General features: G+C 41.6%; 1 protein-coding gene and 1 pseudogene across 3 annotated transcripts; both read right to left on the reverse strand.

Annotated features, from left to right (window-relative positions):
- Positions 1–2,051: 2,051 nt before the first annotated feature.
- On the reverse strand, positions 2,052–43,203 carry LOC148033348 (protein DYAD-like). Of its 3 annotated transcripts, none has more exons than XR_015691299.1 (14): positions 42,633–43,203; positions 42,397–42,511; positions 41,683–42,320; positions 41,527–41,592; positions 41,223–41,354; positions 40,947–41,136; positions 40,770–40,861; positions 4,461–5,362; positions 3,989–4,384; positions 3,693–3,819; positions 3,454–3,540; positions 3,137–3,207; positions 2,598–3,051; positions 2,052–2,495 (listed from the first exon to the last, which is right to left on the reverse strand). XR_015691299.1 is itself a non-coding variant. In XM_087681259.1 (14 exons), the coding sequence occupies exons 4-14, from the start codon at positions 41,749–41,751 to the stop codon at positions 2,880–2,882; spliced, it is 2,304 nt and encodes a 767-aa protein (XP_087537385.1). In that variant the 5' UTR covers positions 41,752–42,320; positions 42,397–42,511; positions 42,633–42,818; positions 42,924–43,203; the 3' UTR covers positions 2,052–2,879. The 3 variants fall into 3 exon arrangements, 2 of the variants coding, with proteins under 2 accessions (XP_087537385.1, XP_087537387.1); XM_087681259.1 differs by having other exon boundaries at positions 2,052–3,051; positions 42,633–42,818; positions 42,924–43,203; XM_087681261.1 differs by having other exon boundaries at positions 2,052–3,051; positions 41,683–42,151; positions 42,256–42,320.
- Positions 23,188–24,079, reverse strand: LOC148033349 (uncharacterized; annotated as a pseudogene).
- Positions 43,204–72,089: the final 28,886 nt, after the last annotated feature.

Raw genomic sequence — 72,089 nt, forward strand, 5'->3', positions numbered from 1 at the left:
AGGTACCTAAATCCACATATCATACATCATCAATCATTATTATTGATACATCTGCATTTATTACATTTATCATATAATACGTAACAAACTTTTCATTATCAATCTGATTACCAATGGATACATAATCGTTATATTGTCTTCTCTTGTTTCTATTATTTCCAAGATAGTCATATACAATATGACATTTCTTACCACAATTATAATATTCTCTATTAGCATAACCTGCATTATATTTGTCATATCCTCTATGGATCCTACCTCGACACCACCAACCTCTACCACCTATATGTGACAACTCCTATGAGTCATATTGCTCTTGATTTTGTCCAAGACGACCACCATCGTGGCCTCTACCACCATGACCTTCCAAGCATAGCCTTTACCCATTAAAAAATTTGATCAATCTACCACCATGGCCTTTACCCATTTAAAAAATTGATCAATCTAAACTTCCAAGCATGGAAGTTATGCTTATTAAGCTTGTCACTAACAATCTAATTAAATCCCTCAAACATTGTGTAGCAAAACCCAAAAATATGATTTTATCAACATGCTAATTCAACAAACTATCATCTATACTCAACATAATACATATGCGTACCCTAAGCAACACATGTAATATCTGATTGTATCCAAATATCATCTGCTACACCTAACACCTGCAACTTATTTGCAAAATGATGAGACCTTCAAAGTTCATGTACCTTACCAAATGCACATAGAGTAACCTCAACTCTTAAACAGAGGATCAAATGCATTCCAAACACAAATTTGGCTAGACAAGTGTAGACCGATGACCTATTATACTCAAGTACTCCAAGCTCACAAAGATCTCTTGTCAATCGGAGATGGCATGAGAGATCACGTGTACTCCAAGGTAGGGCTTCCTGAAAGATTCTTATACTTCTAACTCACAACTCCTTACTTAAATGCCACTCTCATACCATCAAAAGATAGGGGAGAGGTAGCTTGCACTCTGACAAGATACATCACACACAAAGAATGCATACAAGATAGGAAGCTAAAAACCGGTCTTTCTTCTTCTTCTCCACTATAACAATCAACCAAGAATAAAGAGAGTACAACATATATAATATACAAGCAGTCCATAGTGTAAACACATTAACTAGAAGGATGACTAGATAGATATCCCATCATTCCAATAGATGGATTAACTGATGACAAGTTGCAAAGTATCATTGGAATGATATGCTAATACAAGTACCAACCATATCATTGATACGAATGCAAAAAAGATCATCCCGGTATGTGAGTGTCTACTCATATTGAAATTGATATCTCAAGTATGCAAGTGTTTGCTCATATTGAGCTTGACGTCTCAACAATATACCTATTACAAGTGTATACAATACTTGTAAGGGATTGATTCATTATATAGGGCTTTAGTTATATAACCATGATATATCTACCATGACTACATTAGAACAATAGTAAGTGCCTAAATCATGAGTTATAAGGTTTTATTATGATCATTAGACCCTTACTACATAGCAAAATTGATAAAAGCTATTCACATCTCGAAAGTTTATAACCTTCGTAAATAGTCCTATTTACTTGAGGTTTCCTCATCCTTGATTGACATGGAAAATTGAAGCAACAATTGTTGTACCAATATGCTAACACAATATCACAAAGTTGTCGATTAGATCAACCTTTGTCTCCAAATTTGAAGCAACAATTGTTGTACCAATATGCTAACACAATTTCACAAAGTCGTCAATTAGATCAACCTTTGTCTCCAAAGTTGATTTTGGATAAGTATAATCAATCCACATCAATGTTCAGCTGTTAAGCTATAAAGACAACTTATTATGAGGTATTCCTTCAAGTTTTGATATACCTAATATGCATTTGGTGAGGGAATGAGAAGAATGAATGAAAAGGCTTCAAAGATGCACTAGTGAGATCAGTATGAATGTACATAAAATACGCCTTTGAAACTCTAGTACCATCAAGATGCACAAGAATGGATACATTTAAGATATATGAAAATAAGCAAATTTATGTCTAGAGTGACCCTAAAGCTTCCAATCCACAAGCATATTACCGAAAGAATCCATACTCGAATGCAAAACAAAATTATTTCTCAAGAGGCACGGAACAATTTCTACAATATTCAAAAGTAACAAGAGATTCAAAGTTCCAGACTTTTGAGTACATCCAATTGAAGATTGTCAAACCTTTAAAGAATCTAGAATTATTCCAACTGCTGCTTTGAAGAAAAACATATCTTGCAATGTGCTCCAAGTCTTAGAAGTTGGGCTTTACTTCAAGCAGCACTTGGGAGCCTAAAAAACAAAAAACCACAAAGCCCAGATTAGCCAAAACAAGAGTAGCAAGCACAATGACATCAAACCTCGAGAAATGGAACATCAGATGATGATTCAGCTCTCTTGGGATGTGCCCTGACCCTCCTCCTTCATGTCCGCCATCGCTGTTGCAGCAACCGTCTGCAAAGCACAAGACAGATCCTCCTGGAAGCACACATGGAAAAAGGACACGCGAAACAAATAAAGAATTCATCGACTCTCTAATCCAGTAAAACTAGCCGTGTAAATTATTAAAAACAATCCGACCTGCATGGCTACGACCATCTCTCGACTTTCGTGTAATTGAGCCTTAAGCTGCATGTTCTCAGTGGACAGCAGGTTGTACTTGGATATTGCCTCCTGGGTGACATTCATTCAGCAATCTCGAGTTGTGGTGTGTTAATAAGAGCCATGCAAGTGCAAAAGTGCAGCCTCTTTTTTCTAGGTGCCACCCATCACCTCTGTCAAGTGCTGGTCTCAGCCAGCGGCACTTAACAGTACATGAGGATATATACAGCACTTGATTGCTGTATATATCCAGACAGTACATCAGGATTCAGAGTAGACATTTGTTTGAATTCTGACACTCTGAATGTGGTTATCGGACTCCAAACATCGCATGAGGATATATACAGCAATAAGTTCTATTCCGTCCACCTCGGCTAGTTTTCTGATGTCGTCATCAATTTTCTCCAAGTGCTCTTGTATACCGCAGTGACCTCTGCCATTCAAAGACTGTGAGAACAAAATCCTCGTCACTTTGACCTCTAAAAACATGGGCCATACAGGGCTTTAACACAACTTACAATCCTGATGACTTCCTGCTCCCCATGTTTGCCTGTTTCTCTAATACTCTGCTCTGAACTGCTTGCTCGATCTGCTTGTCACAAAACAATTGTCCTGTCATTTTTATGAGCAACTTGACCAGAGTATGTTTCTGCAAACTTCTTACCCAAGTCTACAAAGTGATGGTACCACTATTGCAAACTTAACCATTCAGACAGTATTAACCTGATCATTTTCATGTTATAGCCTCTGCTTGATGGGGGTCAAGTTCTAAAGTCTTGGACGTTGAACTACTGACATGGAATCCGTGTTAAATTTTTCATAGAAAGGCACTTACAGCCATTGGTTCTGAAGACTGTTTTGTATACATCTCCTGGTAGTTGTTAACTGCTTCTCTGACCTTCAATATATCTTTACGCATATCCTGAAAAATGATGGCATTGTCTGACAAAATATAAAAAATTCTTCTGTTTGCATTGCAGGTATTCAGGGGTTTACTACACAGTAAAAGCATTCTTAAATGATTCCTCTCAAATTTCAGGTAAGACAGCCTCTCTATCAACTTTCCATAGGTACCAGTATTTGGTCTTTGATATTTTGTTGGAATTTCTCCCAGGATCCAGAATACCGCTTGGTCTTGAGAGAGGCATTATCTGATATCACCAAACTTGCCTGCATCCTTTGTGAAAAGTACTGCATTTGGCTATTAAAGTGAGGCTATGTTAGCACAAGATTTACATGGGTTAGAAAACGCTTGCAGTTGAAGTCCAAACTGTTGATTGCTCCATAAAGTTTTTTTTGCTTTTCAGCGGCAACGAAATGTACTCCTGCAAAACTTACACACACTGCTGACATCATATGATTATGGCTACCTCTTGAGGTTCTCCACATCATCTTTTATTCGCCTCATTTCCTCTGATTGATTTGTAGGCAGGGCTCCACAGAATTTTCCAGGTATAAGATCGCCAGGTTTCCATCCTGAAGGAGGAACCCAAAATCTATCAACCCCTGCTTTTCTTCTAAGTTCCGTGAGGCTAGAATCCTCAAGCCAATATTCCATCGTTCCTTCAGAGTTATGGCGCCGACAAAAGCGTTCATTTGCACAGACCACTGAATCTGTCATATGTTTCAGAAGATGATCTAGTAATCCGGTGTCGCCAATATACTTCCTAGCTTCTTTCCGCAAAGCAGGCCTGAGAAGAGGCTTCCCAGGAACTGCACCCTTTTCATGCAAGATATCTATGAGCTTAAGCTGAGCAGCCTTGTATCTGCAAGAAAGTTTCAACTTAAAACCCATAAGTTTGATTGCCTTACAGATTCATATAAAAAAGGTTGATACCCAACCTTTCAGAAGACCATCTTCCTTCCATGTCTTTCGGCACTTTGAGAAATCCCTTTTGACCATCTGTTACTTTGCATTGTACTGCGTTGGACTTATCAGCATCAGCTTTTGGTTCTGCATTGTCTTTGCAAAACTTAGAAGATGCAGGAAACTGCACCTGGTGCTTCTGTACATGGCTTGCACCAAGATTCGCACTTGGCAAGCTCTTTCTCAGGCATGTATATCTTGAACTGATTTTTTTCCGGATTCCCCAGTGTGGTATGCTCTTATCTTCTGATAGAGGAGATCCCACTGGAAGAGCAGTGTTGGGTTTCATTTGAGATAAGCCCCTTGAGGGGCTGTCTACAACAACACACTCAGCATTTTGCATATCATCAGTGTGCTTGATGGCACAGAGATTTTCTGATGTTTTGAAATCACTGGCCTCTGCCCTGTCTTGCAGTTCACTCATTCTGAGTATCTTATCATGTGATATCAAAGGTGATTTCATTTCAGAATGATGCCTTTCAGGTAATATGGATAGAGGCACGGATAATGAACCCATCTTTTTGTCAACCCTTTCCCTTCTCAAATTCTCTTGCTGGCTTGTGGCAATGCACGCATCATCATCACCAGTTATGTTCATGCATAACCAAAAATCTTTTAAATGGCCTCTGCAATCAAAATCTGCAGAAGGAACAATCTGTTTTAGCACCCTCTCCGCAACTTTGTAAGTCATAACAAACTGTTGGTCCAAAACTGGGGATGTAGCAACTGGGTCAGGCTGCAGAAAAAGCTGGCGTGTAATCACACGTTCATGAGGGATTATGTCCTTGCATCTATATGAAGGACTTTCAAAATGTGCTCCTAATGATGATATGCTTGGAAATTTGATGGTGACCTTGTGCTCTGTTGTTTCACTAACCTGCACATAACAAGGCACCAAGAACCCAGTTATTCACTGAAGTAATAAGAAATGTGAACTTCAGCAAAAAGTCAAGTGTTCATTAGCTCAAGTGCAAATTTGCTTCAACTCTCTAGCCACCACTGCATGTTGAGAAAGCATATATAAGTGAAGGCTGAGTTGTTCAACTCAAAACTTTTTTGAAACTCAAATCATTGAACCTTGCTATTTAAAAAGTAAACAAAGGTATTAAGTCAGCTCACAATGCAGAACACTGGTTTTGTCCAGCCTGCTGCATCAACTCAAACTGCCCCAACATAGTGATCAAGGATTGGCGGTACTACTCTTGGATTTTGAGAAAGCCTATGACAGGGTAGACTCGGACTTCTTGGAGGGCACCATGGAGAGGTTGGGCTTCCCCCAAGAATGGATCTATGGGATCTCCGCACTCTATAGATCGGCCACCAGCAAGGTTCTCATAGGTGGCAAGAGAGGGGAGGAGTTTCAGCTGGAGAGATCAGTACGGCAAGGCTGCCCACTAGCCCCGTATCTATTCCTACTCTTTGCAGAGGTGATGTCTCACTTCCTCGGATCACGTGTGAGTGGGTTACACGGCCTCTAACTTCCAGTGAGAGAGGAAACAAAGTTGTTAGACTCAAAGTATGCAGATGATACAACACTTTACATAGAAGACGATGAGTTGATGCTAGAAAGGGTGAGACTAGCTCTCAAGGTGTTTTGTACTGTAGCAGAAGCGAAAATCAACTGGCGGAAGTCGGTTGGTTTCCTTGCAGATCCGGACTCTAGTACGAAGTGGGGCATCCACTTGGGATTTAGATGGGTGTGCAAAGGGCAAACAGTCCGCTACCTAGGGTTCTAGGTGGGACTCGACATCACCCCCACCTAGCAATTTCTCCTAATCCTCCATTCTATTCGGAGGAAGCTGACCTATTGGAGTATTGCTCGCCTCTCCCTTGCGGGCCGAGCCCTGGAGGTTAACCAGGTCCTCCTAGTGACGGCTTGGTACATTGCCTCATGTTGGTGCTTCTCCTTGTCCTGTGCTGCTCAACTTCGCCGCCTAGTGTGGAATTTCCCCTGGGCCAGGTCGGACGGTTCCAAGGACTCTCGGGCCAAGGTGACATAGGCGACCGTCATCGGGCATCGGTCAGAGGGAGGGCTTGGAATCACTGACCCAGAGTATCAGAGTATGGTCCTTTTGGACAAGCTTGTAGTCCACAGTCTCACACCAGGAGGACAGACCTGGAAGGTCCTATTGCAGGAGGGCCTCTAGGAGTGCAAACCGAGGCTTGGCAAGGATTGCAGACCATCCTTGAGATGGATCTTCACAACGGCCCAGATCCCCCTTCCTACGTAGCTTACTTCGTGTGTGGCAGGGCCTCTGTAAGGCCCTAATTCAGAGCCCCCCGAGTTGCCAAGAGAAGATAGACCGTCAACCGGTGATCTGGAATCCCCAGGTCAAAGATCAGGAGGGGGTACAGATCGACAAGCGCCCCCATATCAGTGGGCTGAAAGGGAGGCCAGCCCGGCTCACACCATCAAGACTTGGCAAGAAGTGTATAGGTTGGTGGACGAAAAGGTGTTGCAACGGGCATCAAGTTACCAAAGAGGAGTCGAGTTGAGGAGAAGGGAGATTGACGCAGCAATACCTCAGGAGTGGCTTCTCCCCCCCCCCGGTAGAGCTCGGTGAGGTATGGGCCACTAAGTTTTCACCGACAGGTACCCCCCTACAGGTGGCAGGCAGAGTGGGTGGCGACCCGCAGGGGACTTTCTTCACTGTTCAAAAGAGGGGGGGGGGGGGGTTTTGGCCCTTGACAGAGGGTAGCAAGATGAGGGAATAGCTACCCTTTCCTAGAGGAGGATTCAAATGGTGGGCCTTCAAGGGAAGACAGCGACTGGAACCCTATGTTTTCTGGAAGGAGCTTAGGGAGTGGCGCCTTTGGATATGGGAGGGCAGACCACTTGATGAGCTGGAGTGGGATCCAAGAGAGTGGCTATGGCCAGCCACTATGGTCGCCAAGAAGCCACCGAGGTTCCTAGAGTAACACAGCCAGGATTGGCAAACACGTGCTGATGCAGAAGGACATGGATTGGGTGCCGTCACATAACAGGTATTGGGCAGAGCGTAGCATCACAGATGCTTTCCGACAGACTTTTTGGCGCCACCTATGAGACAGCTAGAGACTGAGGAGGGTATCGTATTTCGTATGACTGGTGGCACATGGAGGCTTGGCGGTAGGGAGTTGGTTAGCCCAGATGCAGAAGGATGGAGGATGTAAACGTTGCACACAGCAGCTTGTGGAAACTCCAAAGCATTGCCTCTGGTCATGTGAGGCGGCGCAGCTAGTGTGGAGAGGAGCATGCCACATCCTCCACCGCCTAGCACCCAACCTTGAATGTATCTCATGGGAAACTTTTTGCTAGCAAGCACTCGGCAAGGATCATCACCTTCTGTATGAGGCTAGGATGCAGGACACTATCTTCCTTATTGAGACTTGGTCGTACACAATAGCCAACTTGAAGGCTCTACCCATCCGCCAAGTACTGGAACCCACAGCAGACCGCTCTGAGGTATGGGAGATCGTAGGAAGTCTCATTTGATGGCATATCTAGAAGGCGCGGTGTCGGGAGGTTTTTGAAGGAGAGAGACTTTCTATATAGGCAACTTTGACAGAGCTCTGGACCTCCATCATCCACTCCCTTCACGGCCGATGGAACCAGGTGCAAGGCAAGTCTCGAGCTCCTCAGGAGCTCTATCTTCACTTCATGTGCACTTGGGACTGTCTGGACTTGTTTTTCATGATGCAAGCAGGCAACCCCAAATGGTGACACACCCCCCCTCCATGGCTTCTTGCCCCCATTCCCCTTAGACCACCCTAAGAGGCTTGTATATTTGATATTTCTGTGACTTTGTATCAGCTCCAGCTAGTCTGTTGAGCAGGAGTACTTCTTTGTATTCAAGGTTTTTCTTAAGTAATATAATTAGCCACACTTTATTTGCAAAAAAAAAAAAAAAAAAAAAAACTCAAACTATTGATATCATAATGTTGTCAACCAGGTCTGCATTGTACTCTAGACTGCATACGCTGCTGCTGTCTTCATCTTAGTTCCTCAAAGCTTTGTAGACAGCAGTTGCTGCATTTTGGGATCCATCTAGAGCATGACATGCTCCAATATCATCTTCAAACACCTCTACCCCAGTCCTACAGATACATAGGTTCAAGTCCCCCTTGATTGTATCATATTCATTATCATTCATTCGTTATCATTCAACATTCTACAAATTGTGTTCTCTATGTTCTTGTACACTCTGCATTTTCTATGTTTGCCATACCGCATGGTATCAGATCATAGGTGCTCTGAGAGCTGAAGATCCTCACTCTCCATGAAGAACAAAATTTGGCATTCCAAAGTGCACAATAGCACCTTCTAGATGTCTTCCACATCTTCACCAAAGCAATCTCCCACTGAGCCTATGACATCGGCTCCAACAGATTGGTATTCTCAATTCACTCCTAGGATCGAAAGGATAGAACTTCCTCCAAAAGAAGACCTACTATCAAGCAAAATGTATCTTCTCACGAAAGAGGAATACAAGCTTGTCTTGAGGTAGAGATTAGAGAGAACTTAACATGGACTGAGCCCCTACACTCACGATCCGTCTCACATATCATCTTCAATATATCATTCCATTGATGAGTCTACAACCCAGAGGATAATGCATGTGAAGGAATCTATGTTGGTGTGGAACGCAAACCCCCCAACTGAAAGAGGACACACAAATTTGGAAGTATGAGCTATCCAATGTCAACCATTCCATCAAATCAAATGCAAGGTGTATATGGCATAACTTTTTCAAGTTCTTCTTTCATTCCTCCTTTTGAAGCACAAGTAGTGGGTGTAAGTCATCATGAAGATCATGAAAATCAATCTTCACATTTCAATCCACACCCATTCCATAAATGTCACCACACTAAGATGTACCACACCATTAGGCCCCTATCCCATAGGTCAAATTCCTATCCTATGGTCAAGTGGTTTTGGTGCAATGGTGGTGGAAGTTCCACTCCTAAACCAAGCACCAATGAGACCTACACACAAGGGTATCCCATCCATGTGTATGAAGCCCCTCCAATCCCTCCCATCTCTCAAGTAGCCTCACACTTTCCTAACATGTCAATGCCAACTAGGCCACGCTACACACTTTGAGCACATGCAACACACACTAATCAAGCATCTTCTTTGGGGCAAATACCTCGAGTCACTATGTCATGCACTTCGGTCGCACATGTAGCACCTAGTCACCCACTAGTTTATTTCCATGACACCCACTAATTCAACTCCTCACACAACCTTCCATATATCTACATCAGCCAAGAATGCTTTCAATCATCAATGATAAGATTCATTTCAATGGGTCTAATTTTACTAGTTGGTCCAATTTTATGTGGCATGTCTTGGACTCTCAAGGCTTCTAGGACATCGTTCACGTGTTGGAACCCTAGTCTAACCCCTGATGGTCCCATATTTGAGACAATCCACTCTTGGGAGAGCAAAAACACCCTACCTATTGTTGAGCTCTCGAGCCTGCATTTTACTCACAGCTTCAGGATTTCAACCTCGCAACTGAGCATTGGGCACATTAGTCGACGGCTATGCAGTTGGCAATCATACCTGATGTATCAATCTTCACCATGAACTCCAAGAGTTCAAAAACACCAAGAGGGATGTCTTGGATGTCAAGTTGGCAATGTATAGGCATTTACTCACCAAATTCGCCATCATAAATTCGAATGATGATCAAGCTACTCACTTTGTTTAGGAACAAGCTACCACCAAATGCTTCAATTTCATGCAGCAAATCATCTAACCACCCCCCAATTGCCCATCCTCTATGAATCTGAACATCATCTTTTGTGTTTTGCAACGTTGTTCAATCAAGTTCTCAAGAATCCCCTTTTCCACATTCAAAGGGGGCCCTGACTTCCAACGTCAAAAGGGAAACAAGGGGGCAGACAGAAGCACAACAAGATTTAGTCAAGTAGTGAGGAGGAAAGTAATTCCCCTCCAGATTGAAACCAGGTTGCAAAATGTTCCAATGAGTACCACTTGAAGGCCAAGGGAAATCCACCAAAATTTGACACCCCACTACACCTAGGAACTCTAGCACATCAAGGGAGTGAAATTCTACCCCTCCACATCTGAAAGGGGGTCATACTTCAACATCTATGGCTTAATTCATCCTGTCAGGAAGGTGCTCACATTGATTCACATGGCCATAGGACCACTCCCTCAGCCAACCCCCACTACACTTGAGGGGTTGTCTAATTGGTGGAGTCCTTAGGTACTTTTTGTCTCCCTTGAGGATAGACAAGATGTGACCTTCACTTCTCCCTTTTTCCATCTACATCTTGTGCATAGCCAAGAGTGACCAAGCCCACTTTTCCAAGCAATCCTTCCGTCTAGAGGATCGTGGAGCATCATATAAACATATGCAATAACCATAAGTCTAACATGATACCATAGAATATGCATACCTCTACTTGAACAAGATGCTTTAGGTGCTATTTAGTTTTAGATTAGGATTTTCCACCTACTAAAGGGCAGGCACGCTAAAGATGTAGGATAGCAAGTGTAGAAATGTGCTGTAGAAAAGTGAGTACAAGCTAGAGCATGCCTTGCTAGAATCCAAATATATGCAAGTGGAAAGAGTGGTAGTGTCTTGATTAGTTTCATGGACATCTGAATTGAGTGAGGTGACCTGATGAGGATCTCTCCTACCACAACAGGCAATGCTTCAGACTCTTCTACTGCTGCATTCATTGATCAGACAGGCCACCCAGCTGCGCTGCATCATCCGCAAGCAGTCAATCTCACTCCAAATATTGGATTTTGCTATTTGAGGTCTACATCTACTGAAAGCTGTGTTTTATCACCAGGCAGGCCACCCTACTGTTTGCCCAACTTGCTGCATCATCTGAGACTGCTGACATCATCATCTTGTCAGCCAGGTCTGCATTTTACTGCCACTGGACTGCATATGCTGCTGCCGCCTTCATCAGCCTTCCTCAGAGCTTTGTGGACTGCTGCTATTGCATTGCGGGATCCATCTCAAATATGACACACATTGACATCATCTTTGGACACCTCTATGTCAGTCACAGACACAGAGGTTCAAGGCCACCTGATTATATCATCTTCATTAGCATTCTGCAGATTGCATTCTCTGTGTTGTTGTGCACTTTGCATTTTCTATGTTTGCCATACCATTTTTCACAACTTTCCCCCTTTAGGATCATTGATGTCCTCATCAATGAAATGAGAAATGTGAGATTTTAGATTTCTAACTGATTCCCAACTTGTGAACCTGTCTAGTCTACCCTTCCATTTGATCAAATACACAACAACATCAAGAATGACAAGTTCATTGATCAAAAAGAATCTCAAGCTCTCATGGAAGAAACTTTACTAGGAATTCTCTCAGATATCTTAACTCCATCGCTTTAGTCTAATTTCTCTTCAAGGTGATTGACATAAAAATCTGAATGTCTGCTAACATTCAATGATGCAGTATGGAATATTTACATATCTTCAAATTTTGACTTGCGTGAGTAATGGCCAGTCCTCATACTATCCTTTGCCAATTCAAGCATCTCAATCTTGGTGAGTTTGGACTTGCTGCGAGCCCACAAAATCAAAGATTTTGGCTCAAAACAATATATCTACATAATGGGATGAATTTAGTAGTGCATTGCTTATTGCTATTGTTGGAATACTCTAATTGTGGAATGTACCTTTCCCAATAAGATTGCCTAAACAGACATATGCACTAAGCATATCCTCCTAAGTCTAATTAGTTCTCTCACTCTGTCCATTTGACTCCAGCTAATCAAATGAGGACGTCGTCAATCTTCTTCCAAAATGAACAAAAACATCTCACAAGAAATGTGGAGTGAACTTTGAATCTTGATTACTAACAATATATTTTGGCAATTCATGTAGTATTTCTGTATGTGCCACTAAATCACCAGATTGCACAAGGATTTCACTTGGCTTTCCCACTAAACCGTGGTGAAATATCTTGGATATTATCTTGGGATTTACATTACCTCAAAGTAGCAGTTGGGACCTCTTCTCTAGGGCATCAGATAGAAGCTATCAAGAGGACGTGTAGTTTTAGTGCTTAGCTTTGGCATTATTAAGTTGTGCACATGTGGAGTGCAAAGTCAATTAAGTGATGGTGAATACCTTAGTGAACATGGCAATGGAAAAAGTTGTGCAAGGCTATGCTGAATAGGTACTTGCAGGTGCCTAGTGTCAGTTTGGATCTAGGCCATTAAATGTCCAATAGTGCATTAGGACTAAACATTAATTATTTAATTAATACTAATCCTAGGCCAATTAATGTGTGGAACAATTGGATATCCAATGGAGGTTAGCACAATTAATGTGAATGGGTACTAGCCAATTCTTGGGCAGGGTCAAAGGAATGTATTATTGATTTTCAAAACTTAAATTCTGAAAATTGATTAATTAAAACTAGAAATTACTTTTGAAAAACTGCGAAGTGGTAAAACAAGCTACCTCTTGTCAAAACTTTACATGCAAATTGAAGGAGCACTATTTGGGGTCTTGTAAAGACCCGAAGGGTCATTTTAGCATTCAAAGGTTGAGGGAGGAAGGAGGAGCTGTCGGATGAGCTCTACGAGAGGCGATACCTGATTGTGTAGCATGACAAGACAAGTTTCCTTCTAAAAATTACTCCTTTCAATTGATTTTCTCTCGTCTACCAATCATCCCTCAGCAGTTTCAGACAGTTTCAGCTTGGGGTGAAGAGCAATTGCAGAAATTGCTGCTGAAACCCTAATTCACAACAGAAAATAGGGTTTCCATGGCCACCTCAGGATCCATGCCCCATGACTCAAGACCACACACTTGGGAGTAGTAGCTCAAGGCAAGATTGTGCAGTTGAACCAAGGGGTAGCCCATTCTCAAATTATTGCAGCCTACATGCAAGAGATTGCGACCCAAATTGTGCCCGGATTGTTGTACTATCAAGGACAAATTGTGGCCAAGCAGTGCTAGTCATTTATCATAGCCCATTGTATTGAATTTCAAGAGGGATCGGCCTACATCTCTTTGTGCTTCAAATTAGAGCAATAAAGTTAAAGAAACACTGCAAGGGGCACCACTTGTTGGGGGCCAATCTGTTAGCAGTCATGTTTGTCATGCCCTGTCATCTCCTGCCTGTGAATCTCAGTCTGAGTCAGACGAGGACTTTAGGAGCTCTGCCTTGTCTATCACTTGTTTTGATGGAGGAGGTAGCTCATTTTAGAGCACTCAGTTTATTGCATTTCAATGCATTTTCTCCTCCAGTCGGGATTTTATGTGCATTTCCCGGGGCAGTTTTTGCATTCTTCAGCTTGCCTCACCTGCCGGACATTGTCCACCCTTTCCGGGATTTTTCTGAGCATTCCTGGCATTTTTACCAGCATTAAATGCTGGTCGAACATATTTATGGCCTCAAATTTCAGGTCAGCCAATTTTTGGGTTTTTTGGCTATTTATAGCCATTTCCCACTTGGCAATCAGTTGTATTATCATCTTCCCTCCTTCTTTGGCAGGTGCACACTCCGACTCCGTCATCTTCCTCTGTCTTCGGTGCTGCCGTCATCATCAGCCTGATCTGGTGCCCTCACTGATGCTTCGGGCTGCATGCAGGGACTGATCAGTCCATTTCAGTGTATTCAGCATTCATTACAGTCAGTGCAGATTTTCTTCCTTCATTTTCTGCTTTCTCTCTCTCTCTCCCTCTGTGTTCATGTTTCTTCTTCCGTTGCGCACTCTCACATGGTATCATCGCCTAACTGAGAACACAGAGGAGAGCTTCCATTGCAAAGGAGGACACCATCAAGTGCAGCCTTTCTTCCCTCCTTTCCAACCCTTGGCGGTGCTATCCAGGCTGAAACGTAGCCTTCCATACCTGCGTTTTGTTGTTTTGTAGCATCAGGAGGAGTAGGCGACAGTTTTCTAGGTGTTTGCAGCTTTGCATCAAACGCAGCCAACAGGAGGTGGTCAACATCAGCAAAGGAGAAGGCGTCATCATCTGGAGGATAGGCGATAGTTTTTTTCTCCAGGTGGCAGCATTTTCTCTCTCCTCTTGCAAGCGACAGCATCTTCTGGGTCTTTTCTGACATAGGCAGCTCCATCTTGATTGTCTGTTGGTTGCAGATTGTTTGGTGATTGCAAATATATACGAAGATGTCTTATCACCAGTTCTTCGCTAATTCAGAGGATGAGGTCTCTATTCCTTCCTCTGAGAGACGGAGAGACTTTCGTGCTAGTTCATGCGACGACCGGAGGTCACCTAGCCCGTTTGACCGAGATCCCTCTATTCCCCGTTCTCTCCATGTTTCACAGAAGGCTCGTTCTGTTGGCCTTCATATGCCTTCCATGGCACCCTCTATACAAGTGCCTGTACTACCTTCTTTGCCCAAAGAAGACCGGCTTGATGATTCCAACTACTCGCTTTGGTCGTGTAAGGTGGAGTGTATCCTTGATACCTTTGATCTTTGGGAGTTTGTTACCCACCCTATTTCCCGTCCAATGGAGGATCCCACTGTTGGATCATCGATGGATCGTGCGGCCTTATGGGATCGGCTCAACTCACGAGCTCGATCTTTCCTCTTTATGAGCTTACAGGATTCTGTCCTAGTGCATGTGCGCAGGTTGCAGAAAGCAACGGAAGTGTAGACAAAGCTTGCTTCTTTGTACCATTAGAAGACGTTTGCCCATCGGATTACTCTTGAGAAGAAATTACGAATGCTCGTTGTTGATGATTCTTCTTCCATGAAGGATCATATCAACAGGTTGGAGGACATGAGGGATGAGCTTGCATCCCTTGACAGGATGATCTCTTCTGAGGATATGGCCATGATTCTTTTGACTCGGGTGCCATCTCCCCGTTTTGATGTCTTCTACACCAGCCTTCTTACATCGAGGACCCGTGAGAAGCTTCTATGGGAGGAGCTTGCCCCGCTTGTTTTAGAGCATGACGAGCGCGCCAAAGAGGTAGCCAGTAGATCCACCTCCATCAAAGCTTTTGTTGCAGGTTCGAGAGGGGGGACACCAAAGAAAGGGAAGTCACAGGCTAAAAGACAGGAGAGTTCTTCAGGTTCTGACTCTGACTCGGAGAAGCCTAAATGCCCATACTATGGAAAGGGGACACATCTAGAGGAGAAATGTTGGAAGAAGTACCCTCACCTTCATCCAGGAGCGAAGGATGGAGCTAAAACATCTGAGCCTTCTACCTCTACTCCAGCGGTTACCCATGAGTCAGTGTTCCTTCATATTGTTGACTTGGAGGAGCCTTCTTCAATGGTTGCCTCATCTTCTGAGAGGCCTTGGCTGGTTGATAGTGGAGCTTCTAGTCATATGACTCCCCGAGGTGATTTGTTGCAGGATCTATGCCCTTCTGAGGGTTCAGTCACTGTTGGTGACATTGTTTCGGTGCCTATTTGTGGTGTTGGCACTTTGCCTTTATTTTCCGACCGCGCGTCGAGCTCCCTTTCCCAGGCTCTTTATGTTCTTGACTTGGGCTTTCCACTCCTCTCAGTCTATGGCCTTACTAGGCTTGGTACCCGGGTTGTCTTCACCAAGCAGGCCGTTTGTATTGAGGATTCTTCTACAAGGGCTGTTATTGCAACAGGTTGGCAGGAGAGCGGCCTTTATAGGCTCCATTCCCCTTCTCTTATGCAGGGACCTCCGAGGCAATTATCTATTGCTACACTCGTTTCCACTTGTGCACCCTCTTTTCCACAGGTTCCTTCCCATCCCCCACCCTCTCCTCCGGTGGTTTCCTCGTACCCCCCATCCCTTTTAGAGGGGAACGATCTTGGTGATGCGGTTGTGGATTTCCTGGCCCCTATTGTTTTAGAGGGGCTTCCCAGGATCGCGAGGAGTTTCTTCATCGACGGACTTCATCGACCTTGGCATTCCTCTTGCCACCCTAGGATCCGTTTCTCCCTTGGCCTTCCATCATATCCAAGATCTGAGAGGGGATGTTAGCAGTGATGTTTGTCATGCCCTGTCATCTCCTGCCTGTGAGCCTCAGTCTGAGTCAGACGAGGACTTTAGGAGCTCTAACTTGTCTATCACTTGTTTTGACGGAGGAGGTAGCCCATTTTAGAGCACTCAATTTATTGCATTTCAGTGCATTTTCTCCTCCAGTCGGCGGGATTTTATGTGCATTTCCTGGGGCAGTTTTTGCATTCTTCAGCCTGCCTCACCTGTCAGACATTGTCCACCCTTTCCGGGATTTTTTTGAGCATTCCTAGCATTTTGTCAGCATTAAATGCTAGTCGGACATATTTATGGCCTCAAATTTCAGGTTGGCCAATTTTTAGGTTTTTTGGCTATTTATAGCCATTTTCCACTTGGCAGTCAGTTGTATTATCATCTTCACTCCTTTGGCAGGTGCACACTCCGACTCCATCATCTTCCTCCGTCTTTGGTGTTGCCATCATCATCAGCCTGATCTAGTGCCCTCACTGATGCTTCGGGCTGCATGCAGGGACTGATCAGTCCATTTCAGTGTATTCAGCATTCATTACAGTCAGTGCAGATTTTCTTCCTTCATTTTCTACTTTCTCTCTCTCTCTCTCCCTCTGTGTTCGTGTTTCTTCTTCTGTTGCGCACTCTCACACAATCGGATGTCAACTGTCCAAGATTAAGTAGCAAAGTGCTTATTTCCATATATATATATTTAATGCTTGCTATAATTTGAGTTAAATCAGGTTTGTACCACTCTTGCTAAGAAGGATGGCCGGTTTCATGGTTCCATTGCTAGGATACATCAACTCCCTTGAGTAGGTGGGGTTGAGGCACTTGTGTGCAAGTCAGTGAATTTGCATACTGCTAGAAGTTTGATTTACTCAAATGCACCCTTTTGGCAGCCACCACCAGTTTATGATGACTCCAAAAGGGCCAACAAAGGACTATGATCAAAGTGGTAAAGAGGTGAAGTTTGAGGCATTTAGTGGTGTGCAAGATAGATTGAAGGCCTTGACTTTCATTCAACAGTTTGATGCAACTTACTTGGGAAGCAACTTTACCAAATCTTCTAAAATTTGAAAGTCAACCACTTTTTTGAAGGGAAATGCATTGCTATGGTGGTCCATAATTCTAGCACAAGGTAGATCACCATCAACTTGGGTACAATTTAAGCAAATGTTTGCTTCTAATTGGTTGATGAGCACCTTTGAAGTGGATGTTATGACTACCTGGAATAAGTTGGATGCATCACAATGCAAACATTTGGAGCAATATAATAAAAAGTTTTGGGATGCATTGTTGTCCACATTACTTCTTATCACCTTGTTCCCTTTCATGAGCAAATTGAGAAATTTTATTGTGGGCTGCCCAAATTAATCAAGAAATTTTGATTAAAGACAACCATGACTAGCATGTCACAACTCATACAAGTGGAAAGTACAACCAACATTTTGCTGCATGGAAAGGATTTAGGCTTCCAAGGCCATCCAAGAAGTTTTCAAAGGCTAAAAATGGGACAGATCTGAAAATAGGGCTAAGAAGGGGCAAAAACAGCTAGGAGATAGTCATTGAAACATGCATCAATTGTAAACCACATGTAACTCATACAGATGTACTTCTTTCGCATCACCTGCAAACATACATTGCATACCATCCATGTGTCCCACACATGCCTTGCAGATGTACATCACATCTAAATGTACATTCCATGTACTCCATACATGCAAATAGCCTTGCAAATGTTCAATTTAAGAGCCTAGCTGCAAATCATACATCGAGTCAAAGAGACTAGTACATTGAATAGTAATCCCAATGGCAAAAATATTATCAACATACAATACTCTGGATACAAACCAAGTACATTTGAGATCCACTACATAATTGAGTTGTGCATCATTAGAGGGGTGGAGGTGCAAACCCCCCCCCCCCCCTTTTCCTTGAGCATCAAGAAATACTCTTAACCTTCTATCCTTTGCTAAACCTAAAAGAGCTTGACCCCTATTGGCTTCAACTAAAGCTCATCAAGGTAAAGTGCAACATTGAGGATGATCTACCAAGTCACCCTCTGTCACCCGGTGGTAATACTTTTTACAGTTGCTTTTCTTATTTACTTATATAAATATTTTATTTTTCTTTTCTTTTGTTGATGTTGCTTCTTACCCCTAGAGTTCTCTTGGAATAAACCAAGATCTTTGCATGGCCAGAAGAGGCAACCATTGGGACAAATTGGACTAATGGTTTGTTTGAGCCTTAGGACCAGTTCCATATTGAATGGGCATTGAAGAATAGAATGCCAATGGTTTGGGACTGTGTGCTTAGCCACTAGAGATGGTGTAGGACAATGAGACTGGCCAAGACAGAAGATGCACATGTGAGAATGCTCACGAAATAAAAGTCACCGTAACTGAGCCACATTATACTTTTTGATGTGGTCACAATGATAAAAGTTGCTCAGAATAACTTGAGGAATGCAAGGGTCACCATCCCTAAAATTTAGGGAGTTACTATTTTTGGACCCCACAATTTGTTCACCTCATTATCTTCATTTTTGCACGAGGATTAATTCTCTGGTCTGTGCTGAGGTCAAATTTTAAACCCATTATAGAGAATTTTAGACCAGAAGGTTTAAACGGGAAAATTGTTACATGTATGCCATGTGGCACAAATTCCCGAGAGAGAGAGAGAGAGAGAGAGAGAGAGAGAGAGAGAGAGAGTTATATTAATGTCTTCTAAAGACCAAAACTAGCCTATGAGACAAACTCTGATACAACTGATGAGGTCCAGCTATCCAAAATAAAAGTGCTGAATAAAAAGCTAAAAACTGGAAACTGAAAATACGGTGCTGTGAGTGTGATAAGTGACGTGTATGTGTATGTGCGTATGTAGCTCTGGTACTCCAAATAATGGCTATAAAAGGGGAACAAATGTCGGCTGTGATAGGGGAACAACTGTCGGCTGTGATAAAGTGGTGCGATGTGTATATGTAACAGATGCAGGGAGATATACTCTCCTGGGATATAGTAGCAGTCGTTGAAGTCGCTAATAGCAGGTGATCCCTCCTGGACGCAGGATATGGTACATCGACGGTGGAGAAAGAGCAAACTGGAGATCTGAGATCCAATGTGTCGAGTGTCGTCGGATCTCAGTCTGCTGTCGATGTAGATCAAGAATCCTCCGGATCTCCTGTCGGTGTGGCTATGGGGTCCGAAACCCACGGATCCTCGTGCGGCGTCCAGTACGCTGGTCCTCAGCCTGCTGTAGTGTGAGCCCGGAGGTCTGACTGGAGGCTGGTACAGTAGCTCTCACTCTGTCTGTCTGAAAGAACTGTGTAATAGTCATCTGGGTGGGCCCCTCTCTGACTGGGACCTGCTGTGTGCTCTGCTCTCTGATGTCCCATGCCATGCCTCTCCCAGAAAACGGCCAAATGATCTCTAATCCATATCAGTCATACATCCCTGAAGTGAGCTGCTCAATGTGTATCTAGATCTCAACTCTGAGTATGCCAGGCACCTGAGAACAAAATGCTCCTCACTCTCCACCTCTGATATGCAAAGGGAGCATATCCTCTCCTCCCGTGGGATGCCACTGGCTCTGCCACTCTCAATCATAAGCTGATGTGATGATACCCTGAGTTGTCCAATAAGAACTCTCAATCGATGTGGCATATAGATCTGCATATATCTCGGAATCTCTATGAATCCCTGCTCTGATATGCTCAAGAATTGTGTATAATAATGTGTCATCTTCGATGGCAGTGGTTGTGCAGGGCTGACCCATGTCCTCTGTATATAAATATGCCATATCTCCTGTCTGATGACTATTCCTCTCAGAGAGAGAGAGGGTGTAAGTGGGAGCCTGAGTATCATATAAAAGAGGTGGGAGTCTATCAATGTCCAGCCCATGTCTGTCAAACCAAGCTCTAGTCTGTGCATACCATGATGTGGTATTCCCCGCTTGAGCCATCTCCTGAGATGCCATATATGCTCTGTATGCAATGCGATCTCTGTCCATATCCTGAAATCTGTGTAGGAAGCAGACTGTTTAAAATAATGCCTAATGGGCGGTGTGGCAAGCTCTACTCGCACAATGTCATGTGGGACTGAGGCCTTGCTACGAATCAATCTAGATATCATGATCACCTGAGGTCTCTCCATCAATGTCCATACATAATCGGCAAGGCCTGGCCCCCATATAGCTGTTCCATACATCAGTGCTGGAGTGACTAGAGTATCAAAGAGCCACCCCTTGGTACGGGGCTCCTGGAAATGTGCCTGATGACACTGTCGCTCCATAAGAGCCAATGCTGAGTATCCTCTAGTGAGGCGGTCACGAGCTGCCTGTGTCATCGAGAAAATCCTTGAAGCTGCTGTAAAGGTGACTTCCAAATATACATATGATCCAGTGACCTCAATACTCCCTCCTGCTGCCATGAAAATACTCTGTCTGCGTATCTGAGCTGATGCATGGAATATAAGAACCTTGGTTTTACCAAGGTTCACCGTCATGCCTCTCTGTATGCAAAAATCATCCAATGCTAATAAATGCTGCTGTAATCCCTGAGCTGAATCTGAGACCAACACAATGTCATCTGCATATAGTAAGATATGAACTGTGGCTCCACTGAGATCTATACCTCCACCGGCTCGCTGTTGAATAAACTCTGCTATCTCATCAATGTATAGCCCAAATAGAGTCGGTGAGAGTGGGCATCCTTGTTTCATACCAATGGTGCTCACAAGGGAATCTGATATACCTCCCGGACATCTGACTCTGCTAGTAACCCGCTCATATAGTGCATAAATACCCCACATCATGTCATCATCCACCCCCAGATCAAGTAGGCATCTGAAAAGCCTCTCTCTCGGAACCGTGTCAAAGGCTTTGCGGAAATCCACAAAGCAACCATACAATCTCTGTTTCTTCACTCATGTCTGGTCGATCAGACAACGGAGAGTAAAGATGTGGTCTATGGTAGAAAATGCCCGTCTGAACCCTGCCTGTCCGGATGTGCGCATGCACTCTCTCTGCCAGCGTGCTGAGCTCCTCCTCCATCACCATGCCATAAAGTTTGGCCAAAACTAGCCCAATCATGATGATCCTATACATGTTAGGATCCATAGGATCCCCTAACTTGTGGATAGGTACAATGGTGTACTCTGTCCAGAAGTCAGGGAACCCCTCACACAATGCACGGTTGAAGAGGTGAGCAATGAGTGGAGCCAATGTGTCTCTGCCATATATAATATGCTCTGCCTAAAGATCAAACTGGTCTCGAGCGCGGCCATGCTGTAACCGTGAGATAGCATGTTTCACCATACTAGTGGTGAAAAAGGATGAAATACCCGGTCTCGGTGTACATGGTGTGGGTATCAGCGACTGTGCGGGTACATGATATAAACTCTGTGCGTATCCATGCCATACTGCAGGGTCATGTATCAGTGTGGGTGAGCGTGGTTCTCTGATCTGCCTCCATGCCTCTGCACAATCTCTGCTCATAAGAAGGTGGTATATATCCCAATATCTCTCCTCCCATTCCCGCTTTTTTCAGCGGGTCAAGCGGTGCATGCGTCTCTGCGCCTGTCTGTGTGTGATCTCTCCTTTGGCCTCCAAATCGCATAGCTGTCGACGTAGATCTCTGCACTCATCATCATACCACCTGTTCTGTGGCATGGTACCGGTCCGAGGGGGGTGCGTGTATGTGTGATGTGGAAAACTGAGTGTAGCAGAATCATGCAGAATGCGTGTGATATCAGTGGTCAGTGTATCAAGGGGTGCGTATGGATCAAGTGACGTGATGTGCTCCTCCAGATGCTGTGAGTAAACATGTGAGAGCTCATGAGTGAAGTGTATGGTAGTATGCATGTGGGGTATGATATCTGCAGGTGGTGATGGTAATGAGGTAAGGAGTGAGAAACTGAGAAAGGTGTGATCGGCACCGAGTGGAAGTCTCCCAAGGCCGAAGGACTCGATAGTATGCATCCCATCGATCGGTCCGAGTAGATAATCTACAGTACTCTCGCCCCCCCCATGTGGGAAGCATGTAAGACCTCCTGAATATGGCCATCGTGCCATCCCATTATAAATAACGAGATGATGTCTACTACCAAGCTCAAGTAAATGCCCTCCATACCCTGTGGCGTCTGGCCCAGTATCTACTGACTCCCGACTGATCCCCAACTCCTCAGGGTCTAATGCTCTCATGATCTCTAGCTGCTCCATATCAAAACTCTCACACTGTCGGCTCTATGTACGCCCGTTGAAGTCCCCCATGAGGAAAACCTCACCCAAACTAGAATACAGAATAATGTCCTCTGAGAGCTGTGAATAAGGAGAGGGGGAATCTCTGGCCTGAATATCACCCTGCATAGTAGCATATTTGGACCCTCGTGGTGAAAAGTAGCATACTGCCATATAGATCCATCTCTCATCTGATATCTGCACTCTGATCCATATATAACTGGCCTCCTCATCTCGTCTCACTAACTGGATATGTCTCTGTATCCCCTGACGGAATAGAACTGCCACCCCTCCTGAGCCCCTAGATGTACTCTGCCTACTAGTAGCCCGGTATGCAGATACCCACTCAAATCCTATAATGCGTGGAAGCCCTCTCTCTGGGCTCTCATGTGTCTCTGTGAGGCATATAACATCATGGTCGGGTAAAATCTCCTCAAGTCTGTCCGGTCGTGACCATAGGGAGCCGTTGCAGTTCCAAACTGCCACACGTATCGGGATCTCCTGTACAGTCCTCTGCCCCGTCTCATAGGCCACGCCCCCCTATTTGGTAGGGCATCCATCTATAAAAATCCGGCCATCTCGATAGAAGGCCTTACGGCCTTCTCTACGTGCTTGGAGTATCTGTGGCATACATGCTCGTCTGTGTGCAATCTGCTTCTGAGTCAGGTCCTCATCCATGAAGATGGGAGCCCCAGTCATCCCTCTGAGCGAAATCCGCTTCCGAAAGAAAGCGGCTCTGTCCTCTGGTGTGCTCATATGTAATATCAGAGCTCTGACCTTGGTAGTATCTCGTCCTGCACGCCATGCCTGAGTAAAGGGCATGCTCGTGTACCCTAGTTGCGTGCATAGTCCGCGTGCATAGCCCGCGTGCGTCCTCCTCCGGAGAGGCCCCTTCGGGGAGCCCGGTAATACGCACGTTCAATCTACGCGCGTTCCTAAGCCTCTCCTCCTCTAAGGTCTCCTGAACCCGGACTACCTCCTCCTTTTTATTTTCTTCCTGGACCTCCTTCTTAATGTTCTTCTTCACTACCTCAATCCACCCCTCCTTATTTCCTTCTAATTCTTCATTCATGTTTGCTTTTATTTTTTCCTCCCATCCCTCTCTCGAAGCCTCAACTTCGGTTTTAATGCATACTTGAAGGTCCTCTCGGCATTCCTTCGTGATAGCCTCTCGGAGGTCCGCTTTGAAATCCGCGTCCTCTCTTGCCTCCCGTAGATGTGACACTTCCGTTTGTAGCTTGTCCAGGTCGGTTTTGAGATCCCTCTTCTCTTCCGTGAGTGTCTTCACCATCTCCTCCAGTCGCCGGATCCTCTCATGGAGCCGGCGGGTTTCTTGGTTTAAGGCATTATCCGCATCCTTTTTGAAATCTTTCTTCGCCTCCTTGATAGCCTGGCTGATTAGAAGCTCCACGTTATGGAGCTCGAGCGGCATGTCGCCTGCCTCCTGCGCTGCCTGACACCTTCGTCAGACCAGTGTAGGGTCTCTTCTGCCCTGTTTGAGCCCTGCTCTCGTCTATTTGTGAACAGCCGTTTGATCTATTTGAGACCTCTCGTCAGACCAGCGCAGGGTCTTTTCTTCCCTTCTCAAGCCCTGGCCTCCGCTATCTGTAAACAGCCTGCTCGAACTGTCTTGTGAACTGTTGTGCATCATTCCATCCTGCAGAGTCCTCCCTAGCTGCGATCTCAGCCTGACTTCTTGCGCTTGTCTTGGCTTGACCTGCACATGCGCTGCCCTGCAGTAGTCTCGCAGTGTGCCACAAAACCAGGGAGAGAGGGAGCGCCTATTCGTTGCCACTCTGCCCACAGGCCTGTGCGCTGGTCTCTTGACTCCACCGACCTATTGATTGAGACGAGGACACGCAAGACGTTGACCCTTTCAAAAGCAACTCACAGCAAACGCAGAGTCCTGATGGTGCAAAGTCACATCTGCAAGACGGTCACCAAACACTCGCAATGATTGAGGAAGAATGGCGAGCTCCTAATTCCTCTTCAGCCTTGAAGAAACTACTTTGAAGGCTTCGGTCAATTTCTGTTCTTCCTGGCCTTCACTTTCTGCCATTCCACCACTTCATCCATACGTGCTTTATTCAACCTTCTGAAGACGAAGAGGACGGGCATACTCTGCATGCATCACTTCTTCCGTCACGCACTGTTTCCAGTTTCTCAAGACGAACGGCCTGCTCTGCGATGATGTGCGCAGAGAGAGAGAGAGAGAGCATTAAAAAAAAGGTAATAGGCATAAGGGGCAAATGGGAGAATGAAGTTTTGAGGAGCTGAGAACAGATTGCTGCAAGAAAATCAGCCATGGAGAGTACTTCTACATCTCTGACTCAAGTACGGAGGTACAGCTTGCTCCCTCTGATCAACTCTCTCTATTCTTAGAGGAAGTGCTTCACATGATGGGGCTGATTCCATCAAAGGTACAATTCTGTGTTTTCTCTAAAATTCTACACATGAATCATTGAGTATTGGTCACAGAAAATGAAGGACATGCTAGACAGTAAGAACATAGTAAGAACAATGAATTCAGAGATCTGCAAACTGTAATTCTACACACAAATCCTTGAGTATTGGTCACATGCTGAACAGTAAGAACAATGAATTCTGCACTTGCTGGACAGTAAGAACAGTGAATTCAAAGATCTGCAGACTCTAATTCTACACACCGAATCCTTGAGTTTTGGTCACATGCTGAACAGTAAGAACAATGAATTCTGCACATGCTGGACAGTAAGAACAGTGAATTCAAAGATTTGCAGATTGCAATTCTGCACAAGAATCATTGAGTTTTGGTCACAAAAAATGCGTTCCTAAAAGGGATGTTGATTTGGATATGCTGTACTGTTTTTATGCAGCTGGGATTTACTCAAAAGAGATGAAAACCAACTGTTCACAAGTTATGTATTTTGGAACATTATCATTTTTGTAATTTTCCATCTTTTAATTGATAAAGAAATACCGAGAGGGGTGCCCATCTTCGGAGCCAATCTGGTGCTGAGCGAGTGAGTGAGGTCTCTGCTTATGTGTGTGTGTGTAAAGACCAGGTGTTAATTGAAGGAACTACCGATTTATGTGAATCATAGACCGGTTTTACCCTCCTCCATCCCATTTGCATCCTTCCATAGGTGAAACAATCCTTAAATTTCACCAAGTAGCACATGGAATACTTTAACTCTAACTTCACTTGTTCCAAAGCTTGCACAAAGTTCAAGGCAATTTTTTCCTTTGGATCACACAAATCCTTGGAACTTTCAATTGATGCCAAAACTAATAGATTTGTTGTATTTCCCTCATGACTAACAACACTATACAAAGCATTTTCATGACCAATACTGATATCATGACTTCCAAACACCTTGAGGTTAGCAAATACATTACTAAACATGCCACTTTGTGTCCCAACGTCATGCCAACATTGCTATATAGTGGGTTTTCAATTCCACTTGCCACCATGCATAGGTGGCTGCATACCAAATATATTCGATCCTTGCATCCCCATAGCTGAAACATTACCAGCCATTGCTTGGAAAACCGAGCTACCAACAAAGTACCCCCAAGTGACCCACATTAGCATGAATGCCTTGCTCTCTAAAAAGTACTAGACTGGCACTTCCAAGTTGGCCTTGCATATGCATCAATTGCCCCACTAGCATCATTTTTTTATGCTCATTACCCACGTTTGGAACATCGCGTTGCTGCATTGGTTGTTCCTTCCATGCATCTTGCTATCCTGAAGCTCTTGAATACGATTTTCTCTTCTTGCCTTTATTGCCCTTCTTTGGAAAGTTCAAAAAGATCATAAACCAAAGATCGTTTCCCAATCGCACAAACATTTAAGTTGTTGTCCTCAGCTGATCCTTAAAATGGTCATCTGATTCCTCTTTCTCTTATTGATCATGAGCTTCAAAAGGCCTAGAAGGATCCACATTTTGGTCTAAACAACCACTAACCACTTACTACCCATACTAAGATGCATGTCCAACATTAGGCATTGCATGTTCCCCAACACTTTGGGGATTTTGAGAGTAAGAGGCATCATTACTACTTGATCCCACCTCATTTATGAAGACATTCTTGTTGTAATGCTCAATTGATTGCGAATTCAGCACTAAAGCAATGTTGACCTCCAATCGTGTGCTGTGGGCCCACTAAGTCAAGGGAATTGATGGAATCTTAGCAATGGAACCATGAAACCAACCCTCTGCTAAAAGGGTGGCAATGACCTAATTAAGCACAAATTATAGCAAGCATAAAACTCACATAAACTACTTAAAACTTAATGTTACACATTGCACCCGTGCGGAGCATTCCCATTGAAGCAAACGTTGGAAATTTGCCATTGGTCTCCATGACACAACATGGACTAAACATTGATCAAAGAACAAGGGTAACTGTGCCAAGACATCATCACGATGCCTTACTGATTTTAGCAGCACCTCATAAAACCATATGGTCTGTCACGAGGACGTGAAAATTTGATGCTTTGCTTATGCTTAATTGACATTTGATTAAAGGATTAATCAAATGTGCAATTAAAAGATGCACATGTGTTGCACATGTTAGGTGCAAGCTACTTTTTTACAGTTGAAGCCCCAAGGACCCTATGAAAAAGATGGGTGTCAAAGGCAAAAGTTGTAACAAGTTACACTTGTTAGATTCTAGGTGAATTTTGGTGTCAGTTTGCCCCTAGGACCATTAATTGGCCATTAAGTGTCAGTGGTGACACTAGGGACTAGGCATTAATTAATGGATTAATGCTTGTCCAAGGGTCAATTAATGCACGGGACCACTTTGGGTTGCAAATGGCCTAGCCAATTAATTTTTGGATGGGCAAGGTCAAGGCATGGATTAAGGGCTGAATTAATTTTCAAAATTAATTAATTTTGAAAATTAATTAAATGGCTGAAAATTGCTGAAAATGGATTAAAAAAGCTGCCACTTAGCAACACTTTCACATGCAAGTGGGGGAAAGGCTAAATAGGGCTGAAGGGAGAGGAAAATCTCGTTTTTTCATTTTGGTGCTGTTGGAAAGAGGTGTTGGACTGTTGCTGCCAGCTTTTGGGGCCATTTCCCAGCCATAGGAGACTATTTTGGTGATGAAGATTGCATATTCTTAACCTTGGGAAGCTAACAATTGTTGCTGATGCACTTTCTCCTGAAGATCACAGTCTCTGATGCTCCTATTGTTGTTGGTGCATCCGTTTGGGGCTGGTACAGCAAGGCAGCAACTAATTTTGATCAGTTCTTCGCGACAAATCTCAAAATTTTCTCTCTTTACAGCATTCTCTCATCTCCTTCAACCTATGCTCAGCCATTCTCAGCAATTCTTAGCCATTTGGAGGAGATTTCGGTCATTTTTGGTGGGTTGATCTGTAATTTCTGCAATAAACCCTAATTTACAACAAAAATTAGAGTTTAGCAACCACCTTGGGATCCGTGCCAGAGATTGAAAGCTCAAGGGAGTGAAATCAGCAGCTAATAATTGAAGACTATCAAGGGATTTCAAAAGCCAGCCCATCCCAAATTGATTTGGGGCAGCATTTGACCAGCCAAGGGTCAAATTGAAGAAGTCCTGGGTGAATCAAGGGGCAAATGACCCAAAAGGCTTGTTGGTCATTTATGACAGTAAGGGCAATTGGTTAGCAGGAGAAGATTGAAAAATCTCAAGTTGTACTCCTTCCAATTGAATGAAAGCTAAAGAAATACCGCAAGGGGAGCCAATTTTGGGGCCAACAGGGTGTCTATTGTCCAAGGATGTTATGGTAAAGTGTGTATTTCATTTTATGTGCATTTATTTATTGCTGTAATTAACTCTTAAATCAGGTTATTACCACCCATTCCAAGAATGGAAGGCTGGTTGCATGGTCCCACAAAAATTTCGTCCACACAATCACTTTGCAACAAGGACTGCAACCATTGACGGATGCAAGAAAGCATCAAGATCTTGCCCATGAAGAAGAGGACAACTCCTTTTTATGGAACACCGAAAAAAAATGCAAAACAATCTTTGCATCCACAGTAGCATCCAAGATATCATCTTTATTTTGATCAAAAAATGCTTCTTTATCTTGCTGGCCATACTCACTTAGCAATGTCTTGGCAAACTCCAACAAGTGCTCCCAACCGAATGTTAGCAATCATGATTGTCATGCCTTGTCATCTCCCGCCTGTGAGCCTCAGTCCGAGTTAGATGAGAACATTAGGAGCTCTAACATGTATGTCATGTGTTTTGATGGAGGCAACTCTATTTGAGCATGCCTTTCTGTGCATTTTCTTCAGTTGTCGGATTTCTGTGTGTATTTCTAGGTCGGTTTCTACTTTCCCCAGTCTGGCTCCACCAAGCAACCATTGTGCCTGCCAATTGGGATTTTTCTGTGGCCATCTAGTTTTTTTTTTGCCATTTTTGCAGTATGACCAGCTTTAAATGAGGGTCGACCAGCATTTATTGCACCCTTAGGGGCAAGTTAGCCTGTTTTGGGCATTTATGGCTATATATAGCCAACATCCCCACTTGGTAGTCATTCATCCTCTTCAATCTTCTGTTCAATCTACTATATTCATCTATCACAAAAGGCTTCATGCGAAGTGAAGATGAATCCTTCAATACCCTCTATGCAAATACCCATACTTCCTTTGCTGCCCAAAGAGGACCAATTGGACGGCTCCAACTATTCTCTGTGGTCCTATAAGCTGGAGTGTATTTTGGACTCCTTCAATCTTTAGGAGCTTGTTTCTAATCCTATCCCCCGTCCTAAGGAGGATCCCAGAGATGGGACGTCTATGGATCGTGCAGCCTTATGGAATCGGCTCAATTCTCACAGTAGATCCTTCCTCCTTATGAGTTTTGAGGATTATGTCCTTGTTCATGTTCACAAGTCGAAGACCGCAACAAAAGTGTGGAGCAAGCTTGCATCTCTCTATCAATAGAAGATGTTTGCCCACAAGATTTCCCTTGAGAAGAGGTTGCAAATGCTCAATATTGATAACTCCTCTTCCATGGAGCACATCAATAAGATGGAGGACATGAGAGGTGAGCTTGCCCCTCTTGGTCAGATGATATCTTTTGAAGACTTAGCTATGATCCTTTTGACTTAGCTGCCATCTCCTTGGTTCGATGTCTTCTACACTAGCCTTATCACATCAAGGACCCACAAGACACTGCTGGTCTTGGAGCATGACGAGCGCCTCAAAGAGGTCAACGCTTCCACTAAATCCTTTGTTGCAAGATTGAGAGGAGGGAAGTAAAAGAAGAAGAAGTCAAAGGCTAAGAAGTAAGAAAGTTCTTTGGGCTTTGACTTAAATTCAAAGAAGCCAAAGTTCCCACATTGTGAGAAGGATGCTGGAAGAAGTACCCTCACTTTCGTCCGAGAGCAAAGGGTGGATCTCTGTCGGAGCCTTCAACTATCTCTACACACGCTATTACCCATGAGTCGATGTTCCTTCATATCCATGCTTTGGAGAAGGAGCCTTCTTCACTGGCTGCGAAATCTTCTAAGCAATCTTAGTTAGTGGACAGTGCTGCCTCAAGTCGTATGATTTCATGAGGTGATTTGTTACAAGATCTCTGTCCATCCAAGGGTTAAGTCACAGTTAGTGACATTATATCGGTGCCTATTAGTGGTGTTGGCACTTTGTCGTTATTCCCGACCATGCATCGTGCTCCCTTTTGGAAGCCCTACATGTTTCGAACTTGGGCTATCCACTTCTCTCTATTTATGGCCTTAGGAGGCTTGGCACCCATGTGATTTTCACCAAGCATGCTGTTGTTATTGAGGATTCTTTAACAAGAGCTATCTTATCAACAAGTTGGCAAGAGAGCTTTAGTGGGCACTCTGGGGCCCATTCCCAAGTATACTCCACTCCCCCATCCTACCCACACTACACTTTTTCACACTATCCATCTCCGACCACTACCACTCCTGTTGCAACGGCCAAGAATGCCTTCACGGATAAGACACGTTTTAACGGGTCAAAATTCACCACTTGGTCTAATTTCATGCAACAAGTGCTTGAGTCTCAAGGTCTTTGGGACCTCATCATTGGTCTAGAGCCTATGCCAGACCCTCGACTAGCTCACCTTGATTGCATCCGTCAATGGCGAGCCCGCAATACCACAACCAATATTGAGCTGATGCAAAGATTGCTTCCTAAGTTTCACTCTCAGTTGCAGCACTTCCCACTTGCATCAAAGCATTAGAGTCACCTTCTCAACCGCTATGCAGCTCGTGATCGTACTCGGTGCATCAATCTCGACTTTGAGCTTCAAGAGTTCTCTATTAAGGATGGAGATGACCTGAAAGTCAAGCTGCCTGAATATAGGCGATTACTTGCCGAGTTCGCCACTACTGGCTCTCCAAAGCCAAATAACGATCAGGTTACATTCTTCTTGAATAAGTTGCCCAAAAAGTACTTCAATTTCATTCAACACATCATCTCCCAACCTCAATTACCAACCTTCTATGAGTTTGAGTGCCAGTTCTTACGTTATGCAAGGCTGCATGATCAAGTCCACAAGAGATCCTCATCACAGTCTTATTTAGAGCAAAGCGGGTTGGTTGCCTCTTCTTCGGGAGAGAAAACCACCACTGGCAAGAACTCGCAAGATGCGAAGGCAAGCCAATCCAAGGATAACTCCTCTTTCTCAGATGGAACCAAAGAATCTAGACCTATCTGGCAGCAACTCCCTAAGAAAAACTAGTTTTGCACACACTCCTAGAGAGCAGGCCATGTGAACGAGGAGTGTCGGTCCAAGGCCCAAGGTCTTCAACCTAAAAAGCCCCTACAAACTACTGCAACTGCACAGTCCAGTGGGGCTACACCTTCCACTCCTGCTTTATTTGCTCCTTCAACACCCGCTGTTGCTGCTAGACATATGGCTCGAGTACAACCTCAGCAGCCCATCTCTTTCACTACCCCTGAAGGATTGGCTCATTGATGTGCAGGTTCCAATCCCGTTGCACTTCATGCATCCACCTCACCTTCCTCTCCACCTCATCAGGCGTTTCCTTGGCAAAGCCCTACTACTAGACATACGCAATGATAGACACCTTCTTAGACTAGCATGTCTCTAGGTCCTTTCAGATACCCTAGATCAGTCTAGTATTCATTTTTCGCACTCTTAGAGTCGGGCCCATAGCATTCATTGTCCTTAGCTTTTCCATTCTTTTGATTTCCGTTGCATTTACTCCCACACATATACATTCATAGCATTTAATTTGAGTTAGATTTCCTTTCTGTTATGTTTTGCTTTGGAGCATCTGACCACTAACCTCCTGTGTTTGCAGATTCTCATCTCTTTTGCAAGGTTTTGTCTTTAAGTGTAGGGCTAACTTGCAGATTGCTTTGGTCCTACCTGGGCTAGAGACATGGGGATGCACACCGTTCCTTTCATGGTTTCATCATCCTAAGAGTGCTTGCTCTTCTTCCAGCATGGCGGTTTCCCCTCCCGAGGCGAATCGTGCAGCATCTCTCTCAATGCTATCATGGCAGTGACTTCTACCTTGCTCTTCTAGCGGAGTGTTTCATCCACTTCCTCTTCTTTCATTCCTTATGGTTCTCGGCCCGACATCATGCTTCTCTTCCTTCTTCGGCATCTACATCCCAGTTGAGAGGGGGTTTCTACCCTTCTTGATATTCTACAGGCTTCAGCACTTTGTCTTCGACATTGGCTTCTCCCCCTTGTTGTACCTTACCCTTTGCATTGCATACTTTCATAATCTTTGTACTAGGGCACTTGGGCAAGTGAACAATTTTCCCATGAGGGACATTGTCCAAGTGGCATCTGTTGCATGAGCATTCTTCAACATGTAGCATACTTTGCATCTCATTGTGCAGAGCACCACTTGAGCGGATCCTAAGTTGTTTCCACTGGCAATTGTTGTTACCCCACCACCATCCTCCATCACATGGATACCTCATCATCTATTTTTCCTCATCATCAACACCTTGAGTGGATGGGTTAGCTTGTTCAATTTTGTGATGTATTGGGTGTACCCTCCCTACTCCCGTCTCCTGGGTCACTATTACTCAATTGGCTATATCCCATAAAATTTACCTCACCTATTCAAAAAAAAAAAGTTCAATGTGGTTTCATCCGCCTTTGTAGGGCTTGATAGGCCACTGGGCAGCCAACGCGCACCCTTTGTCCCATGCCCTGTCCTCTCTAGGGACTACTTGGATTCCCTTGATATGACAACCATCGCCTCTGTAGTCTTGGTAGGCCACTGGGCAGCCGACGTGCACCCTTTGTCCGATGCCCTGGCTGCTTTGGGATGTTTATTTACCCCAAGGTGTCCCATCCCTAAAACAGGGAGCGGTTCGAGAGGGTTCAGTGGAAACCCTAAAACGGGGAGCGGTTCGAGAGGGTTCAGTGAAAACCCTAAAACGGGGAGCTATTCGAGAGAGTTCAATGGAAACCCTAATTTTTGGGGCGTCCCTCCACATCTATAAAGAGACAAGCTGCCCCCATTCAGCCTCATTCTGTCTATGCAGGTTTCTCACTCCACGCGCAGATTTCAACCATCAGCCTTCTCCCTCGTGGTTGTCCAGCCCCTCGAGACTGCTGCCACTCCATCCATGTTTACTCCTATTGTTGACGCCTTGATCCATGCTAACGTCAGCTGTTGGCGATGACATCATCTGCTGCGATCTGATCATCTAGTCATTGCCAACCACATCAAACACTCTTTCAGCCTGCTGTTGATAATAGACTATGCGCAATTTCCAACCTCCGATTGGTAGTACACTACTGCGTTTACCAGTTTCCAGCCTCCAGACTATTGCGTTTTGGTGACCAGCCTGCTGCCATTCACTATTCAGCACTCCTACACTCCGATTGGTGGTCACAGACTTGGGATCCGTCTCCGATGGACATCACACTCTGACATTGCAGCACATTGTACACTCTTACATTCATTTACAGCATTCATTCACTTCGGAGTTGTGTTCTCTCTCTCCCTTCTTCTGTTGGTGTTTGAGTTTCTGTGTTTGAGTTTTAAGTTTTGCGTTTAGGGTTTGAGTTTTGAGTTTTGTGTTTAGGGTTTGAGTTTTGCTCTCTATGTTTGTGTTTGTCTCTTTGTGTTTCTATCGTGGTCGTGTCGTACACTCTATGTGTCCTCAATGCAAAACCTAGCAGTTTTCTTCACACTCTCTCTAACAGATTTTAATCAAAGAAATAAAGTAATTATTATACACAGTCAATAATTAAAGATGTCACAAAGTTTAAAACATAATGGAGTAAGGGGTAAGTACGACAATCTAGAAATGTTATAAATATGCACTTCAGCTTTGCCCCATGTCATTCAAGGCTAGAATATCCAAATCAACCATCAAGCTAAGTATCATAGCGTCCTAGGAAACACCTCTCTCTCTCTCTCTCTCTCTCTCTCTCTCTCTCTCTCTCTCTCTCTCTCCGAAGCTTTCTCCTTTCAAAATATGAATCCTGAAGCTGCTAAAGCCTCTATCAATGAGGCTAGCTCGAAGGAGAGAACCAAGCCGAATATTGATGGGATCGAGTAAAGATCTTGGCAAGTATAGTAGTAAGAAAGGTGGTGCTAGGTGGTAGACGTGCCAATATTGTGCATTGAAAAAGATAGATCAATAGGAAGGATGAAAACCCATCTACTTGGTCTCAATAAATTTGGATTTAAAGCTTGTGCCAAGTTCCCGATGGAGGAGCGTGTTTGAATGGACAGAGAGCACAAAATAGATTTCAAGAATGAAGGACTTCTTAAAATCCCTTTGCTATTCCAACATCAAGGCAACCCACCATCACAACCTCTAACCCTCATGCATGTGGAGATGGAGGAAGCCAATCTTCTCTCCACTAGAAGTGCTTTTAATAGACATGGGATTGCAACATCTTCTCAATCAACCTCTCAAGGTAAACAAAACACTCTATTTACTTCTTGGTATCCCTAATGTAAGGCATAAGTTAATGCAATAGTAGCTCATTTTTAAAATTCTTGTGGGATTCCTTTCAATGTTGCGTGATCTCCTTTTTTAAAGGAGATGGTGAGAGAGATTGCTCAATTTGGGCCCACCTACACACCACCGATGTATGATACCTTGCGGGAAAAGCTTCTTGAGGATGAGGTCTTGAGCATTAAAGAGGCCATACAACCAATAAACAAAGGTGGAGCTCATATGGTGTTGTCAGAAGTGGAGCAGCGGTGGAAGCATAAACATGTGCTGAAATAAACTGCTGAAACACAAGACAAAAAGAGAAAAGAAAAGAACACGATACAGATGAGAACTCAGATGTATGCACGGGAAATGGAATCCATATATCTGAACACGAGATAGTCGCATACAACAGTGAGTCACTGGCTGCGTGGGCACTGGCACTGGCTCCTCTCTCCACAGAGTCTGCAGATGGTGAAGATGATGTGACTGACTGAGGAGGAGCCACTGAGTATAAATAGGCTGAAAAAGTAGGGAGCAATAATGTTGGTCGGACAGCATTAAAGCTGGCCGACTGGTGCATAAAATGCTCCACTGGCATAAAATGCCACACCAGAAAAAAACCTAAAATACCTAATAAAAATGCCCAGCCCAAATCAAGCTCAGACTCACACATGAGCTGACAAATACTCTGCTAACACCCTCTCTCAGATCATGAGTGATCTGATACAATACAATAGTACAATGAAAAGGGATCAGAAACTATACAACATAGAACCACCAAGTAGAACCATGGATACCCAAGCAGTGGGTGATCAAGCCACCACCAAGGTGCCTCGGAGAGAACCTGATGTCGATGTCGATCGTACCAAACATCTGAAAATAGAGAAGATCATAGCATGTCTCTGTGTCCATCATCAATGTCTCGCAGTAGCATACAAGACTATCCTGTCAAAAATGCCTCTGAACATAGGTGACCATGGATTCCCCGCCTTTGGCCAGACCGCCAAAGTGTCCCCTCATGTGAGCTCCAGACGAAAGCCTCCCGCTCTCTGTCAGATAACCAGCTCAGCATGAACCTGGATGTCAATCCCAGCTCCAGGATTTAATTCCGCCAGACTGAAGTCGATGCGTCAGGGACGTCCCTCTCTGGAACCTATGCACCTGTATAAAAATATAGATGAGGCGCGGCTGCCCCATCTGAACACCCGCTCACACTCCCTCTCTGGCACAAGAGAGTCGTGAGGGATGACCTCATCACCACCACTAGAAAGCAGCCGAGGAAGGGCCACCGAGCCCTTCCCGCGATCCAAAGAAGAGGATCCCTTCCGCACCTTGGACTTCACCTTGGTCGGAGGATCGGAGTCGGAGTCTGATGAAGGAGAGGACTCATCGGTAGAGTCAACATCCCGCTTCGTCTTCTGCTCCTTCTTCCTGGAAGCCGCTAACTTCTTGCAGTCCTTCCGCAAATGTCCCTTCTTGCCACATTGGTAACACTGGGCCTTCGACTTCGCCTTCCCGTTACCCCTCTCTGAAGCTACATAAGCCTCATCTCCATAATGTGCTGGAAGCCGCCCCTGTAATCTCAAGGATATCTCATGGTTGTCCTCATCAAAGTCTTCAGGAAGAGGAAAAGGACGGAGAGGAGGAGGAGTAGCTCCATAGACGATGTACCATAACCGCTTCTGAACAAACCAAGCTTTCATGACAGCACTCCATGTGAGATAATCAGGTCCATGTAACTTATCATCAGTGGAAGTGCACGGAGGAGCCATATGGAGAGGATAAGAAGAGAAGTAGAGAAGAGATGGAATTTAGAGAGGAAACACAGCCAAAACACAAGCACAGACTACAGAAAATGAGAGTTCACATACAATATAACCCAAAATCTGATCAATAGAAGACAAAATTTGCTGCAGAAAGTTAAAAAACCAGTCAAAAACTGCCAAAAACAGCAAAAACGGCCTGAAGTAACAGTCACCCAGCCACGAGAGACGCTGAATCAGCAAAACGCAGGCTGTAAACTGGAGAAAAACAGGTAGAAAACTGTCGCCAGCAGCTACAGATGAAAAACGCAGGCAGCAGAGGGTGTGTAGGCAGCAGAGGGTGCGGAGGCAGCAGGCGATGGCAAAACTGCAAAAAACGCAGGCTGAAAACAACCCCAAAACAGGTCGCCTGGCTGCGACAGCAGTCGTCTGATCAGCAGGGGTACAAAACAGTCCTGAAATCAGCAAGAAAACATAGCAGAAACACAAATCCTGAAAACTGATACCATGTCAGAAGTGGAGCAGCGGTGGAAGCATAAACATGTGCTGAAATAAACTGCTGAAACACAAGACAAAAAGAGAAAAGAAAAGAACACGATACAGATGAGAACTCAGATGCATGCACGGGAAATGGAATCCATATATCTGAACACGAGATAGTCGCATACAACAGTGAGTCACTGGCTGCGCGGGCACTAGCACTGGCTCCTCTCTCCACAGGGTCTGCAGATGGTGAAGATGATGTGACTGACTGAGGAGGAGCCACTGAGTATAAATAGGCTGAAAAAGTAGGGAGCAATAATGCTGGTCGGACAGCATTAAAGCTGGCCGACTGGTGCATAAAATGCTCCACTGGCATAAAATGCTCCACTGGCATAAAATGCCACACCAGAAAAAAACCTAAAATACCTAAGAAAAATGCCCAGCCCAGATCAAGCTCAGACTCACACATGAGCTGACAAATACTCTGCTAACAGGTGTATCATTGCTAGATGACGGATAGACAAATGTGCGCAATCATTCTTTGGAGGGGGTGCTTGCAACTCGTCTCGACAAAGCACTTTACATTAAGTCCACAAAGTGTGGTCCACGATAGAAGGCAACTCCAATCTTATGGGAGTTGTGGAGTGAGACTATGGAATATGTGGGACCACAAAATTTGTGCAATTTACATCAATTGGAGAGGCCACCAACAATAGAGCAACAGGTGGCTTATTAGAGAGCAAGTATCCATTGTCTCAGCAATTTGTTGAAGGACATTGATGCTATGCTATGGGTAAAAACCATTATCACTATAGGTAAGAAAATAATGACATTCATCACTCATCGCCGTTTCTCATTGGCCTTATACAAGAAGTTTGCAAAGAATGAGCTTTTGATGTATGCAGAGACCAAATTTGCATATAACTTTTTGATGCTTCGCCGTTTGCGCAACATGCAACCAACATTGAAGCAGATGCTAGCTAGTCCAGAATGGGAGGGTTGGCCTTACTTCTTGCACAGCTATGGCACAGTTATGCTATACCACCATCATCCAAGAGGATCATTGGTCAAAGGTGAAGCATTTACTTCTTTGCTTGCCCATTGTGAAGTCGTTGCACAACGTGCATAGTGATGTTCCATATATTGAAAAGATTTACAAGGCAATGGATAGAATGATAGAAAACATCCAATCCATTGAGATAGATAAAGCTAGATTGCAAGAGATTGAAGAACTTGCAATAGGTAGGTGGAAACAATATTACTTTCCATTACATTGTGCAGCTTATGCATTGGATCTTCAGTTCCAACACAAGGAAAAAGTTGTTCAAGCACATGCAAAGGTGGTGCAAGGTTCAAATTCGACTCTTTAGAAGTCGATTCCTGCTCTAGAGGAACACAAGTCGGTGAAAGATCAACTTGCAAACTTTCATAATAATGAGGGAATTCTTGGGTGACCTCATGCTCAACATGATAGGTAATCTACATTTTTTAAATCTTTATGCAGCCCTTTTTTAGTATTATAATTTGAATCAATAAGTGATTTTTTTCTCAATGTTGTATTTATCTTGTAGATTCCATGTTGGTGTTGTGACTTGATGGGAGGACTATGGAGCAAACTCACCTAAGCTTCAAAACTTGGCTATCAAGATTCTCAACCAAGTTCGCTAATCATCAGCATTAGAGAGGCTTTGGAGCACCTTCAATCACATCCACATGAAGAAAAGAAATCGCTTAGGGCTTCAAACAGCAAATGACCTTGTTTTTGTCAAAGCAAACCTACATCTATTGACAAAAATGAAGTCAGAGTATTCTTGAGATGTGTACATAGCTTTCATAAAAGCGAGCACGATTCTCGGCATGTGGGAGATACCAATGATGACGAGCAATAGGATGAAGAGGATCTGCCTACAGCAACTAAAGACTGTGAAATGGATGAGAGAGAGGGGGATGGAGAGGAAGAGGAACCACAAGATGATAATTAGTTTGAAATCACTTTCTTTTTGCATTATGCACTTATTTAGAATTGTTCCTTCTTTGCAATTAGCATATGAATTATGTTTCAAAATCCTTGTACACATTAGAAAGCTCCTTTCAACTTATGTCTGTTGTAGAACTCTTTCAAAACTTGGAAATTAGAAAGCTTTGAGTTTGAGTATGAAACTTGTAATCTATGTTGTAACTTCTAAGCACCACGGCTCTAACCTCCATCTCTCTCTCGACAATTTCTTCTTCTCCCCCCCCCCCCCCCCTCTCTCTCTCTCTCTCTCTCTCTCTCTCATGAGTCTTCTTCAGGTTTATGTAATGGTGTAATGGCAAGAACGAGCACACGTCCAATCAAAGGCAAGCACTGCCCGAGCTTCAATTCAAAAACATAAAGATTGGAGGAGGAGACAACATGGCTGACAAAGTGGCGGAAATCATTTTTGTAAAGAATAAATTGGCAGCTGTTGATAAGACATGTCACTAAGTTTGATTCTCAAGCAAGATACTCAAGTGGCTGAAATTAATTCAGAATCATGCAGGTATATATGCTTCCAAAGCCAAAGGCAAGAAGAAACCAAGTGCTCCATCAAAAGGCAAAGCAAATTTTGGAGTCTACCTCTCCTTCATCCTCTTTTCCAAAACAGAAAGCCAAAGCCAAAGGTGAGAAGAAACCAACTGTTCCATGAGGGTATATATGTTTCCAAAGCTAAAGGGCAGAATCATGAGGGTAAATATGCTTCCAAAGCCAGAGGTGAGAAGAAACCAACTGTTCCATCAAAAGGTAATGCAAGTTTTGGAGCCTACCTCTCCTTCGTCTTCTTTTCCAAAACAGAAAGCCAAGTCAAATCCTCAGAAAGACTTGACTTTTCACTATTCTAAGAAGAAGGGTCGTATTGCCCCAGACTTAGATATTATACTCACTACACAAAGCTTTGTGTGATTGCATGCATCCTCTCATGGCTGTAACAAAGAGAGAAGCTGCAACATATGCAAGTATCTAAGAAATAGGATGTGTGAAAGTTCCCCTCTTTTGTCAATCGTTTGTTGCCAGGCTGCTGCTATCAAGCCAATCAAAAAGAAAGCCTCCTCTAAGGCTCATTAGAGTCATACATATGTATTTAGAGAGTATTCTAGAATACACTATGGCATTCTCACAGGTATAGCTGAATTTTTCAGAGACAAACTTACATGTTAAACAATGAGATCAATTTTGCTTGCGATCCTGGCTGTCTTTTACTCTAAATAGGAATGTAACAAGGAATGCCTTCTCACACTCTCTTTTACTCTACATGAGACTGTAACAAGGTATTTTCTTTCAACTCTCCCTTTCATTCTACATGGGAATGTAACAGTGCATTGTCATCATGGGTACTAAAGCTCAACATCTCAGCAGCTCAACTACACAGCATATGGTCGTTGATTCCTACATGTTTGTTGGTCAACTAAATCAGCATGTGTGGAAGGAAATGAGTAGCATATAGCATTCATGGTGCATAGTTAAGGAGTGATAATTGGGATATCCCTTGATCACCTTTTTATCCTATCTAGACACTCCATGGATATTTTCTGGAAGATCATAGTTGGCATCACTATTTCACAGATCTGGAAGCGCAGGTGTAAATAAATTTGACAGTAACTGGATTTATTTAACACAGGTTACCAGCCAAATATGAGACGAGAATGTTTGCAAAACTAATGGCCATTTGGAACGTTACACGTGGCATCCTAAGTCTAAGGAGGAGAAAAAACAGTTTGTCTATAAGCTCTGGGACCATAGTCTATTCCAGGAAGGGGGTTGTGTGAAGAGCAGAAATGAATAGTGTATGTTTTTGTGGCTTGTCTGGGCCTTTGTGCCTTCTATTCTGATGCATTTATCTTCTAAACCCTCACTTTTTTGCATTGAGCTATCCACCAGTGCAGAGTATTAATATATTGCAGAAGATTTGAAGAAGTGATAACTTTTGGCCATTTTTCATCAGTGTTTCTTACCACAACAGCACGAAGAGCCTTCAGATGAGTAGGTGCATCAGATGGCAAATAACTCCCATCTATTTCATAGACACTTCCAGCTTGCATTATTCCTGAGATTGTCCTCATTAGTGACTGCTTTTTCACAATACATACTGAATATACATATATGACAAGTAAGATCATTATTTACTATACCTGGAGATCGTCTTTGTAAAGAGTCTGTTGAGGACATCCATGTTTTCCTTCTGAATGATGGCAGTTTGATAGATATAGATCTCTTTTTCCTCTTCTGCTCTTCATGGTGTTGGACATTTCTTTGAATCAGTGCTGTAGCACAGGCTTTCTTTTGCACTTCATGCTTGAAATGCTTAATGTGGTTAAGCAGCTGCCCAGAACAATTTGCTCTGATTACATGGTGCCAACTTTCCTTGAATACAACCAGGTCGGGTTTGACAGCAGAAAGCAGCGCACCTCTTTACATGAGGTTTCTTTGAAACTGTTGCGTTTCTTAAAGCCATAAGCTTGAAACTCATTCTGTAGGTCTAGGAAAACTTCTTTCACATCTTCCAGTAAGACAGCTTTCTTCGCTTTCTGTATCCAAACCTGCGTATCGAGAATCCACCACAGTGCAGTGAAAAAAGATTACTTATCCACAAAGACATGAGGCATTTCCCTTGAGGTATAGTAAATAACTGCCAACAAAAATTGTAACAGCTGAATGTTTCTCTGCTTTCTTTCAGTCCATAAGTGCTGATAGAGAAGAAGTAATGCACACCAATCGTTTGGCTGGCCATTGGTCTTTGGCTTCCATTATCATGTGTTGTTCAACCTTTAACAAAACCTGCAGGGATCGGATCTACTACATAGATGAACATTCTGGAGTCAGGTTAAGTCAGAAATGCAGATTCTGACAATTAGATAATGTGTTTACCCGAATCAGGCCTTTCACGTTAAGCACAGTGTTTTGCTCACTGTCAGGTTCGTCAGTATTCTTATACATTGCATCCAGGTATGGCTGATCTGTGCGATGGGAGTATTACTCTCAGCTTGATCTGGATCTAAGATAAACCACAGCCTCAAAATGTTGTAATTGTTTATGTCAATTTACCAAAGTTTGGGACAGTTTCAAATTCCCCTGTCTCGACAGAGTATGTAAACCTGCAAACATGAACTTCTCCATGACTTTGTTTTCCCTTTGCAAGCCTGCTGGAATGCCTGCCAGAGAGGGACATACACCAGTAAAATGAAGCTGTCACGTTTGTTTCTTGAAGAGAAAACTTGTGCCCTTGATCGATCAAGCCATTGCCTGCTCTTAGTCATGCTGTCATGATCCTCATTGCGAACAACTCTGCATTTTCTAACCACAGATTCTATCGTCCAGGAATCGAAGTAGTTTGTATCTTGCGATTCATTGGTCAAAGTTCAATGGATTGAAAAGGCCTTATGTTGCTTTTTGAAACATTGTGGTGTGCTGCCGCTAGGTCAAGAACTGGAAGATGGATACGGTAGATCTCGCTCTGCTTTGAAGGTACAGGTGGATTGTGCTGAAGGTCCTTTGGTCCATAAAACCTACATTCACAGAAAGTGCTCTATGACGCCAAATCAAAACAGAATCCTAGGGGTACGAATGACAATTTCAGTGTACCAGCGAACATGCATGCACTTGATCCCTTTCTCGTCTTCATACATGCTTTCGATTCTTGCAATGCGGAGATCTGCAGTAGGATCATTGGAAGACGGAAGAAGGTAACAGAAATCACCTGCGCAGTTACCACCTTTTAGACGTAGCGACATTGCTTGAGCAGGTGTTTGAGATGAATCAAATGCATGGCAAAGAAAGGCAGATTTGTGAGACGAGAAAGATGTATTTGACGAAAAGACCTGTTGAAATACTCTCGCCGGAACTATTTTCGAAGGTTTTGAAGAAGCTACGGCCTGCGATTTGAACCGTAGGTGGCCCTATCCATTGAGCGACTGCTGCGGCCGCCGTCGTCTCGGATCCTTGCATGCCAGGTCTTTCTTCAGCCATGTCTCCTCTCGTTTTGCTTCCAGGGAGCAGATTCAATCCTTTCGAAAGCAACAGAGGAGGGCAAGTTACATTGAACGAGCAAGGATTCCTGAGCAAAAGATTATTGCAAGCATGTGATGCTAGATGAGCATCATTCGAGATACCATCAGTGCAGAGCGCTCCTACAGTCGATGCAAGCGGTTGAGGAAGGCGGAAGTGCGTATTAGGAGGCTATGTCTAGAATGTTATTCGTTTCTGCACGAGAACAAAACGTACAGAAACATGGCAAAGGGAGCTCGGAGAGATTGACTAATACAGAGGCAACATCAAGAGCATGTAACAGCATCGGTCACGAAGCTAATAAAGGCAACTTCGTGAGTATGTATCCTGATCAGTCACGAAGCTTTGCCGCGAGCTCTTATTACAAGGGCATACAGTCGCATCGCATCGTAAGATGGTGAAAACGCGAAAGCAACTTATAAGCTCTAGGAGTTCGAGAGTCCACGAAAATTAAAGGATTGAACGCGAATAATTTTATACTAGACTAGATAAAGTAATAACCAAAAACCAAGCTTGGCGTCTTGGTAACATTGGCTGAATCGTGCCTTATTTAGCATGATGCACTTCTTAGGACGGTGGACAAAGCTTTGCAAAATGGCTCTATTAGAGAGCTTCCCTTGCCCAATGGCCCCCAGACTACTGTTCAATTTTTGCAGATGGCAATGCTTCACTGGTTGAGGCCAAGATGGAGTCAGTAAAACTAAGTTGTTGGAGATTTGCAATGAGTTCTCAATGCTCCCAGCTTCCAATATAAATCAAAAGAAAATTGAAATCCTCTTTCTCTTGTGGAAGGAGCTTGACCCCTGGGATCATCCATATCTAATTGGTTTAATGAGAAATTTCAAGAGAAAGTCAAAGGTAGACTACAACTATGCCTCTCCTTTGCTGGTAAGTTTACAGTAATTAAAAATGTCTTATCTTCAACAACGATGTATGTTGGATCCATTTTGCCATTTTCTCAAGCATCTTGGAACAAGGTGGAGAGATCTCTCAAGAGTTTTCTCTGGACTAAGTACAATAGAGAAGGTATGCCTCTAATAAGATGGGACATTTTAACAGAGGACACGAGTTTGGAGGAGCAGGACTAAATTATATGGCCTATAAAGCACAATGACCTTGCTTAGAAGGATGGATGGCTAACAAACACATATGGTACTTAAGGCTCACTGAATTGCAAGGGTAAAGATCAAAGGAAAGATGTGGGAGGGGAGTTTACTGGTCGGATGTATTAGTCTGCATGTACTTATCTATCAAGGTCCTGACCTCTGTGATTGCTCAAGACTTGGCACGCTAGTGGTAAGGTATGCTTCTCAATGTATCTTGGAAATCTAGGGGAGTGGCAAAGGGGGACTCTTCCCTAAGTAGAAATATTTGGCTTTTTTTGTTGGCATTTGATTATCCATTTGCCCCAATTCACAAGTATCCTAAACTGGCTAGATCATAGCAAAGGGGTAGCAATGTGGGAAGATGTTTGGGACCCACAAACCAATGTCTTCCTATAGGTACAGAATATCCAAAAGAGATGTAGCCTTCGCAAAAATGAGATTGAATGCCTAAGTTCAATGATGTGTTCATGTAGGAAGATTGGTTGACTTCCATGGTCAAAAGCATCGACACTATCCTAAAGGATTTAGCTAGTCCTTGTGGTATGTCTATAAATGTGTGCAAGCACAAGAAGGATTTTAAGGGAGCTTCACTGACTATTGCCACGATGCTCCATCAAAAGTGGAAGAGAAAATGTCCTTTGGCAAAAGTGGACACTTGGAAAGGAGAGCTTCAACTATGTGGAAAGCTTGCCCCTCTTTTAGAGTTAATGTCTTTCAATGGAGACTTTTACATAAGAAGTTACCTCTGTGGACAAGACTCAATAAAAGGATTAGAGTCTCACCTCTGTGCCCCTTTTGGGGGAAGGTAGAAGAGATGGAAAAACATGTCATTTGGGATCACTTGAGTGTCATGCCAATTTGGGTGACTCTCAAAAAATGGTTGAAGGAGGCTAATCTGAGAAATTATTTTGGAATGACAAATGTGTTATTTGTTAATCATGCAAGTTTAGATGATAGTACTTGGAGCTTGATTAGCATGATATCAGGAGTGACCCTAAAATTTATATGGGATAAAAGAAACAACATGATTTTTAGAAGGAATCCTAAGGAGATGTCTGATAGAAGTCTTCATCAGGTAAAGTCTAAAGTGCTATTTGTTCTAGTGGTTGTAGAAGAAGTATTGGACTATTAGACTATTTTGGAAGCAGCTTAGTGTTTTGGCCTAAGCCAAGTTGCATCCTATGGATGTTGTAACTGTTACTCTCCCCTTTTTTTAAATAGTAAAGAGCACATTACAAAAACATTGGCTCAATCTCTTCTCTTTAATTTCTTCATCATACAAGATAAGTGGTTTTACTTTCTATACAATATACCAATTCGCCTCTATACTAATGCCTTCCAACCACCTTTTATTTCTTAACTTCTCATATCCTTTAAAGGGTAAAAATATGAACGATTTGAAATCCATATAATTTTACTACATTCGGTTCATCCCAGAGGCCGAAAACACAAAACTACCTACTTTCATCACTTTCCTTGTTGATGCCCCAATGGGGCAGTACCTCTTGCCATATTTAGAAGCATTATGTCCATCCTACAAAACATGTTGAATTGATTTCTTCCTTTACAATGACACCTTTTTTTTGGAATGTGATAGTAATATTATATTATATAAAATTTGTAGCCTTACAAAAATATTCCTTCCCTCCCACATTTTACTCAAGTCCATGCTTCTAATTGTATGCCATTATTCACCATAGCTAGCATGCCTTTTTGTCCAATCAATGCATGTTTTCAGGTAATGACATCATGTAATTGAACATTATTCACCCAGGTATGCAACTCCCTCCAAAAGTCACAAACTTTAGGGCATGCCCTAAGCAAATTTAAGTCTCCTCAAAGTGTTTGTAGAGGAGGCACATGACATTAAGTTGCTTCCATTTACCAATGATATCACTAGCAAGTTATTTTTTGGAAAAGATTCAAAGCACTTTCTTTATCTTTGGTAATAATAATGTTTACATTGTCACACGCAAGTGTTTGGCCTCTAAAACTAAACCATCATGAAGTAAAAGACTCTTAATAGCTTTGGATGAAACTAAAATATCAAGATTTTGAAGCAAGGGATCAAAGATCATCGCAAATAACAAAGGGGCCAAAGCAAAACCTTGCCTCACTAATCTAAATAGAGTGAAAGATTTTTTCAACTAGCCATTGATGTGAAGTTGTAAACAAGCATTATCAAATAGAACATTTACCATTCTACAAAACACTATACCAAATCCCATATTTCTAAGAGTTAAGATGATGAGCATCTAACTCTATCATATGCCTTGTCTAGATCAAGGTTCAAACAAAACTTTGTTGAGTACACAAGCATAATCCAAAGATAACACTAGATTTAGGATTGCTTCATGAATATTCCTTTTGCATATGAAGCCAAACTGTGTGCCATGAATCCCCTCGGCCAAAATATGCTTAATTTTGAGTACTAAGGCTTTTGCAAATATTTTATAAGACACATTGAGAAAAGTGATGGGCCACCAATCTTTGCAAAGCTTTCTACTAGGGCTCTAGGGAATGAGCTTCATAATGTCACCATCAATATCCTTGGATAGCCCCTTTCTGATTCTTTTTGTCATTACTATGTGATGATGAAGCAGATTTTGCAAGTTCCACAACCATGGCAAAAGCTTTAGGGTTGTCTTCTTCTTTCTTCTTCCAATTACATGCCAATCTTCTCAAGGCAAACGTAACATGTTGACTAAGGGAGACCCATGGAAAACATGAATACTCAAGAAGTAGCTCTCATGATGGCACTTGCCATCTAACAAACCTTGCTTTCCTAATTTGTCAATTACAATAAAGACTCCCATGATCACCTACTATGCAAACAATCTATCTTTTAGTGGAATTTTAAGAGATTAAACACCCTTATGCCCTTAATCAATACTTCAAATTGAGCTTTTTACTTTGCCTCATTAGCTATTTGCTGTTGTGGTATCATCATCCTTCTCACACTATATGCAAAATCTTTCATGCAATTTTGTGTGACCTAGAGAGTTGCTTATTCCTTCTAGCTTGCTAAAATCAAACCACTTCCCCATTTAGACTAGCCCAATGATTTAATCTTGTAGGTCACTCTTCTCATAAGTGCTCTACCTCTCCTTCCCAACACAACTACAAGGAGTGGATTACATGCCCAAGACTAGAAGACATTTTTATCCCTCTTGGCCTTAACATCTTTAAGATCAATGATAATGCAATTAATAATTTTAATCCAATCATTTATTAAACTCCTACAAATTCCATTAACACACACACACACACACACACACACACACACACACACACACACACACACACACACACACACACACACACACACACACACACACACACACACACACACACACACACACACACACACACACACACACACACACACACACACACACACACACACACACACACACACACACACACACACACACACACACACACACACACACACACACACACACACACACACACACACACACACACACACACACACACACACACACACACACACACACACACACACACACACACACACACACACACACACACACACACACACACACACATTTTTCCATCTTGGTAGAAAGGGACTTGATGACTTCTTTGCAACCTAATCAAAGTGCTGCACACAAAATTTCATTGCTCCCAAAAATCAACTCAAGCATCATCTCTGACCAAGGTCTTGTTCCCAACATTTCCTAAGAAGTTTGATTCTTCCCTTGATTGGTTCCATTTCAATGTCTATCACTTGCATGCCTCCCATTTGCTATTCTTTCTTCAAGCTTGTTAATGCAATTGATGGCAAGTATCTCTCCTTATTTTTCTTCCTTCAAAGGAACTTGCCCATTATTTAGTCCCATAGTTTAGTCGAGCTCTTATTTCATGACAATCGGGGGCAAATAGAACTATAGAGCAAGGAAAGTAGTTTAGCTCTTATTCCTTGCAGTAGAATTCCGACAGTTGACTTAACCTTCTCTAATACCCACTTTGCCCTTTCAGCTTCACTTTTCCCTACTTCTACTAGGAACCTTAAACTTTTGAAGATATTGCCCCTCCTTACCACATTGTCTTGCCATCCTAATTATTCAAGGTTGTCCTTAGTAGCACTATTTAGATAAGACTTCTTCCATTTGATTTTGGGGCATGTGGCCTTTTGTACAAATGAAGGACTTGCATAGCTTTCTCCAGATTCTTTGCCTTGGCTCTCAAGTTCATGAGCAAATCATATATGAAGCCTTGCCAATAAATTGTTTATCTCCATAGCTTAAAGCTTGCAACAACTATCCCTTTTCATTGAGACTATCAATCAAAGGAAAAAATGGATGAGTGGCTAAAGTAAAAAGGAAGGGGCTAAGGGGGACCAATGCCTTAGACCCTTGCTACTTCCAAGGAATTTAACAAATTATCACTGAGAAGGAGTTCTATCCATTATTGCTTAGCAAAAATGGTAATTTAAATATCTTCGTGTCTAACCACATTCTTAGCATCACTTACTACAAAAAATAATAATTGTCTTTATCAAAATACTTTTCCATTAGCTACAAGAAAAATACTTTTTGCTTGGAAATGTTAGTCCATTCAATTGCCATTATCACATTGAGGACATTGTCTCCTAGTGACAAGTCTTTTATAAATTCATATTGCATTCTAAAATGTATTTATGCATGCTCTTCTATAGTACAAAAGCCATTCTCATGGCAAGTTCTTTCACGAAAATACTACACATCACACCCATAAGAGAAATGGTTGGCAATCATTTAGTTTAGTGTGTGGAGATGTTTTATGAAGGAAGCAATAATACTCCTTTTCCATATGGCAAGAACCTTCCCACATTTAGCATGTAGAGATGTTTTAGGAAGGAAGCAATAATACTTTTCCATGAGGCAAGAAGCTTTCCACATTTCTAATACCCATTGACCGGCTCTATGACCTAACTCTTAAGAGTTGGCCAAAATTGCCCAATGTTTCCATTATCATACCATCAAATCTTGATGACATTTTAACCCCCATCTTGCTTAATGCCTCCATTTTCTCCAACTCAAAAAACCTTCTCAGTAGCATTTTAATGTTAGCCACTATCATAACTAACTTGAATTGGTCCAAGAGCACTTGCATAGCTCCAGCATTGTACTTGCCTTCTCCCCCATACAAGCTGATAAAATGGTTCCTACATATCTCTTGAATTGCATGCTAGTTGATAAACTATCTGCCATTTTTCTTTGCAATATGACCATGCTTTCCTTAAATTTTTTTCTTCTAAGCACCCTTATAAACTCCAAAAACATGCAATTTAGGTGGACAACTAGTCACTTTGTGTAAACTACAACCTAAGTTATTCTAGCACTCGAACTAGTGCCACATGCATCACTATCAATGCATAATGCTTCATCTCCTCCTCCATATTTCTCAAATTCTTTCCCCTTGTAAGATTTGGTAGTTGCATCATCATCTCCTATGCCCATATGAGCTCTCTTCTTCCTTTATCAAAGAACCATATTCCTTGTAACTTAACACACTACTACAAAGCATAAACAAACCTCTCCCAAGGACCTTCTACCTTTGTTGCAATGTCAACACTCTGTAAGAGCTTCAATAATACCTTGTGCCTTACATTTAAACTTCATTTGATTGAAGTGTCAAGCACTAACTGTTAGCAACTTGTGTTGGACTTCAATTTGAAGGATGTCAAATGAGAAAAGCTATGGAAAAACTAGAAAATGGTCAAGGAAAAAGGCAATCATGATCCACTTTGATGCTTACAACCAATGAAAGCCATGCTCCATATTCTATGTAGTACCAACAATCAAGTCTAGCCTAATAGCCATGATGACTATATGAGTTGAATGCAAGAGTTTGGTTATCATTTTGCAAGTAATCATAAATATCGATTAGTTCGAGTTATTAAGTTGCCCAATCCCATGCTTCCATATCTTCAACCTAGAATTTAGATTCTTTACTAGAAGGAAACTTGCTCATTGAGGATCATGTTAAAGTCACCACCTAGTAAGCATTTATCTACATAGATGTAGCCTTATTATATCCATGTATATTGACTATGTCCAATGAAGAATCTTGCCAATCAAAAGTTGTTTGAACCATTCTTCCATCAGGAGTGTTGCACTTCAACTTTAGATTCCTTTGAGTTGATTGACTTTTCAAAGCCTTTGTCAAAATTCTCTAACATCCCATGATCATTAAACCATGCGCTACCTTGTGTTCCCTCTAGTTTTCTAGTTTTGTTAAAGTTTGATTCGAGGTGAAAACTAGCTATGTTGCTTTTCTCCATAGAGTTTATCACCATCATAGCTTGAAAAATCATAATATTGCATCTATCACTAAGTATTATTGTTCCTATTGATTAAATGGAAATCTACTATTATTAGCAAAGGCTTTAGCTTTTCCCCTAATAGCCTTTGGAATCATTGCTCTATAATTCCAAAATTATTGTACTAGTGAACATTTTGTCCATGTGTTTTTTGATACCGAGAATTATTGCTTCTCCTTTCCTTCGGAGCTTTCTAGCAACCTACAATTCCTCTTCTTTCTTCCCATTGACTTCCTTTATGCCCCTAGAAGTCACCTACTATTTACTTGATTTAACCACTTCTACGAGGATTTTTTGTTGAGGAAGGCTTGACAATATGATAACTTCCATTAATTTTTAGACATTCTCTATAATAAAGGTCTGGAGGCCATAATTATTACAAGCCCTAGCAAATTTACTCATGAGACCTTGAACCTCAGTTCTCCCCCACATGGGATGTCCACATCTAGGTTATTTGGATACTTCTCAAATGTGTCCTAAGCAAGTAGATGCAATTTGAGAAAGGACTTGCCAACATAAAGTGGTTTCCCAAGCCCCTTTGCAATGATAGGTAAGAAGTTCCATAGGTATAATGGCAACTCTCATATTCCAACCTAGATTGGATACACCTTCTTGAGACAATCTTTCACAACCTTCACCATTTTGCTAGGGCATAACATAAACCAGATCAAGCCCCCAAAATGAAATCCTTACTCTTGGGTCTTCTTCATAGCTCTCTCCTTATGAAAAACCATCTCAAAGAAACCTTTGCTGCCATAGTTGATTTTGTCCATGACTCCAACAAACCTAAGAATAGTATTGAACCAAGTTGCCACTTCCATGGACTTGGGAGGTTTCCCTTCAAAGAAAAATAGCATTGCTTTGGTATTGAACCTAAGCACATTTAAACACACCTTGTCATCGTCAAGAAAAACCTTTCTAGCAAGACCATCACCTTTTTCTTCCATGTTTCTCCTAAGTAAGGCTGCTAGCAATTTAGAAACTAGTTGAGAATTGGCCTTAGTGTAGAGCTTGTTATCTTCATGTGTTTCAATTAAGCGATCATAGTCCTCTTATTTATTAGCCAATTGAACAGTCTCTTCAAAACTTCCATCCTCCAAATTTGCCATGCTTCGCTTTCAATTCAAGGTGCTTACAATAGAGCTCATGTACTCTATTAACCCCTCACTATCACCAAATCTCTCCTCCATGGTCTCATCTTCCTAAATTGCACTTTACTTGCCAACAATTGCTTTGGCAAGATCTCATGCAAAGATGTTCACAGGGGTGCTGCTTGTCTTACGTGCTAGTTAATTTACATGAGGAGAGGTAAATGTCAAGTGTGTGGTAAAGTTCCATTACTCCAGTCGTTGTCCTCTCATATGCTCCTCCCTAAAATACTCCCCTTCTATATGTGCATTAGACTCTCTTATTGAGAAATTCAACGTTTATCCTCAAGTGAATTCTCACCTTTTGGCAAACATCACTAAATTTTTGTAGGAGAGGTTTTCAAATCAAAACCTATAGCCACTAGGATTGGAGCTTTTGTGCATGAATCAAAGTCTAACACTTCTAGAGTCAAAAGTGTTTCGATTGATTTAAAAATATATATTTAAAAATTGTAAGTTAACAGTTTACATTAATTGTGAAGAATTCTCTTTTGATTGCCATTATCCATGATGTGTGGTAGTTGTTGAATTCATTTGATTCATGGTTTGGAAATCTTTGAAAATTTCACTCTACCATTTTCTTCTTCATTATCATGAGTGTTATCATATCTATATAGGACAAGTGCAAGCATGGAAACATGTTGGAACTCATTGATTTAAGTGGTTTCAAGACATTATAGAGTTCTTCCTAAAATTTTCTCTCATTTCATGTCCTTGCATGCTATTATCATCACAAATGGACTTTATCAACCTTGCACTTCTTATGAAAATGAAGCACAAATGTGAATTACACATGTTGAGTTATGGTTTGGCTTAGGCCCATGATGAGAAGTATGGCATGTTTGTTCTCCAATATTAAATTATTAACACTATAATGACAATTTCTTAGTAGATAAGCTGCTTCACTAAGTAGGAAACATGTACTACCATTTACAACTTACAAATTATAATTTACTAGCCTTATTCTGTGCAAATTCTCCTATGATATAGTACTGAAGTAACTACTTATCAAATTATGTGTAAATATCCATATGATTCAAAATAAATGTGTTTCATATACTATGTTACATATCACACCATGTATCTACCAAGCCTATGGAATGCTTCCATGTAGCAAGCAAAAAAAAAATCACAATCTTAGTCTCCAAACATTAAAAATGACTATAGTCTATCGTTGGACTTCTAATCTTGTAAATGTCAAAATAGATTAGTAAAGATCCTACTCATAGCCTTACTAATCTTGCATGCATGCATGCGCGTACAAAGAGAGAGAGAGAGAGAGAGAGAGAGAGAGAGAGAGAGAGAGAGAGAGAGAGAGAGAGAGAGAGAGAGAGAGAGAGAGAGAGAGAGAGAGAGAGAGAGAGAGAGAGAGAGAGAGAGAGAGAGAGAGAGAGAGAGAGAGAGAGAGAGAGAGAGAGAGAGAGAGGCAACTAGGGCTCACAAAACCCACCCTTACATTGTAGTGTACCAATGAGGATTGGTGAAAGGCCATCAATGTACAATGCTTTTGCCTATGCAATATTATTGTATTTTGGTAGTGATGTATGAACACAGATTTAGAACCATCAAGGCACTTCTTTTTCTCACTATGAGGTTTTTTCTCTTGACTTTATGTATGCCCAGTTACTAAAGGAAAACTTAGTCTTTTAAATCTTCTACATTGATTGATGCTTCTCAATATACTTTGTTATGTATGCTCTATTCTCTAAGCGGTATGTGTGCATTGCTAGACACAAAATCCAAATTTTGATATCAAAGAAACTTCTTAGGAAGGGTCATGAGCACCCTCCACTTCATCTCCTTTGATTGATACAAGATTTTGACGAGCATTCCTAGGCTCCATTTCTATTGTAGATAAGCTTCTAGGACTTAGTACCATCAAAATAATATTCACACTCATTTTGACCTCTATTTTCACTATTGCCAATATTGTGTAGTTTATTTTATCAATTTGTGTAGAATCCAACAATGTTCATTTTTGCACATAATGTCTTTTACATACTTCTTTGTGGTAAGCTACATAACATAGATTGGTTCTGTGCAAAATTTTCTTTATACAGGCAATTTTTGCATTTAGTACAATCAATTGCCATGGCTAACAATAATATATATTATGTTTGTTGTCTACTGAGGAGAAGTTGGATGGAACTAATTATCTAGAGCGGACTTATATGATACATCATGTATTAGGTGTAAAAGGATTGTGGAACATGGAATTAATGTACATCCTATTTTAGCTATGGAAGTTACAAGTGGAACAGAAATGGATGATGTTGAGAATGTTGCAAGTTCCAGTTTTGTTGCAGTTAATGCTAGAGCATCACTACCTATTGTTGAATAGATTTGATGGGATGGTAGAGATACTTAGGCTCATGCCTTGATTGCATTATCTATTAAACATGTGATGATCCTACATATTTGCTCATGCAAGGTAGCTAAAGATAGCCGGGATACATTTACACATGTGTAGTAAGGAAGAAATGAGACCTTTATTACTTATCTGCATAAGCAATTAGAGTGAACACATTGATGAAGGCAAGTCTATAAAATATTTTTTTGACAAATATCAAAGATCTTAAGAAGTAGTTAATTGCTACAAATGAGATTTTCCCTACAAGGTAGCTAAAGATACTTGGGATACATTTACACATATTTATCAAGGAAGAAATGAGACCCTTATTGCTTACTTGCATAAGCAATTAAAGTGAACACATGGATGAGGTTAACTCTATAAAATAGTTTTTTGACAAATATCAAAGATCCTAACTAGTTAATTGCTACAAATGAGATTTTGCCAAATAGTTCACTTGTGCAAATTGTTTTTAATGGTCTTGTTGATTATTATCTCATTATTTGATGATAAAATACATCTTTGTTATTTGAGGAACTGGTTTCTATAAGAAGACCAACCTCCATAACACACATCCATCATGTATGTTACAAATCAAGCTTGTATAAAGAAAGAGTTACCTTTTCTACTAGTAAGCAAAGATCTACAAATACCATTAAAATAAAGAAGTCCAATAAGGAGGAGAATAAAATTGAGAGCAAAAACTTTTCTAGATATTCTAAGGCAAGATCATGTCATAAAAAAACTAGCAACAAAAGAGGCAAATAAGAAAAGTTATAGTATCATTGTTGCAAATTGCTCTAATTCTAATTTAGAATATGTAATATTATGCAAGATGTAGAATAGGCATTTAGTGCACAATGCAACTTGGCCCTTTGCTACATGATTCTTGCATGCTTATCATGGACTTAGATGTATATTACTTTAATAGCGATGCCTCTTGAGTTTTCCCTAAAGGTTTATTTTATCATGTGCACTAATAAATCATCTTGTCTTGTGAAAGATGTCGATAAAATTGTTGACAAGTGCTAATGGTAGTATTTTCATACTTTTAGATCCGTTATATGTGTTGGAGAGTAAAAAGAATTCACAGTTAGTTTCTGCATTTGCCAAGATTGGCTTGATTGTTAAAATTAATCGATGAGAGTTGTATCCTTCATGATCTCTCATGGAATGATATAGTTGCTACATCTCCTTCACCAGGCGAATTATGGGAAATATGTTATATGGCATGTCTCATATGCAAAACTTGGGCATGCATACTTTAGTAATCTAAATTTAGCTAGCTTTCTACGTCTCCATAAATATCACATGGTATCTTTGTTACTAACTCTCGAGGCACCCATAAACATATTCGTGAGATCTGCATATTGGGTAAAATACAACATGCTTTCTATTGGAAAGATGATTCAATGAGAGCTATTCATAACTTGAAGCTTTGTACATAGTAACGTTTGTGATGCAAACACCATGTTTTGACAATACCTACACTTTGTGACTTATATTGATGGTTACTTTGGGCATTGAAGGTTAAGTTCAAAGAATTTTTGTGCTTCAAACAAATTGTTGTAGGGCAAAAAATATAAGGATCTAAAGTGGGCACTCTCTAATCTAATTGAGGGAATCTAATTGTTAGGGAGATCATATATCTAAAGATCTTAATGTATTTTTAGCTCTACATGGGATGGTGTAGATGAGAGGAAATATATGTATTTCAACAAAATGGTATACTTGAGAGAGAAAGATAGACCTCTCATGGAGATGGCATGATATACGATCAAAAGTTAAGCTTTGCCACATGGTTTCTAGCTTGAAATTTTTATGTATATAAATTATGCACCAAACATGTGCTCCACAAAAACATTATAGTCTGTCACTATATATTGAGGCTTATCATCAGCTAGGTCGAGCATGCAATGTGACACTATACCTATTTATATGTTTTAGTGACTATACATATCCTTGATATAAAAAAGAAAGGGAACTATGTGAATCCCAAATTATACTAACCATGATAAATGTTGCATGTTATGCTATAGCCCAAGAAACTATACCTTGTTAGATATGCTCAATGCCCCATCCTCATAAGGTGCCACCAATGATCCATGGTGCTCAAACTTGTAAGGCCCCCGTTATGAGGAGAAGCCAAATGTGAGCCCAAAAATTGGTTGAGTCCTGACTTGTATATCAGATGAGGTCTATGTGACCAGATGGCAAAAAGGTGACCATTGTGGGTCTAATCTTTGGATTGGACTGAGTAGTTATACTGGTATCAACTTGAGGCACATTGCATTGAGTTGCGGGATAAAGGAGTTAAAAGGGACCCCTATTTTGGGGTCCGGGGGTTGCAGAAGCAGCCCCTGGCCAGTGGCCCCCTGGCGGGGGTGTTGCCTGGCCCGATGGTAAAGGAAATATTCCCTGGTCGATTAGTAAAGGCTCATATGTTAAGTCAGCCATGCCGACCTAACTGCCTTCACGGCCTATAAAAGCTAAACCCCTTCACAGCCATCGATCATCTATCTTTCACCCAGTCAGAGTTGTTTCAGCTAGCCTCAAGCTCTTCACCTATCTTCTGTCTAGATCACCATCTAAGCTTCACTGTGGAAGTGCACGGGTGGACAGGGCCATCTCTGTATCAGTTGTTTGGAGCTAAAGAATTTTTCTAATTCTCCTCTTATCTATTATGTACTCTCTATCTCTATCTCTTTCTCAGATTCTGTTCGCTGCCTTGTGTAATTTTTACATGGTATCAGAGCCCAAGGGGCTCTAGAGATTGAAGAGTGCGCAAGAGGCAAAGGCTTCAACATCAAAGAGGAACAATGTGATCTTTCGGAAGCAGTTCTGGTGTATCAAGAAGCGGTGCAGGAGGTGGTGCTGCTGTACTAGCTATTTAAACACCGAGGAATCGTCCACCAACCTTCAACGAAGGCAAGTTAGATGGTACAAACTATACCTTGTGGAAGTTCAAAATTACAACTATCCTTGATTCTTATGAGCTTTTGGAGACTGTGCTGGGGACTAATGTAGAACCACGGCCTACCCTCGACCCATCAAATCCTAGTGTGATGATTTCTCCGAATGTAGATCTTCTACAAGCTTGGAAACGAAGGAATGCAGATGCATTGTGTGCCTTAGTTACAAGCTATTCTAACAGTGTTCTGACTTTGATTCAGTATAAAACCAAAGCATCAGAGGCTTGAAATGTACTGAGGAGTCAATATGAAATGTGAAACCAAACAAGGATTCAAAACTTGGAGAATCAACTAGCAGCAGAGAAGTTTGCTGAAGGAGAGACAACTGAAGCATTCATCACTCAGATTAAGAATCTGTGTGACTAGATGGCTCGTGCTGGGATACAAAAGATTAGTGAGGAGCTAGCTCGAAGGTGTCTTCGAATTTGTCCACAAAAGTTTGATGGACTAGTAACTGCCCTTAATACTCAGGTGAGACCTCAAGCTTTGAGTTTTAAGGAGTTTTGTGCATTATTGCTAGAGGAGGAGTTGAGGCTGAAAGCCGAAGAAGGAAGCAACAATGGAGATGCTGCATTCTCTGCGAATGTGAAAGGCAAAGGTGGTTCCTCCACAAAAAATGATGGTGACAAAAAGAAGAAGAGCGGTAAGAAGAAGTTTCAAGGAGAGCGCTTCTACTGTAAGACGAAAGGACATGCAATCGCAAATTGTCATGTCAAGAAGGCAGATGAAAAGAATGGTACCCTTAAAAGTAAAGGGAAAGAGACAGCCAATACGGCTGAAGCAGAGTTGGAGTTATTCATGGCAACCATTGAGGAGGTGTGCTCCTTGGTGCAAGAAGAATCTGCCACTGACTCATGGGTGTTGGATAGTGGGGCCTCCTGTCACATGACTAACAAGAAAGGTCTATACAGTTCTATGCAGCCTCTACAAGAATCCATCACTCTGACGGTTGGAAATGATGCAAAATGCCTTGCTGCGGGCACAGGTACTATTTCATTTGTTGCTGCAAATGGTGATGTCAAAAAGCTTTCAAATATGTTGTATGTTTCCGAAATTAGGAGAAATCTGTTATCAGTTTGTTGCCATAACTGATCTTGGTCATGAAGTGAGGTTCAAGAAGACAAGTGTAGAAATTCTTGACAGTGATGGCAAAGTTGTTGGCAAAGGAGAAAGAATGAACAACCTATATGAGCTAAGTGCTCTTACAGCCACCGTTGGAGTGGGCACAAGTAAGCTTTGGCATGAAAGGTTTGGACACATCGGATTTGTAGTGTTGAAGGAGATGCACAAGCAAGGTATGGTTGCTCACCTACCTGCAATGACTGAATTGAAGGAACCTTGTGAAGCTTATATGATGGGCAAGCAACAGAGAAAGGAATTTCCACAAGAAAGCAAGAATAGAGCACATGCTTCTCTAGACTTGGTGCATGCTGACTTGTGCGGAAAGATGCTTACAGGGGCCTTGGAAGGATCTTCTTATTTTATGTTGATTGTCGACGAATACAGTAGGAAGATGTGGGTGTACTTTCTTCGTGATAAGGCTCAAGCTTTTGGTAAGTTTAAAGAATGGCTAACACTTGTTGAGAATGAAACATGAAAAAGTGTGAAGAAATTTAGAATAGATGGTGGTGGTGAGCTCAACTCAAAGGAGTTTGAAGACTTTTGCAAGAGCAAAGGGATCAAGTGTCAATTGATGACGCCTCACACACCTCAGCAGAACGGTGTTGTGGAACACAAGAATTACACCATTGTGGAGATGACAAGATGCATGCTAAAGGGCAAGGGATTGCCTAACCATTTTTGGGCTGAAGCTGTTAATACTACAATCTACATTTTAAATCGGAGCTACACAAAGGCTCTCAAGGGAAAAACACCTCATGAGGCTTACATTGGTAAAAAACCATATGTCTCACACTTCAAAATTTTTGGATGTGAATGTTATGCACATATTCCAGATGAGAAGAGAAACAAGTTACGACCAAAAAGTAGAAAATATATCTTCTTGGGTTATAATGATGAGCAGAAGGCTTACAAATTATATGACCAAGAGGCAAAGAAGATCATCGCGAGCCGTGATGTGGTGTTCAAGGAGTAGCTACATGCAGTGGAGGAGGAGAAGTTCTTCCACTTTATCATCAAGCGAAGAAGTAGTCCACTATGAACCTGTCCCCAGGGTTGTCCCTATCCTTAAGGAGGAGGAAGCATCATCTTCAGATGATGAATAAAAAGTTCACCAACCTGACATCACCCCACCTGAAAAGCCATTGCTGCGTTGGGTGAAGTAGCTCTATGACCACAATAATCCTATGCCCACATCTGTTGAGGAGAAGGTAGACGGACCAAGGAGGTCTCAGAGAATAGAGGAGCAAAAGAGGGCTTCTGCTCACATAGTCAATATGGCCTTCATGGCTAAGATTATGAGAGAAGTAAAGGAGCCAATTGACTTAGAAGAAGCACTTGCAGATCCAGCATGTAAGGCAACTATGCAAGCTGAGTATGACAGCATAATGAAGAATGAGACTTGGGAGCTAGTGGATCAGCCAACAAAGCGGAAGGTTATTAGCACCAAGTGGATTTGGAAGGTGAAGTACAAGGCTGATGGCACTTAAGAAAAGTACAAAGCTAGACTGGTTGCACAGGGTTTTTCACAAGTTGAAGGGTTTGATTTTCAAGAGTCATTTGCCCCAAGTGCTAGAATGACCACTATTCACATAGTACTTGCAGTGGCCACCCACAAGGAGTGGCCAATTTACCAAATGGATGTTAAGTCAACGTTCTTAAATGGTGACCTCAAGGAGGAGGTATACGTGGCTTAGCCACCAAGGTTTGAGGCCCCCCATCCCGAGAACAAAGTGTGTAAGCTGAAAAAGGCATTGTATGGGCTGAAACAAGCCCCTAGAGCATGGTACCAGCAGATAGATAAGTTCTTTTTAAGCTTAAACTTCAAAAGATGTACCTCAGATGCTAACTTGTATGTTTACAGGGATGGTGAAAAGTCTATAGTGATGATCCTATATGTGGACAACCTTCTTATTACAGGTGACTATGAAGATATGATCAACCAAACTCGAAAGGCTTTGAGTTCTGAGTTTGAAATGACACTTGGGCTTGCTGCACTATTGTTTAGGAATTGAAGTCTGGCAAGAGCCAGGAAAGATCTTAATCTCTCAGAAGAAGTATGCATGGGAGATCTTGAAGGCATTTGGCATGACCGAGTGCAAGGAGATAGCTACACCTATGGAGGTGAACACAAAGTTATCCATTGAGGATACATCATCATTGGCAGACATTGGAAGGTACAGGAGGATGGTCGGCAGTTTGATCTACTTGTGTGTAACACTAGACTAGATATCAATTTTGATGTTGGTGTTTTGAGTAGATTCTCAAACAAACCTCATGAGAGTCATTGGAAGGCTGGGATGTGGGTGCTCAGATACTTGAAGGAAACTCTTGACTATGGTATCACATATAGTTTCGAAACTTCTCTTGTGGGGAATTGTGACTCAGATTGGGCAGGAGACAATGATTCCAGGAAGTCAGTTTCTAGTTATTGTTTCTCTTTGGGTTCATGAATTTTCTCTTGGATTAGTATTAAGCAGCGAACAGTGGCATTATCTTCTACCGAAGCAGAGTACAAGGTAGCTTGTTTTGCTGCATGTGAAGTAGTATGGTTGGGAGGGATCCTATGGCATATGGGAGTGCAGGATGAAGAACCAACTGTGTTGAGATGTGACAATCAGAGTTGCATCGCCATTGCCAAAAATCCAGTGTTTCATGCACGCACAAAACATATAGAGATCCAGTATCACTATGTATGTGATTTGATGGAGGATGGGATAGTGGAACTGGTCTACTGTCCAACAGAGGAGAATGGAGCAGATATCTTCACCAAAGCACTTACGAAGGATCTACTTCAAGTTCATCTTTAGAGACTCGACATTGGGTTGAGGAGATAGTTCACCTATGGGTGGACATTGAGGGGGGTGTTAGATATGCTCAATGCCCCACCCTCATAAGGTGCCACCAATGATCCATGGTGCTTAAAGTTGTAAGGACGGAGAAGCCAAATGTGAGCCCGAACATTGGTTGAGTCCTGACTTGTATATCAGATGAGGTCTATGTGAGTGGATAGCAAAAAGGTGACCATTGTGGGTCTAATCTTTGGATTGGACTGAGTAGTTAAGCTGGTAGCAACTCGAGGCACATTGCATTGAGTTACAGGGTAAGGGAGTTAAAAGAGGCCCCTATTTTGGGGTCCAGGGATCACGAAATATTTCTTGTCCGTCGACTAGTAGAGGCTTATATGGTAGGTCAGTCATGCCGACCTAACCGCCTTCAAAGGCTATAAAAGCTAAACCCCTTCATAGCCATCGATAATCTATATTTCACCCAATCAGAGTTGTTCGAACTAGCCTTAAGCTCTTCACCTATCTTCTGTCTAGATCGCTATCTAAGCTTCACTGTGGAAGCACACGGGTGGTTGGAGCCATCTCTGTATTAGTTATTTGGAGTTAAAGAAATTTTCTAATTCTCCTCTTATATGTTGTGTACTCTCTATCTCTATCTCTTTCTCAGATTCTGTTTGTTGCACCATGTAATTTTTACATACCTTAGGCTACATTGTGACTGCATAGAGCGGTGGTGAAAATAAAAGGATTGTGTGTGTGGGTGCATGCATGAATCAAGTATGTAAGTTCATATAGGATAAGAAATGACCAATTATAAGTATGCATAGATATAGACAAGACAAGAAACTATTGAGTGGGATGCGTGTGTATGTGAAAGGATTAGGATAAGTTGTCCAATGGATGTGGGAGTGTATGTGTATGTGTATGTATCGACGTGTAGGAAAATTATGAGTTTGTGTGTGTGTTATAGATTAAATCATGTGTAGTTACTAATCTTGATTTTGCTCTTACATACTCTTATTTCTTAATCACTTTGGTCTTCATCGTATTGTATTACATTGCCATTGACAATCTTCCTTACATCCATGTACATTTGGATTAACTATTTAGTGCATAATTGAAGTTGAAACAAGAATGCATTTCATAATTAAGTGTGCCATATTTATTTGCTTGTCATAGTTAAGCTTCCAATATTGAGGGCTCTTATATGAATAATTGAATCTTAGAATCCTTGCTAAGTCATGTGGATAGACCTAAATCTCAATATAAAAGTGAGCCTCTAAGAGACCTAAAACTCCTTGCTCTAACTAAATTTCAAAAATTGAGCTTCTCATATAAATCTAACTCTTATCTTCTTAGGATCAATTTTAGAAGTCAACTTGTAGGAGGACTATAACTTCTCTCTCCTTAGGCTTTTTTTCAAATGTGAGCTTGTAAGAAGCCTCTAGCCTTTCTCTTCTCTAGCTCAATTTGATTTTGAGCCTCTTAGAATCTTGCGATTTCTTGCTTAGGCTCAATTTTAAAATTAAGCCTCTTAAAGACCTTTAATGCCTTTATCCTTAGGATTAATTGAAAAATTTAGTCTCTTATAATTATCTAATTGCTACCTTCTTAGGCTCAATTTCAAAATTCAGCTAATAAGAGGACCATAACTCCTATCTCGTTAGGCTTAATTTTGCAATTGGACCTCTAAGAGACGTCTAGCCTTTCCCTCCTTTGGCTCAATGTCAAATTTGAGTAATTAAGAATCTTTCAAAGGCTCACTTACGCTCAATTTTAAAAATTGAGCATCTAATGGACCTTTAACTCCTTCCTTTTTAAGCTCAATTTCAAAAGTGAACCTCTCAGAAATATCTAGCTCCTACCTCCTCATGCAATTTTAGAGTTGAGCTTGGAAGAGGACTATAACTTCTCTCTTGTTAGGTTTAATTCAAAGTTAAGCCTCTAAGAGGCTTTCAGCTTCTCTCCTCTAGCTCAATTTTAAATTTGAGTCTCTAAGAGACTTATAATTGCTTCTCGAAATCTCAATTTCAAAACTGAGCCTCTAAGAGGACTTTGGTTCTTCTCTCCTCAGGATCATTTTTAAAACTAGACTTGAGAAGCCTCTTTAAGAGGCCTCAAGTTTCTCTCTTCTTAGGATCGAAATTGAGCCTCTAAGAAGGTTTAAGGTCAATTTCAGTTCTCTACTCTCTCTTGAAGCTTAATTTCAAAATTAAGCCTTTCACTCTTTCTTCTTAGATTTAGAGGCTCAATTTTAAAATCAAGCCTTTCTTGTTAGGCTAAGCTTTAAGTCCCCAACTTCACTCTTTAGTTTTAAGATTTACTCTCTAATTGTAACTTTTCAAATCACAAATATAGTGATAAATGTTCCTCTTTCAATGTGAGCTAACAAAATTTTACATGTTGTTAATACACATTTATATCATTATTGTGTATTTTTGCTATCTGGAAGTGTCCTAAATATATGCTTGTTAGTTCTCAAGGTAAAAAATTAATAAGAGAAATTATCGGGAGAGAAAATATTTTAAATGGTGCACAATATAGAGAGGATGCAAAATCCAAGAAAAAAAAACCCGTGATATGAGTGGTACGTGAATTTTTAGAACATTCAACATTAACTTCACACCATCTTTTCCATATGTTTTCATACCTTTTGTTAGTAAATAAGACCATTGGGTCCACCACACTATGTTAGACTTTGAAGACTTTAGCTTAAAAATAGGAGAGAACCACAAAATGGACTCTACTATCTTCAAAGCAAAGGAGACAAGAATATCCTATTCTTGTACACATGGTCAACTCTATTTGGCTCTTTTTTATCTAGGGATCAATAAAGTGCCCCTTCTTTTATGTTTTTGACCATAATGAATTGCATGTCAAGGCCCATAATGCACACTTTAACAAGCACCCAATAGCTTATTGATAGAGAAAGACATCAAAGCAATCTTCGACATCAAAAGGCTCAACTTCAAACCTATCTCTACAAGAGTAGTAATAGGCTTGTAGTCTTGAGCACTAGCTCTTTAGAATAATGTCTCAATACACTTTTTTTGGCACCCAAAAATGCCTACATTTTATAGCTTAAGTTTATTACCTAAATAAATGATGCTGGAAGCCCAAACTTGACATGTTAAAAGCCAAATTCAAATGAACCTTAAAATCATCTATATGTGCCTCATTAGGATCAAAAGCAACATGTCGTTGACATAAATCACAATGATTAGAGGTATATCATACTCATATCAAACAACAAGGTGATTTTAATTGGATTATTCTAAAACCTATGTGTGGTTGAGTATGCAAGTATTTTCTCATAGGAAGTCCTAGGTGCTTGCTTTAGACCATACAATGCTTTCTATTAACATGAAATTCATCAATCATTGGATTTTCTAGCATTTATTGATTTCCAACATTGTCATCAACCATTAACAATGAATCTTCATGTATAGGAACATTTTGTTCATTATTCCAATTTGAAACTTCCACATGAAAATACATATTCTGGACATTATGCACCAACTTACAAACTCCCATATGATATTAGGCAACATCAAAAGGCATCATATCAACCACCATACCGTGTCTTATCAAAGAGGCTCTTCTTCTTTGTTAAAATGCTAGAGTGACCAATTATAGAGGAACAGATATTTGCTTGCCCTACCCAAGCATGTTCAGATTGGAGCTAAACCATTTGAGCTCTAAGTCTAAAAGTTTGTCTTCATTTATAACTTGTAGAGTTAGCATGCGTCTATAAACATGTAACACAGTCTCTACCAATTGTTCAATATGGCATTACCATATCGATTGGAATTTATGATAATTTGATATCATGACATAAATTGATTTACATAACTCACTCAAATGAATTCCACAAATTAGATGGAGATATCAAAATAATTCTTGAATATACAAGCAGACATAATTATCTCTATAGGTTATCTATTTCATTTTCCTTGTAACATTCATTCTTGCTAGATCTTTATCTCTCTCCTTCTCTATGTCTCTCATAAAGTTATAGGACTTTAAAGATTAATAATTGGAAATCCAAAAGGGTGAAAGTATGTATAGATGGCCTACTTTTGATGCTAAAGGTAGATAGGCATGTATCCAAGGGGTAGATAACTGTGATTGGACTAGAGGGTAGGGGAAATCCTAACCCTAGCCATCCATAGGCTATGTGTGAGAGTACCCTAGTTGTACTTGTGAGCAACTTACTAAGCAAGATCTTGTTCTTGTACATTGAGCTCTCTTCTCCCTCTTATGCATACTTTTATGTGTAGCCATTTTGATATTCCAACATGGTATTAGATCCATCTCTGATCCAACAAGCTTTCTTCAACTCCATCTCACACTAAGTGCACACGAGTATGTCATTTATTCATCAAACCTCTTCATCTCCATAGTTGCTTAACATACCCACCTCTGTTGGAGAACTTGGGGTGAGCAAAATAGAGCATATCATGCCATGGTTTCTTCTAGAAATCTCTTCATCGACTTAAGGTGCAGCAGCATGGTATGACAAAGCCCGACATTATGCTCACAAGAGGCCGGCAATTCATGACTCTGGCATAGATTTCATAGCTTGGATTTTGGATCATTGGTGCAGCCTACAGAAGGCATAATCAAGAAAGCCACCGTAGGGTATTTGTAGCCTTCCAAGTGGGCTATCTCCACTTCATAGGGTTTCCAAAAATTCCATCTCTACTACTCACACAGAGTAAAACTCTAACTATGTGTTTGCAAGCAGCCATAGACAAAGCTTCAAAGCTTGGTTTTTTGAGCTTTTTTACTCACTGAAGTCATCAGTAGTGATTCTAATCATTGACTAAGATTTTATGGAGTTGATTATAGACCTGGAAGCTCTAAACTCAAAGTGCTTTCAACAAAAAATGACTCCTCAAGCTGGGTACAATCTAGTTAATGTCAAGTGCTTTACCTATGCTTGGCCATGAGTGCTTCTTAGCACTAATAATAATTTTTCTAATCACTATTTGTTGATTATTTTCAAAATTTTGAAAAGTTTCAAACCTTAAGCATGATACCATAAGTGCTTAAGTACCACCATCCAATTGACCATTGTAAGGCTATGTGTTTGTTATAAACACATAGACCATTGTCATCGTCTCTTATCTCATTTGCTTCCACACTTATTAGTTGTTGTGTAAAGGATGGACCATGTCATTGCCTAGTGCAATCAGTGAGACCTTCCTATTATGGCCAAGGCTTATGTCGATGTCAAACCTCAAATTTGTAAGTTTGATGGAAAAGACTTTCATCCATGGCACATATTAGTGAATTACAAAATGATGGAATGGGGCTACTTGCCCTTCATCAAAGGAACCAAAGTTATTGAATCATCCAAGCCAATTGATGTAGAAGATGATGAAAGAGCCCAAGCAATAATCATGCTTCATCTGGATGAATCTTTGATTCATCACATTGACCAACTTGCCATTGCTAAAATAAGGAGAAATGGGATGAGCTTGAAAAGCTTTATGGGGCTAGAGGAAAGAACTCTAAATTTTTTCTCAAAATTTAATTGTTTAGCTTAGACTATAGGCAAGGAGAAGACTTGGTTAAGTTCATCTCTCACATGAAGGGGCTCATGGTATAGCTATCCTTAATTTAAGCTTTAATTCATGATGAAGATACCATTGCAATTCTCTTGAAATCTTTGAAGAAGGTGTTCCCAACTCTTGTAACTACTATTACAAAAATCCATAATTCGGCCTTGGAAAGCACCATCCAATCTTGTTTGGATGAGGAGAAAAGAAATTAGAAAGAAGGAAGCACTAGTCAGGCATCTACTTCAACAACCTATGAGCAACTCTTAGTTCATACTATTTTCACTAAATGCTCCTTTTGCAATAAAAAGGGACATGTTGTAAGCAACTGTTGAAAAAAATATATTGACAAAATGAAGTGCAACAAATGTAAGAAGATAGGGCATATCACTAGTAAATACCCTACCACCCATGAAGTACCAAAAGAATTGGAGGCCAACTTTATCTCCATAGCACCTTCTAATCGACTCTTCTACATCTCCAAATCCTCTACCTATAAGCACTCTTGTAGCCTGATTTATAAAAGCATCCCATGTGATTTAGGGGAGGGGAACATTAAGATGTCTTGTAATCCAATGCCACTCTAGCATTAGGGGGGGGAGTGTTGAGAGATAGGCATGTGAACCCACTATATCCAAGGGTAGATGAGTGTGAATGGACTAGAGGGTAGGGGAAACCCTCACTCTAGCCATCCAAAGGCTATTTAAATAGCCCTAAGGATCACTCTCATTGTGTGAGAGAGTACCCAATTGTACTTGTGAGCAACTTACTAAGAAAGATCTCGTTCTTGTACTTTGAGCTCTCTTCTCCCTCTTGTACACGCTTTTTCATGTTGCCATTCTAATATTCCAACATGTAGTTTATGTTTTTGATATACTATTAAATAGTGGTTGCTCAAAATATAAGTTTATTTTTTAAAAAGGCTTAGATTTCAACTGTATGTGAAAAGAAAGTCCAATATGCTTCATAATTATTTTAGATACGATTAAGGTTGTGCCATAATGAGTGAAAATATTCTTTGACAACTCTTTCTTGCACTCTCTTCTTTTCCTCTCTCTTGTGTCATATTTCAGCATTGTCTTCCCATCAAATGTTGCTACAAATTGCTACTTCTTGACATCATCATCATAAAGGGCTCCATATCGACTTGCCATCCATCTTGTCTCAAACTATGCAATATGACAATCAGCTTGACCATTAGCTTGCGGATGATATGGGGTTGATGTCTTATGTGGGATCATGTGTGTGTTAGTCAACTACTCGATTATATGATTCTAGAAATGTTTACCCTAATATGAGATCAATCAAATAGTTTGACTTAAAGGTGAGAAGGATTGAAGCTTGCTTGGAAGAGCTATGGTAGGACAGCAAGAGCAAGAAAGAGAGAGACACAAAATGCGAGCTCCAATAGTTACAATGTGTGACCGGGCCTTCCTTTATTCAAACTATCACTAAAAGAATAAAGAATAAAGTGATAGTGAGACTGACGCCCACGTAGTAATACATGGGCGGCTAGGCAGAGGCGCCTTTACCCCCAACAATCTCCCACTTAAAGGCAAATCTGCCCCAATGAGGAGTGAAAAGAAAAAGGAAAAGACACTGCAATGTATACATATACAACAGGATGAGGAAAAACGTCATCTCATCTAAGGCCCATCAATCTTTTGATTAAGGCAAAGCGTTCTCAGTAGTGAGGCTTTTCGTGAGCAGATCTGCAAGATTTTCATGAGTGGAGATCTTGACAAGGTCAACATACGTGTCCTCCAGGACCCCATATATGAAGTGATACTTCACCTCAATGTGTTTCATCTTCACATGGAACACCGGATTCTTGGCTAGCTGAATAGCACTCATAGAATCCGAATGCAACATAGGTATAGAATCAATACCAAGGTCATGAACCAAATAACCCAACCATATGGCCTCCTTGCAAGCCTTAATGGTTGCAACATACTCGGCCTCAGTGGTAGAGAGAGTCGTACACTTCTAAACCCTAAACATCCAAGAGACAACACCTCCAGCATAGGTGAATACATAGCCAGAAGTGGACTTCCTACTATCTACATGTCCTGCATAATCAAAGTCTGTATACCCCACAACTCCTGTATCCTAGTTGCCATAGCATATACATATATTTGTTGTGCCCTTCAGGTATCTCATGATACCCTTCATAGCATCCCAATGCTTCTTGCTAGGTGTAGCCATATAACATGCTGCAACACCAATTGAAAGGAAATATTTGGACGAGTGGCAATCATGGCAAACATCAAACTGCCCACGACTGATGCATTAAGGATCTTGGCCATCTCGGCCCTCTACTCATCGGCCCATGAGACCTTCACATAAGAAGGTAATGGACAGCCAATAGGCTTCATGTCTCGCATGCGAAAATGCTCAAGGACTTTATAAATGTACTCCCTCTGGGAGAGATAGCGTAGTCCCTCATGCATGTCGCGCTTAATGCACATACCAAGAATGTGAGAGACCTGTCCCAAATCCTTCATCTCAAAGCTCTTCTTAAGTTGAGATTTAAGAGCATCCAACTCATCATGAGCTTTCCCTGTTATCAGTATATCATCTATATAAAGTACCAAAATAAGCAATGAGCCATCACGGAATGTCTTCATGTAAAGACACGGATCCATAGCACTATTGTTGTAGCCCTGCGATTGCATAAAGCCATCAAACTTATGATACCACTCCCTAGATGCCTGCTTCAAGCCGTAAAGACTTTTCTTCAACTTGCACACTAGGTGCTCCCTGCCAGGTTCTGCAAATCCCTTAGGCTGCTCTATGTATATCTCATCATGCAAATCCCCATGCAAGAATGCAGTCTTGACGTCCATTTGATACATGTCCAAGTCAAGCTGCATGACTAACGCCAAAACTAAGTGTAGGGTGGTCATCTTGACCACAGGAGAAAAGACTTCATCAAAGTCAACTCCATGCTTCTATTTAAAACCCTTAGCAACAAGTCTTGCCTTATAGGCCGGCTTGGGGTTGCCATGGGTACTTTTCAGTTTATACACCCATTTGCACGGCAAAGCCTTCTTGTCGTTAGGCAATGCAATCAAATCCCAAGTCATATTCTTATGCAAGGATTCCATCTCAGACTACATAGCCCTCTCCTAGGAGTGACTGTCACCCCTCCACATAGCCTTAGGATAGGTGAGAGGCTCTTCTGCATCTGTAACCAAGACATAATGCATCAAGGGCTCAAATCTATCAGGTGGATATCTAGCTCTAGTAGACCATCGCACGGCAGGCTTTGTTACATGTCCAACATCTTGTCCAACACCTTGGCCATGTGTGCCAATTGCAGTTGTAGGCTATCCAACTGGCTGTGCAGGAGCACAGTTCCTCTTGAAATATAACCCTGCGTATCTCTACCCCCTTCTCAGGCTGCCTATGCATCTTGTCTTCATGGAAGACTACATCATGACTGTGGATGACTTTCTGCGCATGTGGATCCCAAAGGCGGTAACCCATCTCACCTACATCTCCATAGCCAAGGAAAATGCATTTGGCACTTTTAGGATCCAACTTACTACACTTGTCCTTGGGCACATGGTAGAATGCCTCACATCCAAAGACACGTAAATGTGCATAAGATAGAGGTTTCCCAATCCATAGCCCCTTTGCAACCTGGAATTCCAAACTACTGGAAGGTGATCTATTTATGATATGCACAACTGTAATGATTGCCTCAGCCTAAAAGCTCTATGGTAGGCCTGCATGTCTAAGCATACTGCGTACATGCTCTTGGATGGTTCTATTCATCCGCTTAGCCAAACCATTCTGAGGTGGGGTATAGGGGGCGGTCAACTAACACTTAATACCCCTCTGGTCACACAGCTACTCAAAGGCACGTGACACATATTCTCCCCCATTGTCAGTCCTAAGGCATTTCAGCTTATGCCCATTCTGGTTATCAACCAATGTAAGCCATCTCTGAAACATAGCCAAGACATTTTACTTAAGCTTAATGGGATAAGCCTAGACTTTATACGAAAAATCGTCAATAAACGTCACAAAATACTTTGCACCACCCATAGACTAATAGGGCATGGGCCCACAGACATCCGAATATACCAATGCCAAGGGCTCACTCATGTGTGTCCTACTAGACTTCTTATGCGTATTCCTAGTCTGTTTGTTTGTCATAAAGACAATGCTCACATGAATCAAAACATGCATAGTCAAGGGGTAGTAAGCACTGCAAACCAGAAAGCATTTTCATTCCCTTCAAGGACATATCGCCCAAACAGGCATGCCAAAGAAATACATGTGGGATGGAACCCATAGAAAAAATATGATCAACAGAGGATCCATCAACTACAAGAGGATAGAGGCTGTCAACATTGGCACCTCTAGCAAGCACAAGTCTGCCATGTGTGATCTTCTAAGCAGAACCCCCAAAAGAGACATGAAACCCAGCATCATCAGGCTGCCCTGCAGACATAAGACTGCATGTAAGCGTAGGTACATGACGTACATCCTATAATAAAAAAGTAATGCTAGTAGAGAACTGCAGTCGTACATTCCCAATGCCAACAATAGTAAGTGACTTATCATCACCCAAGCGTACTGAATCCAAACAGTGCGGTAGGAGTGAAACCACTCACGGCATGGTGTAACATGAAATGAAGCACCAGAATCTAAAAGCCAGCACTGTGCATACATAGAGTGAACCTTGGTCGACAGTATAGCATCATAAGAACTAGCTGCAAGTATGTAATCCCCATCGGAGTCATCAGTTTGCATGACATTTATCTCCTAATATTTCACACTAGATTTCGTAGGCACAATGCTACGATAAGAGGACTTTTCCTATACTTTGTCTTTCCCATTCTCTTTGCGCTTCTCATTGTGCAACTCATGACATTGTGGGTGTATATGACTCTTCTTGCCACAATGATGACATGTCACATTAGCATTTTTCCCGCAAGACTTGCTACACGACTCACCACGCGACTTAGACCTAGACTTTTGCAAGTCTTTGCCATGGCCATTTCCATGGTCATTCTTTCCATTACCATCTCTGTCTCTAACAGTCAAAGTATGACACACATGAGAGGCATCCAAGTTCTTACGGTTGATCTCTTCCTGCAGAAGAGCACTCTCTATACCATGCAAGTTCAAAGTAGTAGTAGGAGCATATAAGGCAGTGTGGAATACATCACATGACTCACTCAGAGTCCCGAGCGAGCAAAAACAATGGAGTAACCTCATCATTGAAGGTAATGCCCTGCAAACTCAAGTTCTTGAGAATAGCATGGAACTAGCTTAAATGAGCAGATATCGTCATATTCTCCTTCATGCGGAGGTCCATAAGTTACTTCAGCCAATACATCTAACTTGTTGGACTTTTCTTTTCATAAAGGTTCTTGATCTTATCCCAAAGTTGCCAAGCATTATGTGCTTCCTCAACCACATTGTAATGAACCTATTCAGTGAGAGACAAGATGAGGGTGGACTTGCATAACTCATCAAGCTCCATCCATTCATCATCAATCATAGTTTCAGGTTGCTCTTCATGCAACCTTAGTGGTTTTATCTTCGATTTCTGCACTAAGACTTGCCAAACTTCGCTCTTCCAATAGGCATAATTCGTACCATCAAGCTTAGTGACGTTGAAGATAGCAATGTTTCTGGAAGAAGATGCCATACTATAGTCCAAAACAATGCAGATAGTTCAAAAATGCTTGTTGTTTTCTGCTATAAACAACCAAAATACCACCAAAACCAAGGCAAAATGACCATAAACCAATAGCTAATGATGTTGCCCGCCAAGTACCATCAAAAGTACATAAAATCAGGATGATTCAGCATGAAAAATACATCACAGTCCATGCAGAACTGCTTGTCATAAATTACAATTAGGTACAATGAGA

This window comes from Lygodium microphyllum, chromosome 7 (genome assembly GCF_053477565.2).
Source record: "Lygodium microphyllum isolate KBCC chromosome 7, Lygodium_microphyllum_v1.1.10, whole genome shotgun sequence".
NCBI lineage: Eukaryota > Viridiplantae > Streptophyta > Polypodiopsida > Schizaeales > Lygodiaceae > Lygodium > Lygodium microphyllum.

Coding starts and splice junctions, on each gene's coding strand:
- LOC148033348 (XM_087681259.1), bottom strand. CDS start 41,751: ATGTATAAGAATACTGACGAACCTGACAGTGAGCAAAACACTGTGCTT. Junction 5,363..40,769: donor AGGCTCTTCGTGCTGTTGTG/GTAAGAAACACT, acceptor TGTTATGTGCAG/GTTAGTGAAACAACAGAGCA. Junction 4,385..4,460: donor GGAAGATGGTCTTCTGAAAG/GTTGGGTATCAA, acceptor ACTTTCTTGCAG/ATACAAGGCTGCTCAGCTTA.